At 45.3% G+C, this 69,996-nt stretch overlaps 4 protein-coding genes and 1 long non-coding RNA gene across 11 annotated transcripts; 3 read left to right on the top strand and 2 right to left on the bottom strand.

The window, feature by feature from the left end:
* Positions 1-11,546: 11,546 nt before the first annotated feature.
* Positions 11,547-17,852, bottom strand: LOC117833301 (probable protein S-acyltransferase 23). Of its 4 annotated transcripts, XM_034712742.2 has the most exons (13): positions 17,428-17,846; positions 17,135-17,275; positions 16,264-16,376; positions 15,493-15,572; positions 15,019-15,182; positions 14,638-14,767; positions 14,453-14,552; positions 14,060-14,108; positions 13,881-13,955; positions 13,557-13,655; positions 13,148-13,226; positions 12,555-12,703; positions 11,547-12,200 (listed from the first exon to the last, which is right to left on the bottom strand). In XM_034712742.2, the coding sequence occupies exons 1-13, from the start codon at positions 17,707-17,709 to the stop codon at positions 12,006-12,008; spliced, it is 1,656 nt and encodes a 551-aa protein (XP_034568633.1). In that variant the 5' UTR covers positions 17,710-17,846; the 3' UTR covers positions 11,547-12,005. The 4 variants fall into 4 exon arrangements, 3 of the variants coding, with proteins under 3 accessions (XP_034568633.1, XP_072151633.1, XP_072151634.1); XR_004635388.2 differs by lacking the exon at positions 11,547-12,200 and having other exon boundaries at positions 12,642-12,703; positions 13,562-13,655; positions 17,428-17,852; XM_072295532.1 differs by lacking the exons at positions 11,547-12,200; positions 12,555-12,703 and having other exon boundaries at positions 13,195-13,433; positions 17,428-17,852.
* A 16,144-nt stretch (positions 17,853-33,996) lies between these two features.
* LOC117833646 (uncharacterized) lies at positions 33,997-38,719 on the top strand. Of its 2 annotated transcripts, XM_034713224.2 has the most exons (9): positions 34,012-34,177; positions 34,272-34,343; positions 34,438-34,512; positions 37,081-37,164; positions 37,575-37,644; positions 37,724-37,815; positions 38,080-38,121; positions 38,273-38,353; positions 38,445-38,719. In XM_034713224.2, the coding sequence occupies exons 1-9, from the start codon at positions 34,133-34,135 to the stop codon at positions 38,517-38,519; spliced, it is 636 nt and encodes a 211-aa protein (XP_034569115.1). In that variant the 5' UTR covers positions 34,012-34,132; the 3' UTR covers positions 38,520-38,719. The 2 variants fall into 2 exon arrangements, with proteins under 2 accessions (XP_072151704.1, XP_034569115.1); XM_072295603.1 differs by lacking the exons at positions 38,080-38,121; positions 38,273-38,353; positions 38,445-38,719 and adding an exon at positions 37,895-38,072 and having other exon boundaries at positions 33,997-34,177.
* A 229-nt stretch (positions 38,720-38,948) lies between these two features.
* LOC117833645 (uncharacterized) lies at positions 38,949-42,569 on the top strand. 2 transcript variants are annotated; one of them, XM_034713222.2, is made up of 9 exons: positions 38,949-39,704; positions 39,827-39,886; positions 40,000-40,068; positions 40,160-40,252; positions 40,755-40,859; positions 40,949-41,026; positions 41,621-41,746; positions 42,071-42,164; positions 42,247-42,569. In XM_034713222.2, the coding sequence occupies exons 1-9, from the start codon at positions 39,519-39,521 to the stop codon at positions 42,435-42,437; spliced, it is 1,002 nt and encodes a 333-aa protein (XP_034569113.1). In that variant the 5' UTR covers positions 38,949-39,518; the 3' UTR covers positions 42,438-42,569. The 2 variants fall into 2 exon arrangements, with proteins under 2 accessions (XP_034569113.1, XP_034569114.1); XM_034713223.2 differs by having other exon boundaries at positions 39,996-40,068.
* A 3,027-nt stretch (positions 42,570-45,596) lies between these two features.
* LOC117833329 (uncharacterized) lies at positions 45,597-56,536 on the top strand. Its single transcript, XR_004635392.2, has 3 exons — positions 45,597-46,113; positions 48,005-48,818; positions 48,952-56,536. It is a non-coding gene; the product is annotated as an uncharacterized lncRNA (long non-coding RNA).
* Positions 49,624-58,870, bottom strand: LOC117833327 (uncharacterized). Of its 2 annotated transcripts, XM_034712784.2 has the most exons (16): positions 58,654-58,870; positions 58,472-58,555; positions 57,585-57,725; positions 57,428-57,498; positions 56,889-56,982; positions 55,956-56,033; positions 54,772-54,838; positions 54,245-54,330; positions 53,947-53,997; positions 53,654-53,701; positions 52,401-52,521; positions 51,224-51,404; positions 50,483-50,620; positions 50,282-50,394; positions 50,120-50,188; positions 49,624-50,047 (listed from the first exon to the last, which is right to left on the bottom strand). In XM_034712784.2, the coding sequence occupies exons 1-16, from the start codon at positions 58,801-58,803 to the stop codon at positions 49,941-49,943; spliced, it is 1,599 nt and encodes a 532-aa protein (XP_034568675.1). In that variant the 5' UTR covers positions 58,804-58,870; the 3' UTR covers positions 49,624-49,940. The 2 variants fall into 2 exon arrangements, with proteins under 2 accessions (XP_034568675.1, XP_072151639.1); XM_072295538.1 differs by lacking the exons at positions 58,472-58,555; positions 58,654-58,870 and adding an exon at positions 58,446-58,469.
* Positions 58,871-69,996: the final 11,126 nt, after the last annotated feature.

Below are 69,996 nucleotides of genomic sequence, written 5' to 3'. Positions count from 1 at the left end.
CTAATTTACACAGCAGAATTCGTTCTCTGAACGGCAGGTAGCATCTTTCTTCGGGTAGTCAATTTTTCCACACTCGTTTTGGGCATCCTTCTTGCACGTACACTTCTTTCCGCGTTCCATAGGAAAGCACCTAACTGATGCCGGCGGTGGCGGTGGGCACTGGCCTTTGGAGCCTACACATGCAATAAATCAAACAAGGTTGGTTTGGTTTGTTCACGTATTAACACAGACGTGTCAGAAACATAATGCAGAGCAAGTAAAAAAGAAGGGGTGCTTACACGAGGGCCCCGCTTCACTGGATGGAATGGTGGTGGACATCATCGCAAGAACCAAGAAAACAGAGATGATCAAGCACATAATCCTGGTCGCCATGAGGAAGGGAATACCTTTTTACTTTTTGGTGAGGAGTAGAGTGTTGTTTGATCACTGCCTTATATAAAAACAAAACCCACCATTAAATTTAATATAAACTAATAACTTAAAAAAGGTAGCACATCATATCTCAATATCTATACATATCTGTGTATCTCTATATCCATCTCTATCTCTATCTGCTGGCTATTAGAGTAACTCTAGCAACATCCCTCGAATCAAAGTCCCCTAAGGCTAAAGTCTTGAGCTTGTCTGTCTCCTTTTTATATCCCTATCGGTGTCTCCGCACACGTGGAGCCAGCCCATTCGTTCTCCTTCCGAAGCTGGGCCATCTAATTTTCCCGTCCCAAGGCCCACAATCACGAGAAAATGGAGCCGTCGGTCCGTCATCCAATCCCGTGTGATTTTCTCTTTTTTAGCGCCACAAGAACATTTACGGAAGTTAGCAGAAACTAATGGAGGGAAAAAAGACTCCAAATACTAAAAAAATGTGGCGCCAATTACCACCACATCCTCGCCAAATTACGTTGCCGCCACATCCTTGCTAAATTTCTCCAGGGTCAACATTCATTCTAGTGATGCAGAAACAATAGAATTAGAAACTGTAAGTTAGTAGTATCATTCATAGTGTGCATTATTTTATCTATACAAATGCATTTTAATTTCATACTGTCCGGCAAGTTTTTCTTTATTTCTAACTTGATGCTCATGGCGCCCGCCAGGGGCGGATTTGGGCCTAAGGCCACTAGGGTCACAACCCTAGGCGTGGCCCAAATTCCCCCTTATACCCTCTTGAATTTCCATGGTCCAGCCTACCCTACTTATGGAGAGAGTTTGCCCTAGTCGTTGTTAGCCAAGTAGCAAAGGCCGAGCTCACGTGTCAGCCGTCATTACTTCATTTGTCCTCTTGCTCGCGTACCGCGTCTGCCCGAGCGGCCCATATGGCTGTCCCGAATCTCTCCAATTCCCTTGCTTCTTGTCCCACAGCTTCTGTATCGCAGTCGTATGATCTCTTCAAGTCTCCCGCAGGGAATGTACTCCCTTGAGTCCCGACATCTTGAGTACTAGGTACACGTAATGTGGGATGGTCATGAACTTGGCCAGTGTGGTCTTCCGAGGATGGCATGATACGAAGTCTCAAAGTCAGCCACCTCAAACCGGATGTACTCGATCCGGTAATGAATCTTGATCCCAAAAGTAACTGGCAAAACCACATGATCAAGGGGTACAGCCGCGTTACCTGGGACAATCCTGTAGAATGGAGAGTTCGTCGGGGTGAGCATATCTGTTATGTCGAGGTCCATCTTCCTCAAAGTCTTGGCGAAGAGCACGTTGATGTCGCTATCGCCATCGATGAGTACTTTTGTGAGGCGAGAGCTTGCGACAACTAGATCCAGAACGAGAGGATAGTGTCCTCGGTCGGAGAAACTACTCCACCGATCTTTTCTTGAAAAGGTGATTGGCACCTCGGACCACTTAAGGAAAGTAGGCATTGCTGCCTCAATGGACATGATTTCCCGAAGGGTTAATTTCTGGGACCGCTTGGTAGCAGTACCCGGAGTGCCGCCGAATATAACGTTGACGGTGTTGGATGGGTTCTAGAATTTTCCATTGTTGTCTTCGTCTTTGTCTTCTTTAGCCTTTCCCTTGTCTTTAGCTCAAGAAAATTTTAGCAGATTTTTCATGACTCTATGAAGGCTTATGCAGTCCATCGTAGAGTGTTTGGAGTTTGGGTGCAAAGGGCACTGCTTTTTCGGGAGCTCCTTGAAAGGAGTCCCCTCTTGGTTTCCACCGCTCTTTTTGGAGGAGTAGGATATTGGCACAACAATGTTGTCTGGCTTCCTTTTGCGGTTTTGACCACCCAAGTAGTTGCCTCAATTGTCGTTGCGACGATCGTTGCGGTTCTTGCCGTTATTTTGGCCGTTGCTCTGGATGTTGTTCTGGCCTTTGTTACGACTAGATTCAAACCGCTCGATCTCCTTGTCTTCTTCATCTACGCAGGCTTGGATCATGGTCTTGAGAGACTTGATATCCTCCAGACGTCTTCTGCCAAAGTCTTGGAACATTCGACGGTCATAGAGACTGCTCTAGAAGCACTCTATGGTGTCCTTTTCAGTGATGTCCACGACAGTGGCCTTCTTGTCAAAGAAACGGCATAAGTAACAACGCAGGGTTTCATCTTGTTGCTGTTTGATTTGTGACAAGTCGATCCTATTGCCAGGATATTGCATTGCCCCCGCGAAGTTGTTTGTGAACACCACCTTCAGTTGACTCCACGTGTCAATGGAGTTCCTTTCTAAAGACTCGAGCCAAGTAAGTGGCCCTGCCTCTATGTAGATGGTGAAGTAGATGACCTTAGTGTCTTCATTTCCTCCCGCCACTTGGAGCGCTAACGAGTAGCACCTCAGCAATTGGACTAGGTCCTACTTGCCATCATATTTGTTGATGCCCGAAAGTTTAAACTTATTGGGTAGTGTCATCTTGTGTACTCATCTTGAAAAGGCGGGGAATCCGTCAATATCTTCTCCCGAGTAGTCGACTTCTTGATCGCGTTCGTGGCGGCGCCCTTCAATGATGTTATAGGCGTTGCGATTCTAGTTGAGCTACTCACGGAGGTCACGAGGTTGCTCAGGCTCCTAGTGGGGCCCACGGTGGCCACAACCTCCCAAGGGTCCTATCCGACTACCTTCTGCCCTATGTTGACTTGCCCTAGGTTGCTCAATTCTGGTAACCTCATTCTGGGCGGCTTCGAGGCGACTTGGATGTCTGTTGCTGCTTCCATGGTAGGAGGAGGTGCGTTGAACCGAGCTGATCAGGTTCTCCCGATCGAGTAGTTCGAACGCGTGCTCCGCCAGTAGAGCCAGTTGTTTGGTGTACTTATCTTGCGCCATCACCTGAGTGAGTAGATCGATGGAAGTGACGATAGCAAGAGGAGTGTTATGTTTACACGTTGAAACTGCTTCGAACACGTGATACAAGTTCATGATGGGTAGATCGCTAGCCATCATACCCGTCTTGATCAAGTCTTCTCCACCCTTGCCTAGTTTGCGGAACATAGCATATGGCATGATGTTCACGGCGACGCCTCCATCTACCAACATCTTAGCAACCGGTCGTCCGTTGACTTGCCCTTTGAGGAACAAGGCCTTGAGATGCTGGCATTTTTCATCCTCGGATTTTTCAAAAGTGGCGGTCATTGGCCCCAGAGCCAATTGGGTCATCTGCTCTTCTATTTCTGCCGCATTGTCGCAGTCAACGGGAGCCATGAACTCCATCGGCAAGATGAACGCGATGTTGACGTCAGCAGCCGAGTCTTGATCGTTGTTTTCGTCATCGGCTTTCCTCCTAGGATGCCAAACTTGAGATTTGACTCCTCTCTTGTCCACCGCTTGCCTTTGTTCCTCCTCTTGTTGTTCCCATTGGTGCAAATGCTGGACTCTTCTTTTTTGGGGACTTAGTTAGACCGTCTGGGCACCATCTGGGGTTCACTGGTTTTGCTCGGCGGTTTAGCGCGTTCCCAGTCCGGTTCCCGCCCTAGAGGGTCTTCATCTGAGACTCTTGCGTCGGCCATCTCCCCCAGCCGATCATGTGCACTGGCTCTGCCCCCCAGCTGATTGCGCTGGTCTACTCTGCCTCCCAGCCGATCACGCACTAAAACGCGCCAATCCTCTTGCTCGAGCCTATTTCTGCTGATCGGCTCTCGTCCTCAATCCCCGGAGCGTGATCGTTTCAACGGGCGGCTACAGCGATATTGACCGTTGCATTCAGGGCAGTTATCGGCCAAAGGTAGTCTGAGGTTATTCTCCCAACAGTGAAGAACGGGCATCTCCAGTGATCCTCGTGCCGACACGTCATCTCCTCCCGGCGCCTCGTGTCTTCCCATTGCCTCTGGTACTTGTTGAGCAGATCCCGGGACATGACAGGCTGACTTGGCCTCTCCGAGCTCTCGCCTTCGGTTTCCCTCCGGCCTTTACCTTTAACATCTTCGGCCAAGGTCTGGTTTCTAGGGTCCACCACGCCGCTTCTTCTGGTCGATTCTGACATAAGCACTTTGGTTTGGAGCACGTTCCTTCCTGCGTCGACCATGTTAGTAGGGAAGGGATGCTGGTCGATCTTCATTGGCTTTGACGGCTTCGTGGGAACCTCGAATTTAAGTCTCCCTTGCTCAATAGCCGATTGTATCTATTGGTGGAAGACTTTGCACTCATTTGTGTCGTGAGACGTGGCGTTGTGCCACTTGCAATACTTCATCTTCTTGAACTGTTCGGCCGACGGAATTGTGTGGTAGGGTGAGAGCTTGATCTGCCCCTCTTGTAGTAGCAAGTCGAAGATCTTATCGGCCTTAGATGTGTCAAACACAAATGTCTCCGGCTTCTTTTTACCGAACGGGCATGATATTGGCTTTTTCCCTTTTAACCATTCTGCTAGGCCGATTTTTGTTTATTCCTCTTATTCGGACCCTTCCACATATGCCACCTTTTTCTAAAAATTTCTTTGCTGGTCAAAAGGGCGCACTTCTTGGCTGGACAGTCGGTGAACAATTTGGCTCAAGCTCTCGAACTTCTGGGAAGCGTACTTCTCTTTCATGTGTAGTAGGAGTCCTTGGAAAGCGATGTTGGCCAACTGGGCGTCGGTCAAAACCAAGCTGTAGCACTTGTTCCTGTCTCTGAACCTCTGTATGTAGCTAACTACCAACTCGTCGCTTCTCTATTTGAGGCCAGTTAGATCTGAGAGCTTCATCTCGTGGAGCCCCGCGTAGAAGTATTTATGGAAGATTTTTTCCAGATCGGCCCAAGTAACTATGAAATTAGGTGGCAGTATCGTAAACCATTGAAAGGCCGACCCGGACAAGGATGACGAGAACAGACGTACCCTCAAGGCGTCTTGCGCAGTAGCTTCTTCACATTGAATGATGAATATGTTGACGTGCTCCACCGTGGACGTGTCATCTTGGCTTGAGAATTTGGTGAAGTCGGGCACTTTGTACCGATGAGGGAACAGCAACAGATCATAAGCGGGCGGGTACGGTGTTCTATATGTATAAGTCTGTACCCTTGGCTTCAACCCAAACTGGTGTTGTATTATATCAGTTATCCTTGCTGTCCAGTCCACTTGTTGCTGATGCGGCTGTTGCTGGTGCACAACTGGTTAAGGAATCGGCAGGTGCTGTTGGACTTGCGGCACCACAATTGGGTGATAGGCTAGCAGGTGCTGCAGATCTTGCGGCTGGACTGTCGGCTGAGGAGCCGATAGCTGCTGTCGCATGGGGTCAGCTTGACGCAATGCATCCGCCGCCTCATCATATATTATTATTGGTGCCACCGTTCTGAGTGGATCTGGAGCACTTGCCCCTCTGCCGATTTTCGGGGTAGTCTACTGATATTGTGGAGCTATCGGCCGAGAGGTCGACGGAAACAACGCCTGTACCGGAGATTTCCCGTAACTGGTGGACGGGTCGAGATCGGCTGGTATTGCTGCTGTCCCCCATGGCGCTGAGGTTGCAAACGGCGGTTGCGCGGAGGGGACTGGTGCATGGTATAATGGCGCTTGTGATTGATAGGGCATTGCATCGTTATATCCTAGGGGTATTGTAGAGTTGTATCCCCCACTTTGCATCTGCATCGGCTGAAGAGCCGACTGAGACATATTTGGCACCGTTGAGAGGCTTCTGACTGGTGCGACGATGGGAGGGGCGAAAGCTGGTCCCTGATACCCCTGAGCCACGCCGTTGACCATGGAGCTGACGACGGCGTTGTACACCGTGTTGGTTATCACCTTGGACTGGTTGATCATAGCCTGATAAACAGACTGCTGAATCATCTCAGACATCTTCCCCGAGTCTTCAGCGACGGTGATATGGCGAGGGGTCGGAAGAGCAGCCTTCCTGACGGTTTCCCCGCTTCTAGTGCGACTATAGGATTGCAAGCATGCTTTCTTGTAAGCTTCCATGGCTTTTGCCACCTCATCCCTCTAGTCATCTTTGAAATCTGCCTCAGTGACCTCGATGACACTATCCTCCGAGATCTCAGCAGCCTTCGACATGTTGGATCTTGCTTCTGTCCCACTGAGCGTGCCAAAAGTGTGTTGACGCTAAAAATTGGCCGATGACCCTTGGCGTCGGACACACGACCCGGGAGAATCTGCTTAACTCCTGTTCGAGTTATTGCCCTGGTGCGGTTCGCACGGCGTGCCAGTCAATCTGACATGTTAATTGACAAGGATAGAAAAAGCATTAAATTCCAAGGTTGCGATCGGCTAAGATTCCGATCTATTTTGAAGGATATATCAGCGAATCGGCCGAATTACTGTGTAGATGACCGGCTATAGAGCAGCCGATGATCACGTAGCAATTGCAAAGAAACTGCGAGTAACATAAACAATGCTACAAAAGCAACACTTGAAATAGATCGAATCGGCTATATGATAATAAACAAAGAATATTAATGAAAAGCTGACAGTTCGTGTCTCAAGCTGGATAATTGGTGATAAAACTAAAACAACAGGTCAAACCTATAATTCTAGTTAATATCGATAACTTGTGAATAAATCTAAATGAAACAACAGCGATGCACTCGAAGTTAGAGCTTAGATATTACTCGATAAGCGGAACTTACAAATTGGCTAGAGATCGTATTGATGCAGCCCTACCAACTCGTACGAACTCGTGAAAAGAAAAGGGCTTGGCGAAGTCGCCGACTTGAAAGTAAAGTACGAGGAAAAAGTAGATTTGTATTGTTGATTGATGTGTATCTTCTTTACAAACCCTACGAAACACCTATTTATATCCTGTTACAATTGACTTCCTAACCGACTAGGATCTATACCTAATTTAAAGATAACAAATATTTACACACGAATACAACCCGCATCGGAGTTGGTTATTATTTTTCCTACGGGTCAATCTTCATCTTCAACTAATCACCACCCTGGCCTATTTTAGGTCCACATCGGCCAAGCCGTCTTGGCTCCCAATCGACCAATCTTCATTGACTCCCTCAGCTAATCGATCGAAATATTGTAGCTCTATCGGCCGATTCCCCAACTGTAGCTTCTTGCTTACCGCATCGGCCGCTTTCCTCTCCTTTGACGCCGTCATTAACACGTGCCCGGCGTCAACACATACACACCTAGCAAGTTAAGACATTGCCTCCAAAGTAAAAGATTATTAATCTTTTTGGATTCAGCACATCAATATTCTTCACATACGTTGAGCTGAAATTCACTTTATTTGGCTATAATTAAATTGTATCTATGTAAAAATAGTTTTAATCAATTTAATTGAGATGACAATGCTTTTGGAGAGTATATGGACCTAGACGACACCCGAAGCTAAGTTTAGGGGGCTAGATCTGCATTCTAAGAGTATAGGGACTAAATGACACCCAAACCTAAATTTAGTGAGCCAAATATGCATTTTGAGATTACGGGACATAAGTAACATAGTTGGACAAGTTCCATGCATTTTACTCTTCGTATTATTATGAAACAATTCGACCCAAAGTCAGTCGCAATCAGTCCAAAACAATGCAGGCCCCCATCCAATTTCCGGCCTAGTAATGTGCAATATGGCCGGAGAAACACTTCTTAATCCGTATCGACCCAAAACCTGACTGAATATGACTAAGTAAACCTGGGCTTCCTCGAAAAAAAAAAGTAAACCTGGACTTCGGCCGTGATTTGCGTATCGGGCCGAATCACACTTGAAGGACCTAGTTAACGCTGCAGGACCTCGGTTCGGAGATCCTATATAACTTTGTTTCCCTTATTGGACTTGCACTATTTGAGATTTGTATGCGCAGTTCTCATCCATTAGATGCGCCTCCCATCTTTTCTCGGTCCTAACTCCCGTTCGTTGCCCACTCGAGCCGCCGCCGCCGCACCCCCTGCACCCGCCATCCTACCGCCGCCGACACCCGGCTGAGGTGCACCCGCTGTCCCGCCTCCCCGCGTCTCCCCCGCGGCTGCCGCCCCAACCCCGCTCCGCTAGCCCCGAGGTCGCGTGCCCCAGCCGCGGGTACCTCCGCCCACCACGGCCGCACGCTCCGACCCCCCGCGCCACCGTTTCTTGAGCCGCGTGCATCGCACGCTCCCCGGCCGCCGCTCCTCCTCCCGCGCCCCAGGGCTGCTATCACTCAGACACCGCTGCTGCTGCCGACATCGAAGATGAAAGTGTCTAGAAAATAATGGTTTCACTTTACTCTTTTACGAAGCTAACAGTTAACCGAAGCTAACTGGTACGAAGATGCCCATTCTGTGATTTTGCAGGCGAAGATTCCCGAAGTTGAAGCCCCCACGGAACTCCCGGCAACTTGACTTTGGGAAGGTTCCATAACCAAAACCCGAAGTTAGCTGACTTCGACCGAAGAAGGCGGAAAGCATACGGAAGTTTGCTCAGCCCCGACGAAGCTTACGATTGGGGAAGGAAGTAATCAAGGCAGCCCTGGGACCACATTACTGTGGAACAATTTTGTAATAAGAATCTTGGAGAGGGTTAGAAATATAATCCCACTATGAAAGCGACATTTTGAGTAGAGGTCAAGTTACTGTCTAGTACGGGATATACTCGGGATATAGTTGTTGAGTGTGGGTATAACAGGAATGCGGAAATGTAACTTTATGGCCCTATAAAGGGAGGTGAACCGTCCCCCTTGAAACGGACACTATTCATTGATAGGATAGCTACTGTTACACTTGCTTGAGTTGTCATTGTCTTCGTATACTGTTGCACCTTAACTGTTGTTTGGACGCACCGCCAACAGCTGGCTGGAGGATCCATGCTGCGAGCACCCTCCTACCGGTGACGGGCACCACTAGATCACAGGAGCTTGGTTGGGCTTTTCAACCTACTTTTACTTTTGCAAAAGCTAAAAGCCAACCAAAGGTCTTAAAAGTCATATGTGATTTTGCCAAAAGCTGCTTTTACTCTAGTACAAAACCAAAAGCATCTTCCCCCTACTTTCATGTGCTTTTGGGGTAAAAAATTACCCACCTACCACTTGTTATGAACGTACCGGTTCGTTTTTCTTGCCCGTTCTATTTCTTCTCCACGAGAAATCCGTCTGCCTCCTTCCCACACAGCAGAACCGTCCGCCTCCTCCTGCCACCCCCGGCAGCCCACCGATCGCCGGCCCTGGCGGCAGCACGGCCACGGCGCAGACCACGACCGACGACTCTGACTGCAAGGGCGAGGGCGGCGCTTCGCGACTGTCGAGCAAGGTCAGAGAGCGCAGGCACGACCGGGTTAGGTGGCGCGGCCGCTTGAGCGGGCAGGCGCCGCGCGTGAAGCGGGCTGCCGGCCGGCGCTGGCATGGCCGATGCCATGGCTAAGGGGAGGAACTAGCGTAGGCGCGCAGCCACTGCGCGTGGTGGATGGGGGCGCCGCGGCTTCTAGAGATGACGGCGGACTGCCGGCGTTCCCCGCAGCCGTGCTAGGGCTGGGCCATGGCCGCCCAGCGCTACGGCGGAGCTCCTACTATCCTGCAGATGCTCTCCGCGGGGCGCGACAGCCGAGCCATCAGCGTCCGGCACGAGGTGAGGTGGCACAGGACGCAGACGCCGTTTGGCACGGGCGCAAGGTGCGGGATAGCTATAGGCTCCGACGAGGTAGGAGGCGGAGCGCCGCCGAGTTGTAGACCTCGACGCCATGGGGGCTATGGGTGAAGATGTCCCGGTGGTGGTGGAGAAAGTTGAGTCGGAGAAGAAAAAAGGATGGGGGATGAAAGGATGCCCAAGCTCAAGTCCACCACAACCACCTCACCGTTGCTGGTCCGATTCACAGCTGTGGGTTGGCATCCGACCGATTCCTCGCTGCCACGGCTTCCTCAAGACATCCCGCATCCATTTTTTCCCTCACCGGCCGCTCTCCTTTGATGTGCAGTGCTCCCAGCGTCACTCCCCATCGGCCCCCATCCGGCCCTGTCTGCCGCCCGCCGCTACCCCTGGACCTGCACTGCGCCGCCTCTTCCTCGTCGTCGGCCCCTTGCTAGTGAGCTCCACGGCCTTTGGGCGCGGCGTGCCCACCTTCCCGCTGCTAGCTAGGGCCACGGCTGGCCATGTGCCGTACTTCGTGCTGCCCATGCCTATGTGTGCGCACGTGGGGGTGCTGTGAGAGAAGAAAGAGAAGGAGAGGGGGGTTTGGGGAAGTTTTAGGGACCTTTATGCAAGAGAAATAGATCTGAGGGTTGAAATGCAAGATGACCGCGGTTCACAGCTACAGCTTCACTGCTGATCTAACCAAACGGCATTCTAGCTTTCCCACAGTTGCTTTCTCACAACAGCTTTTCTACAGCCCACAACTCACAGCAGCTTTTTCAAAAGTCACAACCTAACCAAACACACCTTTATGCTGTGCTCCAAGCCTCTTTTTTAGTTTGTGGGGTTGCCTCTCCCATTTTCGTGTGGCATGCATGTTTTAGTTTGTGTTTAGGGTTGAATGGTGTTGTACACTTTCATTGTGGAGTGATACATGGCTCCTTTTAGCATAATCGTACAAGCTTTTTTAAACTTGTAATCAATTGTACTCCAAACTAGACTTGAGCTAACTTGGCCCAGCCCGAGCTCACCGGGCTAAACCCGGCCCGTGGCTTTTATAGGGTTGAGTGTGGCGCACATTTTTCCGGGAAAAAAAACTGGACGGGCCAAGTCGAGCCTGATTATTTTTTAATTGTTTTTCAACTTAAAAGGTGAGCAGCCCGGTCCGACCTGAGCCCAGCCCGAAACAGCTGGCATGAAGGCTGTACGTGGACGGGCTTGGTCACCTTTTTGGACCCAAATCATTCCGGGCTTTTTGCCGACCCGCATTTTGCTCAGGTCTACTCCGAACAAAGGAGCATGGGTTTTAACTTCTAAACCTGAATAGTGCCAGAAAAAGGTGCATAAGTGATCCAAAGAAATGATCATACATATCCCAGTTTACTCTTTATTTTCTTTTACTAGCCATTTAGTTGCAGATGCAAGACGGCTATAGACAATTGTAACATTTCCAGATTATGTTTCATTGATCTCACATCAGAAGCCATGAGATGCGTCAACTTATTGTCTGCTGTACTCAGGAACGTTGTTGCTACGTGCATACGCAACTCTGAACCCGTACAGAGGAATAACATTTTGTGCTAAGCCGATACAAGCCATCAAATCCAAGTGTTACTAGCACCTAATTAAACTGGAAATAGAAGTAAAACAAGAAAAGGAACACCTGCATGTTATTCACTGCCCAGTATAATTTGCGAATCGAACAATATGGTGACCGTATGTACGCGACATGTACAATTTCAATTCACTACAATGAGATTCAGAAAAGCCGCATTGACATCTATAGGCAACTCATTTCTCCACCACAAATGGCCCGTGCTAGCAAGTTGTGACCAACTAAAAGAAAACATACTGCACACGCCGGCGAACAACCTACGGAACCAAACGATTCTATGATCGACAACAGTGTCTGAAAACCTGTATGAAGGGGTGTGACTCGGATTGTGAACCAAGTAGGTCCCTCTTCACACCCATTGTCAATCCATGTCTGAACAAACTAAAATATTCCGATGGACATGATGAAATCATAAGCTTTTTCCGGCTGCTCTTTGGTGTATAAGCTGTGACGTATAACTTGAACTTAGGTTGCAAGATCCGTAGCTCTAGCTTCTCTGTACTGTTTGCTGAAGGGTTGGCCATGCAATCTCCTCATCATTGGTGTATCCATTGACAAGAAAATCAGTGCAGTTCCTCTGGCAACCTCGACTATAAGGATTTCTGAAGCGCCCATCAGGCCCTCGAAGATATGCGTAGCGGGACTTGTTTGCTTGCTCATTAGTTGTGATGTTCCATGCTATCTGCAAGAAATAGGTGACGTTATAAAAATGAACCCAATGAAACTGCATGTTACTTCTACCAAATGGTTGATTCCAACAAAATTATTAAGTGATACGCGGTTTCAAAAAACACGGAATGAGTTAAATATATTCTTATACGATTGATGAGTAGCAAAGGATTCGAATTGTATAAGGCACAAAAATAAAACCTATGTCAGAAGTGCACAGACCATGAGACCATAATTAGATCATACAGATAAATAGAAAATCCCACTATGATAACCAAAGAATGTTTGTTGAATGCAGTTATATACAAACTGGGTGAAAAATAATGCTGCAGTGCCACCTGCACAGTTGCTACATTAGACAATTTACCTGTACTGCTTGTGCTCCAGTGAGAATAAGAGCTCCAGTTAATAAAAAGACATCCAGAAACATGAATAATACAGCACCAGGATGATTTGTCACCATGAAGTGTGTCCACGATTCTGAAGATGAGAGTATAACAGGCTCTGTCCAAAGTCCTGGCATTAAATGTTGACAATGGCAAAGGTGAGTTCCTAGAACTCCTAGAACACAGCACACACACACACTATCTGGAGGTAGAAGAAGGGGATGAGAGAACAGCACACACACGCACAAACACTTTGCACAGGTTAAATTGGTGCTGCTGAACTGAATTGCTGCAGCTGCTCTTCTACCTTTCTTGTAGAGCCTAAAGTCAAACTAGAGTACACAATGGTATGAGTGAAACTACCAACTACTAGTACTGTACTTGACAGGGCATACTGCCCTACTACTCGCTGGCAGTGGCCATTCCTGGCCAAGGAGCTCACCTGCTCCATTGACTTTCAGCAAAAGGAAGAGTACAACAAGAGCTATGCAATTATCCAACATTAAATAACCTTGACTTGTTAGCATAATCTTGAAGGGATGGATAAAAGAAATTTGTTTACAGGTGCCCTTACTATGGAATCCAACGGCAGCGCCCAGAAAGGATGTAGCTATCCCCATACAAAGAAACACGAAAAAGTCCCACTTATTTCGCTGCAAGAAAAATATATATCAGTAGTATATGGAAATCTATCGGAGCTGCATGCAGAAAACAATTGAATACAAACATGCAGATGAGGTTCAAGTGTGACAGTCTTATTGCAGTCAGATTTTAAAAGAACAATCAAATGACTGTATACTCTCTTTAGCAGTAAGCATTTTATTCTTCCAGAGGACTAAAATAGTATCCACGTTTAGTCCCTAACAAGGAAAAAGTTTCGTTAAAACAACTGGAACAGAAAAACAGGCATTTAAGTTCACAACCAAAGATAATTCTAGATGTCCAATTATCGTTTAACACAGAAATACATATCTACATCTTACCTTACCAACACAGTTTGATATCCACGGGCAGTGATGGTCAAATTGCTCGACACAATGCTTACAAGTTGGACAATGTTTGGAGCGCATAGGGCGAATTATCTGGTAAGTAAAGTTACCCGTCAGTAAAAACAAGCAGAGTTGGAATCATAGCCAAAACCAGAGCAGGTAACAAGAGAAGCACATGTGTATATGGTTGCATGTTCTGCTTCCATAACAAAGTGCCATCTCCACATGGAAACTACTAACATAATATGAAAGATAAAAGGAGGAAGAAATCACAGAAGCCAAAATAAATAAATAATAGTGAAAAGTTTTTCCTAATACCTTACAAGTAGGGCATAGCTGAGACCAATTGCCTGTCCAAGAGGAGTTGGTAAGATCAATCTCCATAAGTGGTTCCTGTAAATAAAGCACTAATTATCATATTTCACACTGATAAAAAAAATTATAATGAGGATACAACTTTCTATAGTCTTTGAACTACAATGATATAACATTTTTACCTTCGAATCAAGTCGCTTGGTATTTGCCTTGATATAGCCAGGATTCTTTCTGTAGAAACAGCAAAATAGCACGGACTTTAAGCAGGGAGCAGGAGACAGACAAGATGCTCAGAACAAAAATAATATGACAATCTTATAAAAGTAGATGTTGAGATAAAAACTTCAAAATGGAGATTTCCAAACTAGCAAGCATGCATGTGATATATTATCAAATCTATTCCCAAACTCTCATCACAAGGTCAGTCCTTCTTTGAACAGTACGGCATCTTTATAATGGCTACATAAAGTTATCATTATAGCTCCTTAATGTACAAAAGACTCTGCATAGCACATCAGAAAATTGCAAAAGGTGCACATAAATGGTATAATAAACAAATGTGTAATGTAAGCTACCTGCTAACTCTGTAGAACTGTACTTGTGATGCAAAGAAAAGTGATACAGCAGCCCAAGACCAAAGACCAGCAGTAGCAGTGATCCTAGAAAAATTAGGTGCTGCAAAGAATTTATAATAAGGTCTGGCGATAAACAAATATCCATATTTTAGCATAAACAACAAAAGCTCACAAACAATACTCACCAAATACAATTGAGTTCAGGAAAAGGATAAGGCAGATGACAAGATAAGCAAACAAGAAAGGGGCATATCCAATTTTTCTCGATCTCCCAGGGAAGAACTTGTCTTCAAAGCTTACTTTTATAGCATTAGACTACAAGCAGAGAAATGCTTCCATTAGTACAGTTGAACAGATCAGTATCAGCACACGCTAAACAAATATTTGGAGAACAAACTTCAAACAGGGGATGAAAGAATAGGAAAAAAGAATATAGCAGTTCAATACATGCTATTGCAATCATTTACCAAAGCACACACCTTGATGCAGTGGTGTATGAGCAAACTGAATAGTGGAGAAAAAGAGTAGTACTTAATAGGTAAATAAGAAGGATAAGGGAAACCTACAAGGATGTTGGAAAGATGCCGATGACCTTTTTCTGCTGCAAGTTGCACAGGAGTTAGCCCACCACTATCATTTAGTGTGAGTTCTTCCTTCGTACCAGCATGTACAAGAACTGTGCAAACCTCCAAATTTCCTCTTATAGCAGCCCAGTGTAAAGGGGTACAACCTGCACGGCATCACAAAAGAGCTTAAATAACTTTAGCAACCTAGGTGCCTAGGTGAAACAAAAATAGATTCAGCCACATTCACAACCATCCGTATTTTTCAGGGGAATTAATTGATTTGTCCTAGATTTTCTTTCCATAAGGTTGGGAGCAAAACTACACTGAATATAAAAATATATGTTTTTAAACTATTTTGTCGAGCAATGAAGCATGCCAAAATAAATGTTGCTCTTTTTGTTCTTAGCATAAGTCAGAGAGGCATATGAAGTAGCCAAAAGAAACAATTAAATACCACAGAAAAGAGGCAGCTACCGTTTTTGTCTTGCCTTACTTGATTAGCATCCATAAACAGAAGTAATCTGATTGTATCTGCATTCCCCTTGTAGGCAGCCCTGTATATGTTATAGAAGATATAAAGTTATACATTACTCCAAACATGGACATGTGGATCAAAATATCTGAACTATGTAAGTTTCAAATAGAAGTCAGGTAGAAAATAAATTAACCGACTCTTTAGGACTCTAATGGGGATAACTAGCTTTATTTAAACAAACTTCATACTGCTCCAACTTTGGAGACACTACCACAACTATTGACAATTCACCAATTTGTTGGGCGGAAGACATTCTCAGGTGGGGAGATTGGCTGGGGTGGCACTACCACTACAATTGACAACTCACTCCCATATGATTCTAAGAGAAAGTGAGAAACAACCAAACCAGAGCCAACAAAAGGTTTTCTGTACAATATATTACCAGAACAAGTATGTAAAAGATGTTTATCATTTTGAACTTGCTCGAGCTTAGGTACAGCAATCCATTTTTCAGCAGAGGTGTAGCATGGTGGTTGTTAATTTTTTTGATACCAATAGGCAAACAAAAGTTAGTAAATATCAAACACAATATGCATGTAGAGCAGTGCAAAAGACATTATCTGAATTTTGAATGAATTGTTTACCCGCGGAGACAATTCAAGGCGTGCTTCGAACAGAATATAGAAAATGATAATAAACATATTTTCTTTTTCCAGGGACAATGATACACAAACCATTCAGAAAGCAGAGTATTATCAGTAATCAAGTACCAGTGCAATGCGCTCCTCCCATCATTGTCCAAAGCATCAAAATATGCACCGTACTTTGAGATAATGTGATGCAAGAATGACGTCTGGCCATACTGAGCTGCAACATGGACTGCCTGACATAACAATCAAAACGGGGAACAGTCAAATAGAAGACCTCACTTGACCCATAGAAAGCTAAAAATATTAAGAGGCCTTAGGCTGTGGCCAATAACTGAACTTTTTTTTTATCAGCGTTATGATGTGTGAATCTCAAGGAGTGCTGATAAGCTGCTCCAAAGATAAGCTATCAAGCCTAAATGAAAATCCCCACAAAAGTTGTGCTATAAATTTAGTCACACACCTTGCCCAATGAAGCACGTAAGGCTTGCCTAGCAGCGCACAGCAGAATTAAGCTTCAATAGATCTTGTTGGCAGTGAATTGTTGTTTGCAAAAGCAAAACGGCCCTAGAACAAAATTTGTCTGCTACTTCGCCCTTATCCGAACAATAATGCCTGGAGGGAACCAACGAGCTAAAACGAAATAAAGGTGACAGATTTCTACATTGCCAACCCAACTCCTAGTTATGTGCAAAAGTAGCTAATTGACATCAATTTTGAAACATATAGACCATGCAGCTTTTTCAGATGAATAGACCATACAGCTGACCTGGTGGTCTGGTGGACCAACCGATAATGAACACAGATTGTACATTATTGAATGGCCAACAAACGTTCCAAAAGTCATCCCACGGACTATCGCTAAAGGCAAAATCAGTTTCATTGTACCCTCAGTTCCTCACCAATCAGATGCTAAACCCAACATCCAAGCAAATGGGCAACAAAAAGGAAAAATCCGAACTGTACATCCGAAGATACAGAGGTGCCGCATTACCCGGTAGCCATTGACGTCGGCGGCCTCGACCCTCGCGCCGTGCTCCATGAGCACGTCGGACACGGACGTCGACCCGCGCACCGCCGCCCAGTGCAGCGCCGTCTGCCCCGCGTGGTCCGTCGCGTTCACGTCGGCCCCGTGCTGCGCATACCGGAAAATCCCATCAGCGAAGCAAAGGGAAGCTTCGAATCGCTCGAACCGAATTGAAGCGAGCAAGCAGAACTGAACAGCGGCGAGGGAGAGGAGAGGAGGGGAGAGAATCCGAAGCCGAAGGGGGGGAGCGAGCGAGCGACCTCGATAAGGTAGAGCGCGACGTGGGGGTAGTTGTTGAGCGCGGCCCACTGGAGCGCGTGGTAGCCGTTTCCGTCGGGCTCCCGGAGGGCCGCGGCGCCCCCGCGCTCGACGAAGCCCCGAAGCCGCTCCAGGTCCCCGTACGCCGCGGCCGAGTACACGTCGACCACGGGGTCCGGCTCCCCCGCCGCGGGCCCACCCCCGCCCTGCCGCCGCTGGTCCCCCTCCTCCTCCACATCCAGCCTCGCGGAGCCGCCGTCGGTCACCACCTCGATCTCCGCCATGGCCGCCCCGGCGGAGGAGGCGAGGTGGGTGGCGAGCTAGGGTTGGCCGCGATTCCTTCGGGGGGCGACGCGAGCGCGGCGGGGGTTGGGAGGTGGAGGTCAAGGGGGGCTGACGAGGGCCGGTGGCGTCGGGGTGGTTGGGGGCGGAGGTGGAGGAGGGCGGTCAGAGTCAGAGGAGTGACGCGGTGGCACGTGAGACGGCGAGGGGGGTGGCGGGAGCCGTCGGATGCCGGATCGGACGGGTAGGGTGGTGGGGTGCACAGGTGGAATGGAACGGGACGGAAGGGAGAGCCGTGGCCGGCTTTTGTTGGGCTCGTGTTTTGGCTGGACGGAAATTGCTGTAAGCCTGTAATCACAACTCACAGGAGAGAGAAGACGCGCGCGCACGCTAGACCATTGGGTCCGTTTGGATTCCTTACTAAGCTTGCCTCTTCTGTCTGAAAACACGGAATTAGGGAATGCTTGGTTCCCTTATCCGTTGCTGTGTTGCCTGGCTCAGCTAGAAGAGAAAGTGAGCTGGGAGTTTACGAGCGGTAAGGCTATCTTGCTTCCGTGAGAAAGTTAAATTGGCTCTCCTAACTTGATAGGTTCATCGATGATCATGCTGTTTACGCAAGGCAAGGTTAGAAAAGGCTTGCTTAGGAGCCAAGCCGACCCAGTTTGCTCTCCCGCATAGGCAAATTCATCTCTGTCTATCTATATTTTAGTCTTAGAAGTTGAGCTGGATCAAGGAGAAACCTAAAATATTTTTTTTGCCTTGCTTGAACCAAGGTAGCGAAATAACGAAATCACAAATGTAGTCAACTGAACTAGTGTTGGGGAGAAATATTAATGACCTTCTTACGCTCCCTAATCAATAATCATAAGGGTCATGGCCCACCCCGGCACCCGTAATCTCCACCGACCAAAACACACCTCGGAGGTACCTCGCTCCGCCTCACCCGACCCTAGGCGCAAGGGGTCGGACACACCCAACCCCCCGAAGGCATGTGCAGGCCATCAAACGGAGGCACGGGTCTTGTGGATCCCCCCGATCTCGCCAAAACATAACCGATGGGACGCGCACGCTCCAGGATATGGTTCTGACACATGGAGAGGCACCCGCATTCTTCGACGTGACCTATCGGAATGATGGGCTGCACATTGCTGCCACGACAGCACAGGACTACGACTGCACCGCTGTGACGACCGACCCCTAATCTTCCGAGTTAATCTTAATCGGAGCCATTGATCATAGTCATCTATCTTGTTTCACCGCGCCTGAGTGCTCAGCCTTCAGCCCGATCCTGACCCCTGAAACCCGACCCCTCCCCGCTTCGCTCCGATCCCGACCCCGGCGAGCTCAACCCACCGTCGGATCCTTCCAAGTCTCCCCCAAACGTCCGTTCTATCCACCCGATGGACCCGCGAGATCTTTTCCCCCAGATCCTCCGCGACAGGCACACTCGAGTTGCATGCCCGCTTCAGAGTCTCCCTGTCGCGTGGCTCGTCTTCTCCGACGCCGCCGCTCAGTTTTGTCTCTGGCCAGCGACCGAGTGGATTCTCGCGCCCCCTTCCCCAATGGCAGCGGAAGCCCCTCTGCAACCTTTCTGCAGAGCCTCGCCTCCCGCGCCCATCATCACGCCGCCAGATCCCGGCCCCAGAGCCCGATGTCGCCCGTCTTTTCCGTCACTTCGACCACAGTCGCGCCGCCTGGTCTCCGCTACACGACGATTCCTCCATCGCCAACCCCGACCACGGCAGCGACAGCTCCTTTCCCCGCCCTGTCAGAAGCCGCCCAACAATCTGTTGCTCCGCGCTCGCCCGCGCGCCCGCGGCTGCCTGTCTTCTCACCTGTGTGCCCTCGATCCTAACGCCGTTAAACCGGTCGCTTCCATCAAATCTTCCGCACGGCGACGCCCGCCTTCCGCCAAATCTCAACCACCGGCATAACCGCTCCTGCGCCGCCCTGACGGCAGAACCCAATGACCGCTGGCGTCACCCCCGGAGTCCTGCACCACCGCCCTCTTCGCTCAATCGCCGCCACGGCAGAGCACTCCATTGCTTCTCCCCGGCCTTCGCGCCGCTCCCCTTCTCTCTCTCCCGCGCCGCTTCCTTTCTCCGTTCCAGCAGCTATAAAAGGAATGCACCAGCCGCCGGAGTTCCCTCCGCCATTGTTGCCTTCAGCCATTCTCTCGCTCCCTGCTCAAGCTCCTAGCGCCACACACCAAGTTCTTGAGGAACTCTTTCCTCAGCTTCCCTCAGTTCTCTCCCAGTCACCCTGCCGCTTGCTCCTCCGCGCTGCGTAAAAGCTTACTTGCGATCTGCAAGAAGCATCGCCGCCGCCGGAGCATTTGCCGGTCTTAGCCTTTGTTCAAAGCTTTGGTCCCTCCACCCAAGTTTGCCTCTTCCCGACACCAAGCTTTCCTTTTAGGAAGAAGGTGAGTTGCCGACCCCAGTCCGCTTCGCCCGACCCCTCTTATCCGCCCGACCCCGGTTCCGTCTCGCCCGACCCTATCAGTTCCGCCGACCCTTATCCGCCTCGCCCGAGGGTTCGGCTGTGATCTTTTCTTCAACCCGAGGGTGTATGTGTAAAACTTAGGAATCCTTCAGCGCTTGCGTCTGAGGATTCCTAGTGTACCACATCCTCTAGTTCAAGGATCAGATCATAAGCTCCTTTCCGACCCTTGCCTCTTGATCATCACCAGCTCTCTTGAACCTCCATACCCTCCTGCTCTTTGTCGCGAGTTTCTGGGCTCAGGCGAGCCAGTGTTGCTGTTGAAATAACCGTCTATGCTAACTTTTGCATTGCATTCGTGTAGAGCTGCACCTCGCCGACGGCTTCTACGAGCTACACCCGGCGCCAGAAGACGAAGCTGTAGCCGAGCTCCTGCCCGCTGAAGCCGAAGTCGCCCCCGAAGTCGAGCAGTTTCCTTCCTCTTTGCTCGAAGGCAAGCCCCGGTTGCATGAAAACCCTGCGTGTTTTACCAAACTTGCGCATGCGTTCTGTAACATGCTTGTGCATTTACGTATAGGAGTTGTTTGAAACCCTAGATGCATGACTTAGTTGTTCCCACGATCTGAGCACTAGCTGTTGGACCGAGTAGTTGCATTGCTTAACTAGGAAACGGTAAAAGCCGAGTGATTTCCTGTCACTCGCGAGTTGTAGGAGTTGCATGTCTACTCTTTCCTGTTATAACTATAAGGACGATGGACGGGGCAGGGTTTTGGGTAACTCTTTGGTGGACGGATGGTTGCCCTGTCTGTCTATGAAAGCTTGCTAAGGCCCGACAGTGGTGGTGTTCGTGATCAAGTGTTTGAAAGTACTAGCCTCATACTTAGTATGGGATGAGGAAGCCTAGTACCGGATTGAACCTAGACGTGAGCGGTCGCCCCATTGTTCTTGGAACGGAGTTTCCCCTGCTGGTTGTCGCACGTGGTGGCAAGCGTGGTCACGGGACGGCAGAGGCCGGGTCTGTGGAACCTTGCACCAAAGGAAATGGGCCCGACACGGGTTAGGGGATTGATGGGGAAGGCCAACACAGGAAGCGACCTCCGGGTGCGCGGATGTCGTGAGGCTAGGTTCACCATGCATGGTTAAAGAATTCGAATCGATTCGTCTGCCTCTCACAGTTTGAGATTGCTTGATCGCTATGTCACCCTGAGTAAATGAGGAATCTGATGATGACATGTTGTTGATTTATCTACACATCTTGTTTGGCTCTATGATTGCTTAGAATAGGTTGCAAACCTAGACTGGCTAAATGAACTTAGAACCGGAGCTAAAACTTGAAAATAGGGTTTTACTTAGTGCTTTTGGCAAACAAACCCCTCAGCCAAAAAGCCCTGCATGTCTAGAAGGAGGAGTAGTTTTACTCCTATCGGTTAAGTCTTGTTGAGCTTAGTAGCTCAGCCTTGTTGTGGCTCCTGTTTTTCAGGTGAAGCTGTTGCTCCCGACCCCTCCCTTGCTGGCGCTTGGCCGCCCCAGCTCCCGCCGGGCTGGACGGTCGAGTGGGATCCCTCCTCGGACGGCGAGGGAAGGAATCAGTGATGTCCCGGCTGGCCTCACCAGGACATCCGACCCCGACGATTGCTTCCGCTAGTGTTTACCTCTGTTTTTCTTTTGAACCCTGTAAAACTCTGATGTTGGTTTCTATGGCCGAACTAAATGGGTAAACTTGCCTAACTCAGTGGACTCGTTGTATTCTCTGGAACCACTCACCTTCGTGTGAGGTTGCTAACTCGATCCTGTTCAAGTGGTTAATCAGATGTAATCCGACGGCACTTCGTGTTAACTTGGTTTAGGCAGGAGTGTCGCATGTTAGGCGGCTTAACCCTGTTTAAATCAAGCTAATCCGAAGTGGATCCGCCACAGCTAGTATCAGAGCCGTGTTTAGCAGTACCGAGAACACAACAAGCCCTAAACACTCCTTTGAAAAGATAAAAGTTGCAAGAAACTTTTGAAAAATCTCGTACGATCGTTAAGGATGGCTTTAGTGCGAGAGGCCCTAGGGGATTTTGGGTTGTTTTAGGTGACTAATAATTACTTGGTTATCTTGCTAACCTTCCAGCACTTCGCCACGTCTATCATACGTGTGCCGAGTTCCGCATCACGAGCATGCGAAGGTTGATAGGGAGTTCTATTCAAGGGACCCTATCCTCGTGGTTGTTTTCGCCCACGTCTATCACACGTGCGCAGGTTCCGTATGTACTCCATACGAAGGTTGGTACGGTTCGATTCCAATGAACCTATCAGCACGGTTGGTTCGCCGCGTTTATCATACGTGTGCTGATTCCGCATCACGAGTATGCGAAGGGTTATATGGTTCCATTCAAAGGGAACCTATTTCCACGGTTGAGTGCTGTCCATGCAGCCTTAAACGCATGGGTGCCGTTCCTATAGTGAGCGGTAATGTTTGGGAACGCTTTCGTGGGTGCTGGCACGGAAGGTTCGTGTGTTGGTGTTTTCTGCAGGTACGCTAACCGCGTTCGTTTAGGAGACGTTGTTAGAACCGACTAGTTATTATAGGGAGAGACATAATTGTTGCCTTGTCACCGGCACTGACCGCGTAAAACCCAAAGTTTCGGGCAGTTGTTTTTGGTTATGTATACGGTAGGCCGTGCATGCGTCATATCTAAAAAGCTGTAAGGTTCCCTTCTCCACAGCAACCTTGTTCGGAAGAGTTCTTCTTTGGATCTAAGGATTTCTAGTTTCTTCCGTTGCTCTCGGTTAAAGCCGAATGCTTCTCTGTCCGACCCCTGACCTGACCTTTGGAGTCTATCTCACGTGGTTTCGGTTTCTTGGTTCCAGATGGCTGTTCCCGGGCATGTTCTATTTGGAGCGGACGGTACTTTCCAGTCGACATGTCTGCATTTCGAGGGATTTCCCGTGATTCTATGGGACACGTTGAAGTGGTTTGGGTACCAGTCCCCACCCTTGTACGCCGGACGGTTATATCTGGAGCAGGGTATCCAGACGTGCCAAGTGCAGGCGGTGGTACCTCCTCCCCCTGCTCGGCCCGACTGGCCCTCTTTCGGCATAATAGCCTATGGCCTCGCTCCTGAGGATACATGGGAGTCTGCCGCCCTTCAGCTTCTCACCCAGTTCTGCCAGCTGCATCCCTTGGAGATCACGCTCGACCCGATCGGCCTTTTCCCCGTTAGGAACCGGCTGGACCCGGCATGGCTCGACCGCGTCGGGAATATTGAGGTGCTAGCCACCACATGCGTCATGGTCACCATCTCCACCAATATCAGGTGCATGGCAGCTCTTTACCGGTTGATAGAGCTTCAAGGGAGAGCCATGACCCTCTTCGCCCGGACAGCAGCGGATGCTCACGGGTACCTCCAATCGGCAAGGAGAGATATGGTAGGCCAAACCTACCAGCTTATTCAACGGGGTATCCAGATCCACGACATGCAAGATCGGATCTCCGAGCTTGAGGGAGAAGTCGCCGACCTAGTGGACGGCATGATAGAGCTATCGGAGGAGAAGATGGAGATAGAAATGGAGTTGGCAGTTGCCAATGCCCATTTGGAGGAGCATCAAGCTGAGCTCGATGATATGCATGCCCTCCACATGCAGCTCGAAGCTCAAGAGGACCCTGAGGAAGACGAAGGAGCGTCCAGCATGGATATCGAGGAAGATGGCGCCCCTTCTCCTACTCATAGTGTCCATTGGTAGATTGAGGGTTCTCAGGGAATCATTCTTTTGTTGTACTCCTCGGCAGCCTAAGTTTTGGAAAGGTTGTAATAGGTTAGCCTTGAGTCGAGTACTCCCTGTAATTGGAACACCGTTGTATATAAAGTCGATTCTGGTGTCTGGCCTTTAATCCTTGCACAGTGTTGGACGCTAGTCTAAGTGAGTTGCGCCATGACCATATGCTGTTTTTCGGGGAGCCTGATCAGTTGGCCGACCCCAGTTTGCGAGACAGAGTGCGCCGACCCTTGAGGCCGTTTTCGCCTCGTCCGACCCTTTTTAAGTATAGATCGTTGCCGACCCCTTTTTCTCGGTAGGATCGCCTAACCCGACCCCTTGGCTTGAGTTGGATCATAGGAGTCTGTATGTGACATGTTTCGCCTGAGGTTGAGTACCAGGTCAAGATAAATGTTATCTACGCTGAGAATGGGAAAAAGTGTGTTTTCCCTATGAGGACGCGTGTGGCACCATTGGCAAGAGTTGCATTGGAGAATTTAAAATTATGCGATCCATTTGTTGGAGTACACCTAAGGTTATGAAATTAATGGAACGTTAACTCTTGCAGATGGCGCACCGCACCAAGTCTGGCTCTGTGCCCGGCAGTAGCGAACAGCGATCGGATCTTCCCCCGCCCCCGCCCTCATCGCCACTGGAGGCAATCCTAGCAACTCAAACTGAGCTGCTAAGGCATCTGGTACAAGGGCAACAGCAACAGCCACATGGTGGAAGAGCTCAACAGCAGCCGCATATCGCTCGGTATGAGGACTTTCTGGGGACACAGCCCCCTTTGTTCCAAAAGACACAAGAACCGCTCGATGCTGACACTTGGGTTCGTACGATCGAATCCAAGTTTGAGCTTCTCACCGCTCCATGCCCCGACAACAACAAGGCTCGGTTTGCGGCTCAACAGCTGCGTGGCTCCGCACGGCTTTGGTGGGATCACTACCACGCCATGCTGCTGGCTGGCCACGTGGTCAGTTGGAATGAGTTCAAGACAGCGTTCAAGGCGCATCACATTCCAGAAGGTCTCTTGGAGCGCAAGCTCAACGAGTTTCTGGCCCTTACCCAAGGAACCCGAGATGTGCTGCACTACGCTCAAGCTTTCAACGACCTGTGCCGTTATGCCGGCTACCATGCGGACACAGACGAGAAGAAGCGGGACAGATTCCGCCGAGGACTGAGCTTGGAGCTCAGGGAAAGGTTGAACCCCATCAAGGTGGACACCTACAATGAGTTGGTCAATCTGGCCATCTCTCAAGAGGATTGCATGCAAGCTCTCAAGGCTGACCAGAAGAGGAAAGCCTCTGTGGCATTTCCGAGTCAGCCAACTCGAAGGTTCCGGATGGTTCCTCCACAAGCCCCTGGCCGACCCCAGCAGTCAGGAAGGTGGATCGCCCGACCCCCACCAGTAACAGCGCCTCGTTTTCCAGGCTTCCAACCGTAGGTGCCCCGGCCGACCCTGCCAACACCACCCCGCCCGGCAGCCAGTAGCCGTTGTTTTACCTGCGGCAATGAAGGGCACTTTGCAAAGGACTGCCCCAGGAACAGGGATCAACAGCAAGGTCAGAACCCCATGGCAGCCAGAGGAAGAAGGCCCAAGGTGCAAGTCCGACAAGGCCGACTCAACTACACCAGCTTGACCGAGCTCCCCAAAGGTGCGCCAGTAATGACGGGTACTTTCCTTGTTTTAAATCAAGCTGTTGTTGTGTTGTTTGATTCGGGAGCCTTTCATAGCTTTATCGGGAGTAAGGCTAGGGAAAGATGTGAGCTGGATGTCAGTCACACTAAGGAACCTTATTTGATCGCCACTCCTGGAGGAAGGATAACGTCGGATCAGATTGTTATTCTTGTACCTCTCCAGCTAGGCCCCACCCTCTTCAAGGAAAACCTTATCATCCTTGACCTAGAAGGCATAGATGTCATCCTTGGTATGGATTGGATGGCACGACATCATGTGGTTCTAGATACAGCAGCCCGATCCCTCTACATCAGCTCACCCTCCCATGGCAGTTCTACCCTATCTTTGACACCTCCTGAGTCTGCGCTTCCTTGTGTGTACCCCCTATCGGGAGCCCGTCTAGAAGACCTCCCTGTTATCTGTGAGTACCCTGACGTGTTTCCGAAAGACTTGCCGGGTATGCCACCTGATAGAGAAGTGGAGTTTTCCATAGAGTTGATTCCTGGCACCGCACCAATATCTAAGAGACCCTATCGGATGCCACCCGCTGAGTTAGCCGAGTTGAAGACCCAGTTGCATGATCTGTTGGAAAAAGGCTTCATCCGACCCAGTACATCATCTTGGGGTTGCCCTGCCCTGTTTGTGAAGAAGAAGGATGGCAGTCTACGTATGTGTGTGGATTACCGACCCCTCAATGCCGTGACCGTCAAGAACAAGTACCCACTGCCACGCATTGATGTCTTGTTTGATCAGTTAGCCGGAGCAAAAGTGTTCTCCAAGATCGATCTTCGTTCTGGTTATCACCACATCAAGATCCGACCTTGCGACATACCCAAGACAGCTTTCTCTACCAGATATGGACTGTACGAGTACCTAGTCATGTCCTTTGGACTCACCAATGCACCCGCCTATTTCATGTACCTCATGAACTCGGTATTCATGCCCGAGCTGGACAAGTTTGTAGTGGTGTTCATTGATGATATCCTAGTGTACTCGAAGAACGAAGAGGAACATGCCGACCATCTTCATGTAGTTCTCCAACGGCTAAGAGATCACCAACTATATGCCAAGTTCTCCAAGTGTGAGTTCTGGTTAGATAGTGTCAAGTTTTTGGGACACACTATCTCCAAGGATGGTATAGCCGTTGACCCCAGTAAGGTGCAGGAAGTCATGGAATGGAAGCCTCCTGCCTCAGTGCACCAAATCAGAAGTTTCCTTGGATTGGTCGGCTACTATCGGCGTTTCATACCGGATTTCTCTAAGATAGCTAAGCCGATGACCGAGTTGTTGAAGAAAGAGGCCAAATTTGTGTGGGACAACAAGTGTGAAGAGGCCTTTGAGACCCTGAAGCACTTGTTGACCACAACCCCAGTTTTGGCTCAGCCCGACCCCTCTAGGCCGTATGACGTATACTGTGACGCCTCTGGCACTGGACTTGGGTGTGTTCTTATGCAAGACAATCGAGTCATTGCCTATGCCTCACGGGAGTTACGACCTCATGAGCTGAGCTACCCAACCCATGACCTTGAGCTAGCAGCAGTGATACATGCCTTGAAGATATGGAGACACTACCTAATGGGAACCCACTGCAACATCTACACCGACCACAAGAGCCTCAAGTACATCTTCACCCAAGCCGACCTCAACATGCGCCAAAGAAGATGGTTGGAGCTGATAAAAGATCATGAATTGGAAGTGCACTATCATCCCGGCAAAGCCAATGTGGTAGCCGATGCCCTTAGTCGCAAGCACCATTGCAACTGCTTGTTGTCAACAGCTTTCACCAAGACTCTGTGTCACGAGATGGGAAAACTCGGTTTGGAGATTATTTCTCAAGGAACCCTTGGTCACATCACCCTTGACTCAGTCTTGGAAGACCAAATCAGGTCAGCACAAGTAAGAGATAAGGAAGTACAACGGGTCATCAGGAAGATCTCAGTAAAGGATGAGGGATATAAGCAATTCCGGCAGGACAAAATGGGAGGTGTGCATTATGGAAACCGACTAGTTGTACCCGCCGACCCCAACCTTAGGAAGCAAATCCTAGATGAAGCTCATCTCTCCAAGTTCTCAATCCACCCTGGCAGCACTAAGATGTACCATGATCTCCGTCAAACCTTTTGGTGGAGTCGAATGAAGCCGGAAATTGCCCGGTATGTTTCAGAATGTGACACCTGTCAACGCATCAAGGCCAGTCATTTAAAGGTAGCAGGTACCCTGCAACCGCTACCTATTCCCTCTTGGAAATGGGAAGACATCAGCATGGATTTCATAGTTGGATTGCCCCTTACATCACAACGATATGATTCCATCTGGGTTATAGTGGACCGTTTGACCAAGACCGCACATTTCCTTCTTGTTCGCACCACCTACACAGTCAGGCAGTATGCAGAGTTGTATCTCGACCGCATAGTTTCCCTACACGGTGTACCCAGGACCATCATCTCTGATCGAGGAGTTCAGTTTGTGGCACGCTTTTGGGAGCAACTACAAGCATCCATGGGCACCAAGCTTATCCGAAGCTCAACATATCATCCTCAAACCGATGGCCAAACCGAGAGAATCAATCAGATCCTCGAAGACATGTTAAGAGCTTGTGTTATCCACTATGACAAGAATTGGGACAAGTGTCTGCCCTTAGCAGAATTCTCCTACAATAACAGCTACCAGGCCAGTTTGAAGATGGCACCGTTCGAAGCCCTGTATGGCCGGAGATGCCGGACACCCTTGAACTGGTCCCAACCAGGAGAAAGATAGGTCTATGGCCCTGACTTGGTGGCAGAAGCCGAAGAGCAAGTAAAGGTAATTCAAGCTAATCTCAAGGCTGCCCAATCTCGACAGAAGAGTTACTCCGACCGACGGAGAAGACCCCTGCAGTTCGACCTTGGTGATCATGTGAACCTTCGAGTCTCCCCGACCAAAGGAGTACAACGGTTTGGAGTAAAAGGCAAGTTAGCTCCCCGTTATATTGGCCCTTATGAGATTGTGGAGATATGTGGACCCGTTGCTTACCGGATCCAACTCCCAGAACAGCTATCGGCCATACACGATGTCTTCCATGTGTCTCAACTGAAGAAATGTGTCCGAGTTCCAGCAGAAATCTTAGAGCAAGAACAGCTTCAGGTAGAGCCCGACCTGACCTACGCCGAGTACCCAGGTCGAGTTCTTGACCAGAAGGAAAGGCACACCCGACGCCAAGTGATAAAGATGTACAAGATCCTCTGGAGAAACCACACCGAAGATGAGGCGACATGGGAAACGGACGAGTATCTGAACAAGCGCTTCCCAGGTTTTCTATCTCGTCAAGGAGGTAAAAACGGCACCTTGCTTTTGATGCCCGAATCTCAGGACGAGATTCTTTTTAAGAGGGGTAGGCTGTGACGACCGACCCCTAATCTTCCGAGTTAATCTTAATCGGAGCCCTTGATCATAGTCATCTATCTTGTTTCACCGCGCCTGAGTGCTCAGCCTTCAGCCCGATCCCGACCCCTCCCCGCTTCGCTCCGATCCCGACCCCGGCGAGCTCAACCCACCGTCGGATCCTTCCAAGTCTCCCCCAAACGTCCGTTCTATCCACCCGGTGGACCCGCGAGATCTTTTCCCCCAGATCCTCCGCGACAGGCACACTCGAGTTGCATGCCCGCTTCAGAGTCTCCCTGTCGCGTGGCTCGTCTTCTCCGACGCCGCCGCTCAGTTTTGTCTCTGGCTAGCGACCGAGTGGATTCTCGCGCCCCCTTCCCCAATGGCAGCGGAAGCCCCTCTGCAACCTTTCTGCAGAGCCTCGCCTCCCGCGCCCATCATCACGCCGCCAGATCCCGGCCCCAGAGCCCGATGTCGCCCGTCTTTTCCGTCACTTCGACCACAGTCGCGCCGCCTGGTCTCCGCTACACGACGATTCCTCCATCGCCAACCCCGACCACGGCAGCGACAGCTCCTTTCCCCGCCCTGTCAGAAGCCGCCCAACAATCTGTTGCTCCGCGCTCGCCCGCGCGCCCGCGGCTGCCTGTCTTCTCACCTGTGTGCCCTCGATCCTAACGCCGTTAAACCGGTCGCTTCCATCAAATCTTCCGCACGGCGACGCCCGCCTTCCGCCAAATCTCAACCACCGGCATAACCGCTCCTGCGCCGCCCTGACGGCAGAACCCAATGACCGCTGGCGTCACCCCCGGAGTCCTGCACCACCGCCCTCTTCGCTCAATCGCCGCCACGGCAGAGCACTCCATTGCTTCTCCCCGGCCTTCGCGCCGCTCCCCTTCTCTCTCTCCCGCGCCGCTTCCTTTCTCCGTTCCAGCAGCTATAAAAGGAATGCACCAGCCGCCGGAGTTCCCTCCGCCATTGTTGCCTTCAGCCATTCTCTCGCTCCCTGCTCAAGCTCCTAGCGCCACACACCAAGTTCTTGAGGAACTCTTTCCTCAGCTTCCCTCAGTTCTCTCCCAGTCACCCTGCCGCTTGCTCCTCCGCGCTGCGTAAAAGCTTACTTGCGATCTGCAAGAAGCATCGCCGCCGCCGGAGCATTTGCCGGTCTTAGCCTTTGTTCAAAGCTTTGGTCCCTCCACCCAAGTTTGCCTCTTCCCGACACCAAGCTTTCCTTTTAGGAAGAAGGTGAGTTGCCGACCCCAGTCCGCTTCGCCCGACCCCTCTTATCCGCCCGACCCCGGTTCCGTCTCGCCCGACCCTATCAGTTCCGCCGACCCTTATCCGCCTCGCCCGAGGGTTCGGCTGTGATCTTTTCTTCAACCCGAGGGTGTATGTGTAAAACTTAGGAATCCTTCAGCGCTTGCGTCTGAGGATTCCTAGTGTACCACATCCTCTAGTTCAAGGATCAGATCATAAGCTCCTTTCCGACCCTTGCCTCTTGATCATCACCAGCTCTCTTGAACCTCCATACCCTCCTGCTCTTTGTCGCGAGTTTCTGGGCTCAGGCGAGCCAGTGTTGCTGTTGAAATAACCGTCTATGCTAACTTTTGCATTGCATTCGTGTAGAGCTGCACCTCGCCGACGGCTTCTACGAGCTACACCCGGCGCCAGAAGACGAAGCTGTAGCCGAGCTCCTGCCCGCTGAAGCCGAAGTCGCCCCCGAAGTCGAGCAGTTTCCTTCCTCTTTGCTCGAAGGCAAGCCCCGGTTGCATGAAAACCCTGCGTGTTTTACCAAACTTGCGCATGCGTTCTGTAACATGCTTGTGCATTTACGTATAGGAGTTGTTTGAAACCCTAGATGCATGACTTAGTTGTTCCCACGATCTGAGCACTAGCTGTTGGACCGAGTAGTTGCATTGCTTAACTAGGAAACGGTAAAAGCCGAGTGATTTCCTGTCACTCGCGAGTTGTAGGAGTTGCATGTCTACTCTTTCCTGTTATAACTATAAGGACGATGGACGGGGCAGGGTTTTGGGTAACTCTTTGGTGGACGGATGGTTGCCCTGTCTGTCTATGAAAGCTTGCTAAGGCCCGACAGTGGTGGTGTTCGTGATCAAGTGTTTGAAAGTACTAGCCTCATACTTAGTATGGGATGAGGAAGCCTAGTACCGGATTGAACCTAGACGTGAGCGGTCGCCCCATTGTTCTTGGAACGGAGTTTCCCCTGCTGGTTGTCGCACGTGGTGGCAAGCGTGGTCACGGGACGGCAGAGGCCGGGTCTGTGGAACCTTGCACCAAAGGAAATGGGCCCGACACGGGTTAGGGGATTGATGGGGAAGGCCAACACAGGAAGCGACCTCCGGGTGCGCGGATGTCGTGAGGCTAGGTTCACCATGCATGGTTAAAGAATTCGAATCGATTCGTCTGCCTCTCACAGTTTGAGATTGCTTGATCGCTATGTCACCCTGAGTAAATGAGGAATCTGATGATGACATGTTGTTGATTTATCTACACATCTTGTTTGGCTCTATGATTGCTTAGAATAGGTTGCAAACCTAGACTGGCTAAATGAACTTAGAACCGGAGCTAAAACTTGAAAATAGGGTTTTACTTAGTGCTTTTGGCAAACAAACCCCTCAGCCAAAAAGCCCTGCATGTCTAGAAGGAGGAGTAGTTTTACTCCTATCGGTTAAGTCTTGTTGAGCTTAGTAGCTCAGCCTTGTTGTGGCTCCTGTTTTTCAGGTGAAGCTGTTGCTCCCGACCCCTCCCTTGCTGGCGCTTGGCCGCCCCAGCTCCCGCCGGGCTGGACGGTCGAGTGGGATCCCTCCTCGGACGGCGAGGGAAGGAATCAGTGATGTCCCGGCTGGCCTCACCAGGACATCCGACCCCGACGATTGCTTCCGCTAGTGTTTACCTCTGTTTTTCTTTTGAACCCTGTAAAACTCTGATGTTGGTTTCTATGGCCGAACTAAATGGGTAAACTTGCCTAACTCAGTGGACTCGTTGTATTCTCTGGAACCACTCACCTTCGTGTGAGGTTGCTAACTCGATCCTGTTCAAGTGGTTAATCAGATGTAATCCGACGGCACTTCGTGTTAACTTGGTTTAGGCAGGAGTGTCGCATGTTAGGCGGCTTAACCCTGTTTAAATCAAGCTAATCCGAAGTGGATCCGCCACAACCGCCTTATCCCTCTGCGACACTTGTCATAAGGCACTCATCACCTCTACCGTCTAAACGAAGGAGGGCAAACCGTCTAGTTTCCTGCGCAGCCTGGCAAGAAGTGCACATCAACCGCACCGTCCTGTCAGAACATATGGCTACAGTGGTCGGTCGCCTCCTGCCACTTACATGGCTACAGTGGCCTGTCGTCACCACCAACTTGCGCGGCTGCAATGGTCAGCCGCCATATGCGACTCGCGTGCTCGGCTACAGTGCCCGACCGTCGAATCATCGATGGGACCCAACAGCAACCGTCCTTTCCCAGTAGCAGTACCAACAAGACTCAGAGACAAGAAAGGAAGACGACGTCTCCGGTAGCTCCTCCCGCTCTTTTGTTTTACCTTTTTACCTTTCTTACTCCCGGCTCATTTTGTAACCCCTGTGTCCTCCTTACATTATAAAAGGGGGACCAGGGGGCCCGAGGGAAGGGGCCGGACAATAGAACAACACCGAATGCACACAACAGCTTTCGTAGAACCCTAGCGCTCAAGATACTTTGAGCATCGGCAAACACCCACAGAGACCTGGGAACCAACTTCCCTCTCTCGCCCGTTTGTAGCTCCTACTGCAAACTTGGTACGAGTAACACGAGCAGCCACCCACACTGGACATAGGGCTATTCCTGCCCGAACCAGTCTAAATCCTCGTGTCCTCCCGTACAACCATCCGAGCCTAATGCGCAGAGAAAACAAATTTACTAAGTCGGTAGTCTTGATCCGTAATTCTTGACACCGACAGTAGTAATCTCCTACGATGTTAAATAATATTGCACGTGTAAATTTATTGACGTATGCCGTTATGCCATTCAACTAAGTGTCCATTTGAAACCTTTGCCGGTCATACGTTTGGAATGATAGCCAATTTATCTCTGAGTCTGTGCTGACAAGATTTCACCTTGCTAATGCGGGAGAGCCAATATAGCTTGCTCGAGCCAGCAAGAATTCGCTGACTTAGCAAGCAAGGCCACACAAAAGCATCAAAGCAAGCCGAACACCCCCTACTTATGTTGGACTCTTGCGCGAGAGAAATAATCAACGTGACATATGTGTGATTTTAAGAACACATAGCATGTCACTAATTTATGATAGCAATTAAGAATTTGGATTTCTCATAAAAAAGGTATTTCGACTCTATAAACTTCATCGATGCAATAATATGGTGCTACATCGTGCCCTCCTTTATTTAGGGGCGGATTGAACATGGAGCTTAGGAGGTTAGGTGAGGGGGGCTAGAGCCCTCTTCATCCTAGAAACTCCATTGAAATAGAGAGGTAGCGGTGGAGGAGGAGAAGGAAGAAGAAGAAGAAAAAGGAAAATGTGGTGAAGGTAGGAGGAGAGGAGAACCCCTCTAGTGGTTAGGGTTGCATCCGTTCTTGCTTTCATTCTCTGTCTTTCATCTAGCATTTGCTGCCCTCCAACTACAAAGCGTTACTCTTTTGTGTTATCTTATCGCACCCTCTCGTAAAGCATTATGCACAAATATTCTCTCCGATACGATAAACTAATTATGCACAATTATATATTTAAAAAATGATAGATGATTCAAAATAAAATGTACGTAATATACTCCCTCCGTTCCCTCCGTTCCAAATTATAAGGTAGAGTCAAAGCATTTTGACCAAATTTATATAATAAAGTATTAACATTTATGATATTAAATAGGTACCATTAGTTTCTTCATTAAATATTTTCATAGTATATCTCGGTGCTATAAACTTTTATGATCTTTTCTATAATTTTAGTTAAACATAAAATTATTTGACTTTTAAAAAAATTGGAATAACTTGTAGCGTGGAGGAGCAGTTGCAATGCAACGTAAAGAATACACGTGTGGACGTAATTGCAATTTTCGCCGCACACGCATACCCTTTCAATATCCTCTCCCCCACACTGGATTGCGGCTGCCGCACTCTGTTCTCCGCAGCGCCGTCCCTGCATTCTCGGAACCTCGCCGCCACCGCCAGCCCGCGCCCCTCGCTACGAGCCCGCCCATGGCCACGGGCTCCTCCTCCCCGGCCACCCCGCAGCCCTTCAAGGTTCGGCCTCACCAATTTCAATTTACCAGCAACAATCCCTGCTTCCTCTTCCTCCACTTGTTCTGACAGCCGCGGTGGCCTCGTCCCGTCGCAGCTGATCCTGGGGTCGTCGTCGGTGGCGCGGAAGCACATCCTCGAGGAGATGGGGCTTGAGTTCCAAGTCATGGTGGGTCGTCGTGTTACTACTTCTTGGCTCCTGCTGCTCTGGTTCTGCTCGGCGAAGTGCTGATGAGATTTGTATTCTCTTTGCGTGGTTTCAGACTGCGGATATCGACGAGAAGAGCATCAGGCGGGAGGATCCTGACGACCTGGTGATGGTTCTCGCGGAGGCCAAGGTAGGCACGGATTTCCCTGCTTTCTTCTTTCTTCTGGGTGAGAGATTGTGGGTTGCAGTATTGCACTAACTTCAGTACTGTAAAAAAGGGGTTCTAAAATTCCATTCAGTTGTCCATGTGGTGCTTTGTATGGTTCAATAGAAATGTGTGGCCGGCTGCTGCAATACTACATCGCAATGTCCTTACCTCAATGTCTATGAACAGCAACTTACATTTGTTTTTCCCTCATTGTTGTTGATCTTAGTGAAATTTAAGTAGATGGTACTTTTGATGTTTGCAAGGAGCTAGGAAAGCCCTTTCTATCTGAATAAGCCTCACCAAAAAGATAACAATTCCTAAATACAAAGAAAGACTCTTCAGCAATGAATGCAGAAAGGCATACGGAAATTGAAGTAGTTATGAACTTGCATAAGGAATTCGTGTCCTAGTTGATTTCTAGCCATACTCTGCAACCATAGTATCATGCTATTAAGAATAGGTCTCCTATACTAGAAATTCCGTAACAGTTTCATGTTTGACTCAGGTCAAAATTCCTTTTATATCCTGTCATGTGAGGGCCTTTCTTACTTTTTACTCAGAAGCTGGCATGCTAATGCATACCTACATAACATGGCTATTTTGCCATCTCAATCTCTGTATGAATGGTTGTAACAGCTGTTTACCTATATATGCACCATCATGATACTTAGTGAAAAAGAAGAGATGTATAAAGGATGTGAATGGGCTGAGGAATTGAGTGACCTTAGATATGCTGAAAATTTTGATGCCAAATTATGACTAGAAGCTAACTAGTGGTGTGGGTTATGTGAATTTTTTTAGTATCTTTTGGTTGGACAGTTGTACCCTTAGCAAGTTAGCCAATTTTGTAACCGTGTCATGTGGTCAGCTAAAGCAGAAATGAGAAGTTTTTAGAGTACTGTATTCTGTAAGTTGTCTAGTTGCATATGATACTGAACACCAGATTCAGTGCACAATATGGTCCATCAGTGATTTTGCAAGGCATTGAGCTTTATTTCTACAACTGTGTCGGTGAAATAGATGGTTCACGCATTTGTTGTTGTGCACTTGTGCCTTTGGCCTAGTTAGTTGTGCATATGTCTAGGTGTAATGGTTGCAATTGTCTTCGACACAGGGTTCACTTTAGTTGTTGCTAGATGGTTACGTTTAGCATACAATATGGAGATATGCAATGATACTTTTGTCAAGTTTTTAGAGAAACATCCATATCTTGTGGGTGTATTTGTTTTCATGTAGTTGCTTCATTTTGGTGTTGTTATTACATTGTTGAATACTCTTATGTTTAAATTTATGGAAAGGAAAAAGTTCAAATTACTCCCCTCAAGTATAACCAAAGTCTGGATAACCCCCTAAAGTATTTTTTTGGTTCAGTTTACCCCCTAAACTATGCCATTTGGTTCAATATACCCCTTAACACAATTTGTCTTTTTTTGTTTCTCCATGCACAAGTGGAGTCTTAAGTTCAAATTTTGCAAGATGATAGCAGACACCATAAGACATGTTAGGAAAATATATCATGATTTTTTATCATTATTTTGATAGTGTAGGATATTTAATAATAAAATTTATCCTTGAGATACAAAATTATATAAAAAGTAATGATGAAGAATTCACAAAATATTTTTTTAATATAGATTATGATGTCTGCTACCACCCTGCAAAGTCTCAAATTAAAATTCAACTTGTGTATGGAGAAACAAAAAGGACAAATTGCATTATGGGGTAAGTTGAATCAAATAGCATAGTTTAGGGGGTAAATTGAACCAAAACATAATTTAGGGGGTTATCTGGACTTATGCTATACTTGAAGGGAGTAATTTGGACTTTTTCCTTATGGAAATATTATCTCATTGATGTGAGTTATCATAATACAAAGGTCCTTGTAGCTTTAAACATTGAATAAAATTATCATGTAAGGATGGATAGCTGAGTGACATTGAGAAAATAAGCATTTAATCATGTCCACTCGTTCCTTATAACATGATTAAAACTCTCTGATTGTGTTAAGTATGAAATGTTGAATATTATAGCATTCCAAATTACCCAAATAGGAAATGGACAAGATCATTGTTCCATGTATGGCAAATTGCATTTCATAACTTACTTGAGACTTGAGAGTGCATTATTTGGTAAACTTTTCAAGAAATAAGATATTCATGAAGATTACATTCCAAGGACTGAAAAAGCTTTGGCATCTAGAGGCACCACTGACAATGAAATAGGATAGTACCACTGAAACATGTGTGCTGTTCGTTATGTTTTTTCTATTTCTTCGTTTACTTTAAGATGATCTCTATTAGACAGATTTATTCATTTCTATCCACTACTTTTGCTAATTGCATATTTCTATGACAATGAAATAGAAATGGAGAGTGGATTAATATTCTTCAATATCAACTTTTTAGTTACAATAACACAAGCATTGCCATATTCTTCTTCTTTTATGGAAAATAGTCATGTTATTTTGTGATATTGCTTCAGCCACTACTTTTTTCATTCTCTGTTTTTTTTGGTTCCCTGCACCGAGCTAACCACTTTGGCACCTTTCAGGCTGATGCTATCATGTCTAGACTGAACATTGCTGATTACCAGAAAGAAGACAATCAACCAACACTTCTAATCACCTCTGACATAGTATGTCCTGATTACCTGTGGTCTCCTATTTTGTTGGAATTTATATGATGTGGTACATAATTGATCTGTCTGTTACAAAAGACTATGCTGCCTCTATTTGATGTTGCTTTCCCGCTAGGAATTTCGTGGCTTCTAATTTAATGTAGAATGACTATTTTGGTTGCATGATCATGTTAGTTTCACATCTGTGCAGATTGTTTTATTTTGTATCAGATCCAAATATCATAATAATGTGTACATGCATGTTAATGATGTATTATGGAACTCATCCATATGTTCATAATTAGGCATGTCCTTATTGTTGCTACATTTTAGGCCAGTTATGTGGTTGAGCATATGGTCTCTTTTTACGGTTTTACTAGACTATTGCCATTTGTGTGATTACATACTGAATTGTAGTTGACTTTGAGGTGGTCGTCCATGAAGGGATTATTAGAGAAAAGCCAACCACCAAAGAGGAAGCACGCCAATTCCTGAAAGGTTCTCCAGAAGTCCGCACATCATCTGATTTCCTAATGTTTTATGCAATTAATTATTAGTTGAACCATATCATCTCCAGGCTATTCCGGTGGTCATGTGTCAACTGTTGGGTCTGTAGTTGTAACTAATCTTACAACTGGGAAGAGGCTTGGAAGCTTGGACAAAGCTGAGGTAATTCACTACTTAGTCAGAAGCATTATTTCATCAAGGCTACACATGTTGGGCCGTTCAAGTCAAATTTGTAGTGCAGGTGGTCGTATGGAGATCAATCAACTACCTTTCCCATTTTGTACTTGAAGGGTTCTGCTGATGAGATTCTTCATATTTAGCATGCTGAAAGCATACAGATTTCACATTTTGCTTGCGATTTAGTATCTTAAATTTAGTTTTCTGCTTGACAATTGACCAAGGCAGTTTTGTGTCTCCATGCTGCAGGTTTATTTCCATGATATACCAGATGAGGTCATTGAGAACCTGGTATGATGACATTTACTTTACTCTCATCTCTATAATCCAACAGTCACACTAGTGGCACCCAAAATAATTTCAGGATTGGCATCAAATTGTTCAATATTTGCAAATGGTGTAATGCTGTTATTTCACTGAGCCCCTCTCTATCCTATTGTAGATTGATGAAGGGGTAGTATTCAGGGTCGCAGGCGGCTTGCTTCTTGAGCATCCACTGACACTGCCATTTGTTGAAGCAGTGGTCAGTTTCTCATTCACTGTAATTTTGGTATCGTATAGCACCATTTTGTTTAATTTGAAAGCAACATAAACTGACCTCCCCAATCATGTAGGTTGGCTCCAGCGACAGCGTAATGGGGCTCTCGAAGGAAATAGCAAACAAACTGATTCATGACTCAATTCTCTGAGTAGCCGCACTAGCAACTTTGGCTCTTTGATCATTGATCACATTATTCCGGATACTCATCAATTACCGTGTCAGATGAAGCATTTCAAAGCTTGGTGGTATCTTAGTGATTGCAGTATTCTGGACAATTGAAGGATTTGACAACCGTTGTCACATTGTGTTACGACAAGTTTGTTACATGCAATTGTTACAACAAACACACGAGATGGCCCTTTTTGTTGTCCTGGTCTCCAAACAGATCGAGAGGCAACCAGGTTAATTCTTTGGCTTATATAGCACTCATTAAAGATGAAGAAGCAAACGTTAAACTTGGACTCTATCTGCACGAAAAATCGTAGTGCCCCTTGAAAAGAAAGTGAGAGCGAGGCTTCATCCATCACTTGGAGCATCAACTCATTTTCCAAGGACAAAGGAGTACTTTAGTCATCTAAAATAGACTCAGACAATGCGAATTTACTGCGAATCTTGCTATCTTCAAACTCCTTTTCTGAACCAACCAGATTCCTTTTGGAACGTTAAAAATAAACTCTTCATGTTTTTTTTTAAGTGAAGATATAGCCAAATATAGCGTGCAAAATCTTTCAAACCCTTTGAGCGCTGCTCATTCTACGTTGTACGTAATTTTCACCTTTTCTTTCAATCAAAATTAGATAAAGTTCGGCATTTTTCGAAATTAAATACGTGTTGTATTTTCGAATAGAGCTATAAAACTAGAATTGGAAATTTTAAAAAAAATATAGGAGGAGGCAGCTCAATTTGGGCCGTCCATTGCACAGCATTGGATCAGACCAAGGGCCCAAATTCAGCACCGCCTTCGCCGGCATTCGCACGGCGCAAACCCATCCCCACCCTTTTGTCTAAACCCCCGCCGCCGACGGCGGCCGCCTCCCTCCTCCCTCCGGCGACCGCCTGGCCGGCTGGCCCCGCGCCTCCTCGCCCTCTCGGGCTCTCCCTTGCTTCTCCTCCCCTCGCACCCCAGCCCCGCCCTCCACGCGCCCAAATGCACGCGGCGGCGGCGGCGGAGGAAGAGAGGGCAGCGGAGCTGGCCGGCCCGCTCCGGGACATCCTCCCGCCGGTGGACTTCTGCTGCGCGTACGGCTCCACGCTCCTCCACGCGCGCCCCGATGGGACGTCCATGGTCGACTACATCCTCGGCGTCGCCGATCCCCTCCATTGGCACTCCGAGGTACTAGGAACCTAACCATCTCTCCCACCTCACCCCCTGCTTCTAGTTCGGTGAATCCTTCAAATTGTACTTATTCTTTAACTGATTGTGATCCTGAATGAATGCGTTCTTGGTTGGTGAAGAACCTCAAGAGGAACCCTGCGCACTACTCCCGCTGGATGGGGCGCCTCGGTGCCGGCGCCGTAAGCTCCCTCTCAACCACAGCACAATCTTTCTAGTTCATTGGTTGATTTCCTGGATTGATCTTGGCTGCTTACGTGACTGAGAGATTGGTATTTTTGGTCTTGGGAGTCAGATCACTGGGCTTGCTGATCGCATTGGCGTCGGGGTATACTTCAACCCATTTGTTGAGTGGAGAGACAAGGTATCAATGGATTGCAGCATCTTGTCTTCGATTGCATCGTGTTCCACTGAATTGAGTTCTCGGTGAAAGATTTTGTTTTGCGGTGGTGCAGAGGATAAAGTATGGCGTGGTGCGAATGAAGGACCTGGCCATGGATGTCTTGACCTGGGACAGGTTCTACCTCAGTGGACGATTGCAGAAACCGGTATGCCAGAGGAATGCCCTGTTCTTTGGCCTATTATGCCTGGACAATGATTTTTTTTGTTTTGCTGCGAATGTACAATCACATTTTGCTACACTTCTGACTATCTGCAGTTGTACATGTTACCGACTTCTCTGTGCTATGTGGCTCTGCAATATACATGCTTTGCCTGATTCAGATGACATTCATTTTAAGTTTTTAACTAGCCTATTTGTTTCACTGTTTAAGATTTTATATTATTTGACCATGTAGTATTTAAAAAAAAACTCGACCATGGGAGGAGACTCTCCCTGGGCTTTGTTCTAAGAAGGTGCCGTGCTTCGAACCCGGGTTGGGATGGGAGTTTCAACGACTCCCGGAGTTCAACGCTCTAACCGGTCCACCGCGAGAAGCTTGGCACCATGTAGTATTTAGACTGTTTGTTGTACAATTCTACTGCCTTTTATGTGCAAATTGATATCTTGCAGTGTGAAGTTGACATAATTTGCTATCTGTATTTGTGTAGGTTCATGTTCTTGTTGATAACTGGGATATAAGGAAGGTTAACACAATTAATCTTGAAATGGCAACTTCAGCTTCTCTACTCCTTTTGCCAGAAGAATTCAATGAGGTTTTTTCAACTTTGATGTTATCAACAATAATTTTTTTATTATCGTGTGTGTATTCTAATCTTTGCTACTTTAAACCCTCTTTGTGCAGTATGACCTATATGCTCAAATTTGTAGTCTATCATATATGGGTGATTTGAGGATGCTGTTTGCAGAAGACAAAAACAAGGTATTAATGAAAGAAATGCACGGCAACCTTTGCTCCATACTGTTAGCCATTTCAATTTGATTTAATATTACAACATTCTTCACAAAGGCATTCCTGTAATTTTGGCACGTTCAAAAGCAAATCGTATTTTTAGTTCTGTAAATTGAAAATGGCATGTCCTTTGCAACATCAGACAATGAACAAATGAAATGGTACACATTATTTAACTAAAATACTCTGTTGTAGTGTTGTTCAAATGTGGTCTATTTGACCAGATGTTTATGTTGCCCCCAACTGTACCACAATGGAAACTACATCTATATTGCATATAATTAGGATTACTAATTCACTGTGACAAGCAAAATACACTGGTTAGTGGTTACTGGATGTCTTGGACTGGGAGGGAATGATAATTGAGAGTTTATTCTTTTGAGAGCTTAGCTCCGATTTCATTTGCTTTTATTGGATCTGTACAGTGGGTTCCAAGATTGTCTAAATCACTTTTTCTTTGGGGTCCTTTCTTGTTCGTATCCAAGTTTAGGATAAGATGGTATGCTAATGGGAATTCTATTTGATTTATGATTGGATGCTCAATTTAACCCCACTGTAAATCAGGTGAAGAAGATTGTTGAGGGTAGTTTTCAGTCATTTCAAATGATGTACAGACCCCTCTTGCAAGAGTATATTGCTGAAGGGCTATTGAAGACATCATCCCATGGACAACAGAAGATTTTCCGGCAGGTTCGTTCTCCACATACCCGCAGTTTTTTTTTTCAGAAGTGCTTAGCCTCTGACTTGCACTATGCATCGAACCACACACCAATGCATTTGATGATGTGTAGGAGACGCACCATCTAGCAAACAATGTGTGTGACATGTGTAAGTTAAACTATTGGCTTTGACAAAGTGAAGGTCATAGCATGCCCTGCCCTCGTGTTCTGTCCGCTTGTCTTAATGCCCCCCTTTTCTTACCTTTGCTAATATTTCTTATTATCACTTGGGAAATTGATGTGAATTACGTCTGCTTGGTAATGTCTTATGTAACTATTAGTCACGTGTTTACAGGATTGTGGTCCATCTACAACAAATGAACTGTTCTCTGTTCTTCCATGGACGATCCAAAGGCAAATGCAGGGAAGATATGGGTCGCATGGAAAAGGTAGGGATGCTCCTTATATTCGTATCAGTCTTGTTGTCTTGTTGATTCTGTAACACATTCTCACTGGAAGTATTCTCTGTAGAAATGCCAACACGCATGGTAGTCTCTTCAAAGGAAATGGCAGCAAACTGTGTGCGAAGGGCCCTGAGGCGTCGCGTCATGGTTTCAAGCGCGCGTCAAGCGGTATCTGGGCTGCTCGCCTCTGGTGGTGCTGTTGCTGCTCAATACCTAGGGAAGAAGATGGCTAAGGCCTGGCAATCTAGAGCAGCTTAAGCTACAGCTAATGCCTTTGTTATTTGTGGTTCAGTGTTTCATGCAATGTACAGTAATCAAGTTAATCAATGTGGTTCAGTGTTTCATGCAATGTACAGCAATCAAACTAATCAATCTTGCGTTTTTCGCTTTTGAGACGGGCCAAAATTTTGTAGGATCATTCAAGTCAACGATCCAGAACCAAATCAAAATTGGTTAATCATCACCATACCAAATTATCAGCACGTTTTGTGCATTTTTCAGATACATTTATCACATGCCATAGCACCTAGATGCAACGAGGGCAGTCACAATGGAGAGGAAAAGTGGTCTTTATAGACCTATATGGTCCGGCTCATTGTTGTGGGAGCGGTCTTTATAGTGGTCCATAGCTTATGGGTACTCATAAGCATATAGCCCATCCATAAGAATAAAATAATATATTATCTCTCCTCGTCACCCTCTCTCCCCCTCCCGCGGTGATGCTGTTGCTGCTCCGTGCTCCCACCACCAACCGGAGCTTGATGAAGAGATGCACTCCACCACATGATGCGGTGCTGTGTCGGGAGGACACGAAAGTAGAAGTAGCTACCATGGTTGGCGACGAGACGGTTGGAGAAGAAAGGTTGAGAAGGAGCTACCATGGCGGGGCACCGTGCAACCTGCCCGTGGTCTTCTCTCATCGCAGCCACCACTCGTCCTCCCCCTGGCAGGTCCCGTTATCTACCACCTGGATGGAATTGACAGCGGTGCCATGGGAGGGAGGAAGAGCATGCCCATCGAGACCCGAGCGATTGGGACACGTAAGCTTAGTTTGGGAGCTGGTGGCAGATTAGCCCGTGGAAGGGAAGCTCCGGAGGGGATTTCACTGGCCAATGAATTCCCTAGGTGGTGCTTCCCCAGGCCTCCCCACCACCCGTTGCTGTTTGGAGATAGGGGGTGGCGAGGGGCAGACCCAGCAGGTCATACATGCTCCGTTCGACTACTGTTGTGCACACATAATAAAAGTTACATGTACACGAGTACTCCTTTGGTAGCTACCAAATCTCATCATGTGTTCTGAATTTTTAAACCAGCAATGCACACCGTTAACCACAACATAAGAAATAATGACATTATCTTTATCAACATTTTGTGATAAATACCTAAAATTTGCACAAATATTCAAATTAAAGTCCTCTCATCCATTACATCCACAAGAATTTGATATAGAATAAGGCAGGAGAGTGCAGTTCATGCTAGAGTTAAACCGAACTAATCTGCGGCACATGATCAACTCCATATGACAAGCTTGTTAGCCGGATCCTCTGCAAGAGTGGATCATTGAGATCTGCAGTTAGAGTTAGATCAACAGTAAGCAATATGGACAAGCTAATGTATGGAATGTGATGACTAACCAATTCCTACTGGTAACTGAATATTCAAGATCAGGCTGGTTTCATAGAAGATAGAACTCTGGTTCAGGAGGTAAGTAATAGGGCATAGTAGATGTTAACATGGCCGGACAATCATATTTGCTGTCTCATATGTATGAAATATCAAAATAGCATTAACTGAGAAAGGGTACACAAATGGCCGTCCTTATGCCTTGTATTTAACAATATTGTTATGGGGCGATCAAGAAGCTATATGACTCTGTTGAGGTATGATCAGACAGGGCAGCATCAGCAGTGGGAAATGCAACGTGTTGGTCCTAGTTTAAAGGTGACTAGCATTTCTGCATTTCAACATTTCTGCAGAAAGATGCACTCAGAACTGCAGCACAGAGCTACTCAAGCTGCTTCCTCGTGGTGAGAAAATTAAATCAGACACATTTTCATATGCCTATGGCGTAATGTCACATGTATAAATATTGACATTACAAAAGGGTGGATTTGAGGATGAGATATTTCTTCACTATATATAATGATGATGCGCGACCAAACAAATCATGGTTCACTATATCATAAGCACTTTACCAGCCTCTTGTTCCATGTTCAGCACTACATAAAACTAGTAATTAACTGCTAACTAACAGGGGTGGTACTAGCCAATTTGCATCCCATCCGAAAGGAACCAAAGAACTGATAATGAAGCACGGAAAAATTTCTTAGGTAAAGCATAAATATGCATCCAGAGATATGACATCTGGATAATCTCTAATGTTTTTTCTTCTTTATTTTTTTGCTAGTAAATAACTGCATATCTAGCAAATTTTGACCTTTCTCTTTGTTTAGTCGGGTATGCAACATATCAAAACATGAAACAGTGCTGGGTGTTGGAAATTCTACTTGCTAGCCTTCCTGACTAAACCAATACTTTCTCTTTTTTATTCTTTATTCACCTATGCAAATTTTCACGGATTGCAGTTTTCTGTTTCCACAAGTTATATGCATCACACATGAACATGGGAATCATCTATGCTATTAAGGCAGCTAGAGGTGTGCTAGAAGTACTACATGCTCCAGTGCATAAGCATCTACCACGAAATAGATACCAAGGTGTCAGGAACTCAAGCACTTCTTTGTTCCTTACACAAGGACCCTTGCTATGTGGGTTCAGTACCTTGTAGGACAGGATCTTGGATAGGTGAATCGAGATGTTAACTACAAGAACTCACATCATGAGTATAAAATATAGACAACAGGAGATGAGGAAGGAGAACACACATATGCCGAGGAGGAAGATGAGGTGGAGACACCGTGGTTGATGCGGAGAAGGCAGCTGTCACACCCTGAAATTTTTGGATTTCAGGATGTGATTAAAAAGAAATGATTAAAAAATAATTTTCTCATAATTTTGAATTTTTTTCTAACATTTATTTTCTTTACAGAGAATTTAGTATAGGAAAAATAATTGGTTATTTTTCTGAATTAAATAAAGTTGTTCTTTGTGTGTGCATTTATGCCAATGCATTCTGATGTTTTATGAGTGCAAAAGTTTCAACAATGCGTTCAGACGATGATTAAGTTCTTCTAAGAATTTTCCAGAATTTCCTGAAATTTATTCTCATTTTCTAAGAGCTAAATCCAATTTTTGGAAGGCTCCAGAATCCTTTTCACGAGCTCCAAGTATTTTGTTTGGACTCCTCGTATCCCAAACTATCTCAAGAAATTTTTTCTGGAATGTTTAGAATTTTCAGAGTATTTTTCGTGGCTTAAATAAATTATCTAGATTTTCTGGATTTTTATTTACACAGGAAACTATTTCTGAAAATAATCTTATCCTATCTTTTTTTTGGGCCGAGCCCGTGGACTCGACCCGCTCTGGCCCAGCGACCGGCCCTCCTAGGCCCATCTAGGCTGACACCGCCGCTCCCCGGGCCTAGCTCGGCCATGGCCGCCGCCGGCCCCTTCCTCGGCGTGCGCGCCACCCTAGGGCTCCGTGCAGCCATGTAAAGGGCGAGCGCCCGAGCCCTTGCGCCCTGCTGCTGCCGTCCTCGCCCGCCGCCGCCTCACCGCCTAGCCGCCTCTAGCGCCGCGCCATGCGCCGCCGCCCGAAGCAGAGCAACGGCGCCGGCCAGCTGATTCGTCACGACAGCCGCCCGTCGGAGCAAGAGGAGGACGCTACGAGCTTCGCGACGCCCGGACGTGCACCCGACGCTGTTCGGCATCCCTGCTTCGCCGCCGGAGGAGCCCCACCGCTTGGAGCCCGAGCCGCCGCCGCCGGTCAACGCCCGCCTACAATTTCCGGCCGGCTCCATGAGCCTTCAACCCCGGTGAGAACCTCCCCAGGATCCCCTGCACCTCCTCCACCTCCTGCGCCGCCCTCCGGGGACCCCGGCTGCCCGTAGCGCCGGCGAGGGTCACCGTCAGGCCCCGACGAGAGGAAGAAGAAGGTCCCCTTTTTGCGTTTTGGCCCCTGAATACCTCTGTAATTTGTTCAAAGATCTTTGTGTCTTGGCAAATCTACAAATAACCCCCTGTAGAGATTAGATCTTTTCAACCGAACCCAAGGTATGAACTTTTGCAGATCTAACCCTGAGCTTTGACCAATTTGTGAGCACTGTTAGTTGTGTCTCGCAAAATATTTCAATCTAACCCCTGTCATCTATAGTTAATCACATCTAGGTCCTTCCAATCTTGTTTAGCTCATAGAATTATGTTTTAGATCCGTTTTAATCCGTTCAAGTTGCGTTAGGTTCATTATAATATAAATTATACGATAGTGGTGATATTTTCTATCATGCATGTTTTTAATAAATTTAATATTAATTTGATTAATGTCTATTTGAATGCCTTTTCTTAATGAGAATTTAAGTAGGGTTTACATCGATTTTTTTAAATAAAGTATAATTTGCATTAATTCCAACCCTTTACATATATTTTTCTAATTAAAATAAACCTAGCATATAGTCTTTCGTGCTCATTGTTCGATAGCGGTTCTTTGTCAACTTTAGCTCTATATCTTTTTTGAAGATCTAGTCTTCTGTAAAGCTTTAGATCTTTCCAGTTCCAGTTTCAGCTCAGATCCAGTCTCTTTCATAAATCTAACCAAGCCTTTCTTTTTCAAAGCACGATTTTTGTGCTTAGTGAGCTCAATAGTTTATCTTAGAGTTTGTGTTCTGCCTAGTAGTCTGATCATGCTTGTCCCTGTTTCTCTTACAATCCTATATCCAGTTCATAGCTATCTTATATCCTAGTTGTCTCTTTGTGAGTCAGCTATGTTCTTTATGGCCAAACCTTTCGCAGCCATCTCTTTAGAGCCAATCTTGTTAGTTGTTTCTTTGCCGACTAGTTCAGTTTAGCTTTGACTAGTTTGTTATCCCTGCAACCTAGTTGCTCTCTTTGTAGGCTAGTCTTTCCTAAACCATAGTTTACGCTTTTATTCTACGCTCTGGAATAGTCTGTTTTTGCTGTTCTAGCTCGTTTCACCTTATGTGTTAGCAGTGTGCATTACCTGTTGCTTGTTTATAACATCAAAGTTAAATGTGAATTTGACTATCCAATTAGTTTTCTAAATAAATACAATTAGTTTTCTAAATAAAAATTGATTAGGTTCTATCTCGATTTTCAAAAACTAAGATTTAATTAGTTAATTCTTATTTATAACCAGCTTTTCTAAATAAAAGATATCTAGTGTTATACATCGGTTTTCATAAATAAAGTTAATATACTTAATAATATTACAAATGCCTTTTCCACATTAACATGTTTAGTTGAACCCGAAATACAAAGTTATTCGATTAGATGTCTTATACATGCTCTGAGTTTCTAAAGTTAATTGTTAAATTGGCATAACTTGTACCTGAATATTTACAAATAAAATATGATTAAGTTTATCGTGTTTTCAATGATTAAATATAACTTGCTTAATTCCAAGTAGGGTATTTCTCTGAAATAACATATGTGCATGTTTTATTTAATTAAAATGGATCAAGCATACAGTCTTTTTTATTTCTTTTATAAATCAAACCTCTTGATAGTTTTGTCTTGTCGACCATAGTTCCATTCTCAGCGTTTGCGTGAACCTAGAATTGAGCTTATCCTTTCATACACTCTTTTAAAGCTTTAGTATGCTCTTTTAAAACTTTTCTTTGACCGGTGTATTGTTCTTAGTTTTACTTGTTTGTTGTTTTGTATGCTTGTGCTGATGATTGCTTCGAGTAGAAGGATCGTTGCTCGAAAGATTTGAATATTAAGAGTTTCAAGAGAGCAAGAGCTGAAGAGTAGTAAGAGTAAATTTTCATTGGAGAAAGGCAAGTGTCCCTAACTACCCTTCTGTCTATGCTTATTTATAATACCATGATAATGTTAATTGGAACATGGAGCGACTACCTAGGAAAATAGTGCAACCATAAGAACTACATAGCTCTGGTCTTAGCTAATTAATTAGAGACTCTAGTCTGGGGTAATCTTACCGAAAGGGTAAGAGGGGAGGCGTTGATGGGGTATAACATGGCCCTCAGGCTGATGTGCTCTATGATAGCTTCGCAGTCTTGAGAGAGGTTTATGCTCTGCTTCGACCTGAAACCTTAGCGGGTTATCACTTACTAGCGAATCTTTATAAAGACCTCGTAGCGTCCCTATGCAGTCACACCTCAGTAGTGTGATGAGTGCCTGATCAGCACAACATGGTTGGATCTAAAGTTATTCTGAACTTTTACGCGACTTGTGGTGAAAGTGTACAACCTCTGCAGAGTGTAAAACTGATATATCAGCCATGCTTACGGTCAAGAGCGGTCTGGACCCTCACATGATTAATAAACTTGAAGATGGACTTAAATCGTTATTATGGTTATTTCTTGTGGCCTTGCTGAGTACCAACCATAATTGTACTCATCCTTGCTTGCTGCTGCTCAGAAGAGGAAGGTGTGTGAAGTTTTCTAAAGATGATGCTAAGTTCTAGGCGTACGCAGCCCCTAGTTAATTGCCTCTGAAGTTTGGAGCCTTCGTTTCCAAGCTGTATATTTCTGATAGACTCGTAAGTCTTTATTTATATTCCTTTACGTGATACTGTTACTTTTATTCACTAATGATGTCACTATATGTATGAAACTAGATCCTGACATACATATAGGTAACACTTGGTTTTGTTTTCAAACCGGGTGTGACAGTGGCCGAGGTAGAGGTGGAGGTGCCGTTGCAGGTAGTGATGGGGAGACGGAGCGGCGACACCTTGACGGGGAGATGGAGTGGTGGCGCCTGGATGGGGAGGTGGAGCAGCAGCGCCTAAACGGGGAGGTGGAGCGGTGGTGCCTAGACGCTAGCTGCTGGCCTCGCGACGACGAGATGGGGAACGACTTCCTGATGTGACGAGATAGTGGAGTGCTGCCCGGGGAAAACACGAGGGTTGGGTTGCCACAGCCCCATGGCGTGGGCTTCCAAACAGCAGGGGATTTCGGCCCGTGACCAATTTCCGCGCGGGCTTCCAGCCCGAGAAAAAGGCCGGGATCCCCGCTGAGATTGGGGTTCCCAAAATAGCCCTTAGGGCTCGATCCAAGGTTAGGCTCGATCGAACCAGAGGGAGGCTGATTTGAGGCCGATTTGTGGTGCCTGGGGCTCAATCCTGGCAGAGAAAGGTCGATCTGGGTTGGAGGGAAGGTGGAGCAACGACGGCGTAGGGAGGAATGGGCGACAGCGAAGGTGCGGAGGGAGGAAGCGCGGAGAGGGGAACGGAAGAGGAGGGGCATCGGCCGGTTGGGCTTGAAGCCCTGGATGCATTTTTTTATTTGCTAGTGGGCCTCACGTTAGAATCCATCCAGGCTCAGGATTGTGGTGATACAGAATAGCTTAAAGCCCACTTCAATGGGTCCCACCCATAAAGATTACTTGGTCTATAAACATTGCTCTTGCCCTAATGTACAACTTCTGTGGCAACCTTTTGGTTCTTACGACAGCATTCAATCATAATACAAGACTTGATTCCTTGCTGCCTGAGCTGACATGTACAGGGCCCACAGTATTGGCAAAACACTGCCCCGATGTTACAACAGACGTATGATTTAATCATACAAGATACACGAATTAACGATCCAATCCGCAATTGCAGTTATGATTTGACTCCTGCATACTTCCTCCACCACCATTGACACACTTCAGGGCATTATGCAAGGAGATGAAGGCCTTGACTGATCTCCCGAAACATCTGTCTGAGCTTGCTCACGGCCTTGTGCCTTGCATCATTTACTTTTGCTAACAATCCCGCTATTTCTGAGGAAGTTTAGGTAGCAAGCAGGATTAGACATTGAAGTCAAAACATCAGGATGGTGATAGTGTCCTTACCAATAAGTACCCTCAGATGGAGATAGCTGATATTTGTTTTGACTTGCAAGAACATCCGGTTAATTGCACCTGAATGCAATAGAAGAGCTCCAAGACATTAGGCTAGCTAGGACAGGATGATGATAACAGGAGTAAATCTTAGTTTAGTTGACTTCGACATACCAGACTCCAGTTTGGGCTGTTTCTCGAGCCCATGTATAGCACATTTTGCATAAGTGAGAAGCCGAACATGGCGTGGCGCCCCAAGATTCCCCAAAATGGACCTCAATAGTCCACTGAAATCGAGATAAAACATTTATAAGCTGCAAGAATGAAGGTGACAACAACAACATGCTGATGTGCTCTGACAAAAAAGTTTCATACTCTGTTCGCAGTATGACATAAAAGTCCCGTGGCAAGGCTTCCATAAATGAAGATATATCATCCATTCCCAGAGAGCTCAAGTCCTCCTTTAAACGCCTCTGCTCTTCACTAGACATTTGTGTGCCAAGAGCTGATTTGCTGATCATTATAGATACAGATATAGTTTAACAAGGTATATTATGGCATCAACTCCAAGCACACAAGGCATACTGATTGTACTCTATATAGTACGGTTATATGACGTGATTCAAATGTTAACTGATGGGTCCCACCATGATACACAAAGTAATATTGCCCCATATACATTAATTTCACACATCAAAATTATGCAAATTTTATGGTTCAAAATAGTTCTCCTACCTGTGTAGTTTCAAGTTGAATGCTTGAAGTAAAACGAACAGACAATTGAGGATTCATTCACGTACAATGATTAATAAAGTATATAAACGATATGAAATTTAAAGTTTTCCTTCATGCAATCTTTTAGTTACTTTTCATATTGGATTTAACTCTCTGCTCAGTTTAAACTTTAAACACCGCTTAAGAAATTGATTATTAAAAATAATATGTGCATGAACTTGGGAATTGGGATAAGTCATAAGCTCGTCCCATGATGCCCTATCAATATTTTTCCTGTCCCAAGAAAGATGTTCTATGAATGCTGATGATATCATTTCTAATATTTATTGCTCAATGATAACTAGTGCATCATGGTATATATCTGAAAGAACGGAATCTTACCTTTCCAGGGTTCTGCCTGTGAATATTACAGGAAAGTACTTTGCATATTTGCCAACACCGAACTGCTCGCCTAACTCCAGAGTTGTTTTTGTATCCAACAGTATCAATGCTTTCCACAGCTGACAATAGTCCAATCTGAATTTTTGATCCAGTTCTCTATAAATTCCATGATCCAACAGAACTGCAAAAGCCATACCCACTTTTAGATGTAATCATTCTACAAGATCAAAGTGGCCAACTCACATTCCATACAATGTTTGAGTCTGATTAGCTCCCTCCAATCCCATTAAAAAGATCTCATCCCGTGTAGATCAAGAAGCTCCAACAAGAACAAATGCTTGCTGTTTTCTGGGAGCCTTAATGTCCCATCGCCCTCCATCATATAAAGAATTGAAAGGTTTTGATCAAGATCTAAATAGGAGCCCTGATCCACGAACAACAAAGGCTCATCGCAAAGGATGTCATCTGTGGTCACTAGGGATTGAAGAAGAGTCCCCATACTCTATACAGTTGAAATATGTAGTTTGTCAACACAAAGAGGTTTATTTAAATGGGTCGCTTTGACCATCTACAGGTTCAGACTTATCACTATTGTCAATGAATGAAGACAAACATAAGAAAAAAGGATGGAACATAAAATTATCAGAGTTCGATTAAGATGCATTTATGTCCAGTTTTTGTGTTGTAGTCTACTGTTAATATAGAGGTTTCTGAAACTAGTTACATGTGAACCAACAAGACTGTAAGGACAACAAAGGGAGCAAAACACACATGCCAGTTTAAATTTTGGCTTGCATAATCGAGTTAAAAATCAACTCATAACATTTTACTAACATTCAAATGTAAGTGATAAAGATTCACCCATCAGAGACAATCCAATCAAGAAAACATATATTTAATATTTGGATATCTCATATTTACGAATCGACCAGTTTGTTCCAGAATCATGGTTGATTTGGCCATTCTGGAGACGTTAGATGGACAAGGAATCCACAGTGAAAACAAAAATTTGAAGTGAGTTTCATGTGTTCATTCCTGAAGAGCTGGAATGTGATAGTTGGTACTGAGATTCTACAATTAATGTATTATTACGTTACTACTCTTCGCAAGATGTACAGTTATGCTTGCGTTGTGATTATGGACAACTAGAAAAATACTATGTTCAAGAAATGAGTACCTAGTGAAAATTTTCCATTGCCTTGAGGACAAACTAATATATTTCCAGGATGTGGATCACCATGGACAAAACCATGTACAAATACCATTTCACCAAACAGTTCAATCAAAGCCTTAGCTACCTGGAAGGTAAATACAACATGCATGAGAAAATGAAACTTGCAATAGAGGCAGGTGAACCAAACTCTGCTAAGTACAAAGAGAAAATAGTTTAGCATTAAGGTATAGAAATATACGACCATATATAAGAACCCATTATGGTGCATGATTCATAACTCCAAATGGTATCATGCTTTCAGGAAATACAACCCTGATTGGTGACTATATGCATTTGATTAACAAGTGTTATGTGTGTTCGTGTACATGAATACAAAATAAACACTTTTTTGTACCATAATAACTCAATGATGAAAAATCCGTATCCGGTTCTAAACACACAAAGTGAATAAGTGGTAAAGCAAAATGCACTACAACTTACTGTTAGACAATGTGTTTAGGCCAGCCCTTTGGGCTGTTGGGCAGGGTGCCGCACGGGCCTTTGGCCGTGCGCCTCCCCCTTCCCTGGGATGGCTTGATTGGCTAGGTCATTAGATTAGGCAAGGATCTCCGTTGATTGGGTGTTACTATAAACCCTAGGACATCCTTGCCTATATAATCTGTACCTGTGCTTTGCACCATAATCAATCTATTATCCCAAGCCAATCTTGCTTTCACTTACAATCACAAGGAGCGTATTGGTACCGATATCAATACTGTACAAATTCTGGCTGAAGTACATGACAATGAGGACACAGAACAACTAGATAATGTAATAAATTATATTTCATTTCTTATATTTGCACACAGATACACCTTTCCTCAACAACTTAAGTTTTTGGGTTACTTGATGCATGAAAGCATGAAACTTGACATGGTACTAGAGAAGAGATTCTGAGTTAACATTAAACACAATTTTCATAAAAGGAACAATTGCAGACCACTTCTAGTCTATGCCAAAGGCCTGAGAGAGCTTAGTGGGAGAGTGTAGAAGTGTATTTGCCCGTCCTCCCTTCAGCAGTTCAAGTCTATTTTTTTTGAACCAGCTGTCATGTGAACTTAACAAACTTAATGAAGGCTGAGCAGCTTTTGGAAAACCTGAATCTAGCAAGTTCTGTAGCATTTTTGTCACATTTGTAATGTGTATATGTACAAGAAAGCCTTCAATGAAGTCACTTATGATTGAAAATATATTAATGTCACAATACAGCTGCGAACCTTTGTTGGACTAATATTTGCTCTCCTCAGGAAGTCCAAGTCATTAACCTGTCAAAACATAAGAACCCCAGGGGTCAATGGTACTTCTCCTTATTAGTAATTGACTAATTTCTTTTCCATTATTTTAGAGTAAGTAAAAGAGTATGCGTGGTTTTCACATTTTTCGAAAAGTGTTTGTATAAACCTAGAGATTCCATAATGAAATCATCGAAATTCCACAGCAAACCCACTGATAGATAAAGATGCGCAAATAGAATCTTTGTATAAATAAAGCCTAAGGATTAATTATTTACCTTGTGTCCATAACAAAATTCCATCGTCAAAACCTCTCTGGTTGTCAGTTGCTGCAACAGGATTAACTATTGTCACAAATTACCTTACATAAATCTAAATAGTTCACATAATAGTCAATTTTAAATATGTAAGCATAAATAACACCCCTGACAGTCTAGTACTGGTTCATGTTCTTTTTGACTGTTTGTGATGTGCGTGTGGTGGGATAAGGTATGCCTTACGCAATATAGCACACAAAAATTGTTTATTCTTCCAAAAAAACCACAGCAAACTTATTAAGTTTTTTAAGGCTCATACCCAGAACACATAAGGCACTTTAACAACACTATTTTTCCTGAAGCAGTTGGCTGTTCTCTCGGAATTCTTAGCCTCTAGGGTAAAATCTGTAAATGAACGAGGAACAGTGACTTCAACAATACAAAATAATATACTAAGTGAATGTTAGAAGATCAGACAGAGATAATGAGAATTTCAACAAATGATCTAAATGAAATGCCACAAAACAACAAAGCTCAATCCAAGAGCATAAATAAGTGCATGAAAAATAGGGACATAGTTCAACTTTGAAACTCATCGTGCAAAAATTACAGGAATTTTACTTTTATTTTCTGAAAGGATTATAAAAAAGCTAGGCAACCGAAATGAGCACTGACATATGCAAAATCATGGTTCAAGGAAAATAAATAAATGTCTTTTGGTAGTGCCTCCAGAATATATGAAAGAAAATAATCAAATAGATATACTAAATAGAAGATTTCTCAGAAATCATTTATCTAAATAAGAGTTATATACAGTTTACAATAAAGGAACATGAATGCACTTACCAAGCTCCATTGACATGGATTTCTCAAATTCAACTAGTATTCTGTCAAATTTATAATCAGGAAAAATCTGCAGACATGAAAAACATAATTTTGATTGTGACAAACAATAAATTATATTAGAACAGAGAGTGATACACGTAAAGGTTACCAACAAAATTTCATGCATGTTTAGAATCATGAAAGCATATCCTAAAGTTACAACAATAAATATGACCACAGCAGAGGATACAATGATGGAACAGTGGGTACCACCAGTACTCAGTAGGTCCTGGCTGCTCAAAGGAAATAGATTTATGGCCACTTCCATTCATGAGATATATGGTCAATGCATTTAATGAGGTACTAGCAACAAACTACACATTGCAATCAATGTCTTGATTGTAAGGCACCGTGGCACATCAGACTTTAAATCAACAGAAATCAGTTTGCCATAAGGATCATTGAAACATGTTAGTCCAAAAAAAGATAAAAAGATCACCACAGTGGAGTACCATGCACGTGACCAATTGCTACTAATACCAGTCTGTCCAATCATGGCAACTGCTACGCAAGGATAAAGTATTTGCCAACAATTATATGCGCATCAGTAGAAGATGAGTACATTGATTGTGTGCGGTGCACTGATTTTATCGTGCGAAGATACTCCGTGCAGATTGGATTGTGTGCTATCAATTCATCCGACTGATTAAAGCTCAGTGATGGTGCATGCCAAAGTGTCAACAAAATCCAATTAACTATAAGAACCACAGAAATATGTTTTTAGAAAATTCAAATTAGAACAGTGACCACAGTGGAGGACAAAATGACAGGTCCAAGGCTGTTCGCTGAATCACAATCTATTTGGATGTGGCAACTGCCATCTAAAAGGCTAATGCACCCACCCACAACATTAAATAATGCCAGCATCTATTCATTAAGAACAAATAAAGTCTTGCTTAGAATTGCATCAACTTCTTTCATTAATGCTGCCACACAGAAGTAGTACGACTAGGGTTTTCCTTTATCTAAATCTTAAATGCACAAAAGATGTTACCCGAACAACCAGTCAATGAATACTGCTTTTCTTAAAGTACGTTGTAGTCAAAGTGTAAAATTATTTTAGCATATAAGATGAATTACATGCAACAGCTGGTAAAATATTTGCATGATAAAAGGAAAACAGAGATTTGCTGTATTTAACATACCCAAGAGACTGATTTTGACAAGAAAGACATTGTCAAGATGTCTATCTTCATTCGCTGCTCCAATCCAGGATACTGGACCTAGATGTCACCAAGGTTTGTACGAAAGCTCAGTACTATGTTAATACATATAACACTAACTCAAGAAAATTTGCATGTATATATGGCAGAATGAGAGTGAATCTATGCATAGGTTAAAGAATATCTTCTGCAAGTTTTTTCTATACTCCGAACAAACTATGTTATGCTGTTGTGCTCACAGCAAAACTAAAACTATCAATATGAAAAGAACAAGATATGCAGTTATATCTTGTTACTAACAATTCTATACTTCATTCAATGTTAGGTCAAACATACGTACAAGAGAGAATTGAGCATATGGGTCAAGTTAGCTATTCATTTATACTTAAAATGTCTTTGAAGAATTTTTGACTCAAAGCCATTCTGATGAAGTATTCAGGCACTCAGCTGCTTCAATTTGAAACAAGTTTTACTCCATTAAATTTTTTAGAGGAATACTCCGTTAAATTGTGCCTAAAGGTAACGATTATTACCCATTTAAAGGGATACTGATTTCTAGTTTACTTCTGGTCTTTATGAAACATCATGACCCAAACTTTTACAATGCACATCATAAAATTGGTCAATAACTAAAGAATGAAACCTATTCTAAGGATAAAAGTGAAAAGCTATTACACAAATGCCCACCTTTCTAAAACAAGGGTAGCCATATTGTATCCGCCCAGATTAATTTGGTAGGTCATAGTATAAAACAAGAGAATTGGATGGTGGATATGTCGGTAACATGTTTGTGAAATTTCTGTTGTCAGCTCTTTTATAACTGCTAGCAACCAGAATGGTGATATATTCCTTGACACAAAAGTATACCTTTACAAAAAAGGAACAGAAACTGAGAAAATTTAACAAGAATCTCACCTTGACAGCTACATCTTGATTGTCATGCAATCGACCTCGATGAACCTGAGCAATTGATGCAGCAGCAATCGGATGTTCGTCAAATTCCAGGAATCTGATACTCACATATTAACGCTTAAGATTTTTTTCCCACACCATAAGCTATTATGAATTATTAAGCACTTTAAACCCCAGAAAACCACATAAAAGTATCAACTGAAATGCAATGCTTTGTACATTCACAGTTTCAAGCCTTCAAATGGTGTTAATGGAATGGATATCGCAAAGGTTCATTTTACTACTCAAAAAATCCAAACTAATGATAAAAACAGCCAAATCTTTCCCTTATTAGGTATACTGTGAATTTTAACAGTAATATGGTACACATGGAACAAGCTGGCAAAAACACTCAATACAGGCTGCATGAAAGGATCAAAGTCGAATACAGAACCTACAGTATGGTACGCACAACAGCCAACCTATGAAAATTCTGTTCTGACTACAGGTACTGATATTAAACAACCAATCTAAAAAGGGTAATCACGAAATAAAATACTTACATTTCATGCAATTTCTTGCCAAAATTCTGCTCTATGACCATTTTTATATCATGAAACTTGGATGGAGTTGCCTGAATTGTTGGACAAAAATACAGTAAATAACAAAGCCAAGTCACATGTGTATACACCATCATTGAGGTAGCAGCTAATAGTGAACCTGATCTTGCAGGCTGGAGAGAGTTGAGGAGTACTCCTTTGGTACTTGTCTTAGTGATGAAACATATTGACCGGCTTTTACATAGAACCCTCCATTCACTTCGCATAGTTTAAGTAGCTTTTTCGCTGAACGCAGATGAACCTACGCTCAAGCAAAGAAAAACATATCATTTGAGGCTTCATGTGATCTATAATCATACGTGAACTCTGGCAATTACTAATTGCATGACAAACACTAGATATTAGATCAAAGGGTACAGCCATTGTAAAAGAGAAGAACGCTATGGCTTGCTAACTCAAACGAGTGGTGAATCTGCATAATGTCTCTATTCAAGTGTATCAGAGCATCCACATTGCACAACTTGGTTTCTGTGGAATACTGAGGTCAGGAAATAGTAGTATGAACTATTGTGTTCTAAAATGCTACATTAATTGCATATGCGGAACACATAAATAACTAAAATTGGGTCCTAGAGGGTCACTGACATCAAGATCAAGCAAGTATCTGTATTATGTTGTCTGCTACTAAGTACTAAGGAAAGATTTTGAGTTTGTGATCCAAATAGCAAAGGAGGCCAGAACCAGTTGATTCCTCTAATGTTGCACAGGCCCATTAGACAGGCGCAGAAAGGCTACCATGTGACGGTGTTATCTAAATGTGAACTTTACGTAACATCAAAATAAATTATGTTTCTGTTTCCAAAAAGTATGCACTGGTACTAGACAACTTCAGCAACCAGATCCATGAAGTTAATATCTCTAGCCCTACCTAGCTACCACATTCAAAATAACTGATCAATCATACAACAATCATAACATGATGATAAAACAAAATTATTGTAGTCAACAAGCTTACACGCACCCATCGCATCCGGGGCAAATCCATACCTCAGAGAGCTTAACCCGGTAATCCGCCGACCCAGAATCCAGCCCCCTCAGGGAGTACTTGTAATCCGCCACCACGAACCCAATCTGCGACAACCAACCGCCGGGAAACTGAGCAAGAGTAGCCTTCGGAACGCAGGAGGAACAACAACGGGGAGGAGCCGTATCTAGCGCTGAGGGCGAACCGTGTAGACGGCGCGGGAGGAGCGGGCGACGCCGTGCTGGAGCGCGGAGGCAACGCTTCGGCCGTTGTCGCCGGTCGGGGAGGCGGCGGCCAGCGCGACACCCGCCGCGGCGGCGGTGAGGAGGAGCGGGGCGCGACGGCGGCGGAGCATTGCGGCGCGGATTGTGGGTTCAGGGTTTGGGATGGTAGATTTGGAATTTGGGGGAAGAAACGATTGAGGCGTAGTAGAGCCTTCGTTTGAAGAAGAAATTGGAGATTCAGTTTATCTTTTATTTTTTTAAAAAAAACTCTCTCCCAGTTTTGAGAGTAAAATTCAGTGAAAATTCTTCTGTCCTTTTAAATATTTGATTAAATATTTCTCATGTGAAAAATCGTTTAAAAAATATGTTCACATTATCTATGTCTGTGATAGTTTACATCTAAATATTGTTCCCCTGGAATTTTATTTTTATGTAGTTATTAAATTCCATCATGTTCCACATATTTTGCCAAATACAGCCTTTACTTCTTAGCCCTTAGCATACCAACAGGTCGGAGTTTGTTGCAAAGCACCATGAATAATTTTATACTTTTGGTTCCAAATATAAAATTATAGGTCAATATTTATGAGAAAGTTTACTCCCTTATCCCATCTTATCCCGTCTTTATTGTTGAATCATCCAAACTTACAACATATCTTTTAGTATGGGACGTGTTTTGCAAACATTTATTCACGCTATGTGCTAAAAAAGGTCCTGTTTGGAGAGCGGGAGCTTTTCTAAAAAGTTGTTGGTCTGAAATGCTCACTTGCTGCTCATAAAAGCTGTTGGTCCTAGAATCTGTTGGCGGGGAAGCTGATCTATTTGGCAACCTAGCTTACGAATATTGAATGCACGCTCCAATGGACATGTTCTCCTCGATCAAGTTGTTCTTTTTTTTACTAATGTTAAATTAAAGAACCCGACACACCCATGGCGTCATGGCGACCTACAACTACACTATCATCTCACATTAGTCCCAGCCAGGCAACCAGCAATCGCTTGCTAGCTAGCCAGCCAGCACCTGCAAGCTGCAGCACATGCAGAACACGAACAAGGTCTCGATGGTGTCATGACAAGAACAAAGGCAACCAACGGTATGAACAGGAACATTTTGTGATGGCTTGGCGCATGCATAGGGTAGAGGCTGTGCCTCGCTACTGCACTGATGAGTCACACCTTCCAAGGGGGACGAAAGGATCAAACTCAACAGAACAATTATTATTTTTGGTAAATTATTCGATGAAAATTAGGTTTTTTTCAATTTCTCTGTGGTGGATGCTTTGCTAGAAGGGAGGTTATTAGCTACACTCATCACTGCCTTACCTACACTCTCTTTTTTTAATAATAATGATGCATTTGCCTTGCTATAACAGACGTAGAGTAGACTATCATGGCAACACCTTTGCGGTTCCATGGCAATGAGTGGTTGATGTTTTTATAATTATTCTTTGGTTAAGCTGCTTATTAACTACTAGTGTGTGGTTTATCTTTAAATATTATTTTTTTCTTCCACATTTTAGTCTGTTACGAGGTTATGCCCGAGTTTTTATACTCCAGCACATGTGGGAAGGGAGGTTTAGTGGCATCTTGAACTTTTGTGGTGTCTGAATGTTTAGTTACCGATCCCCTCATCCATTTTCATAAATTTTATAAATATATCCCATGACAAAGAACTTTTATACTCCTAGCAGATTTAAGTCTTGTTTGCAAATCACGTATATATTTTCATCGCTTTGTTGTGGGCATGAATTTTCATACTGTCAACCTGAATAAGAAATATTTGAATGGAAGGGGTTGATCCATTCTTCCACTTCTTTACATGCTCACTACATATTGTGCATTGCTTTTTTTTTCCATCGAGGAAATTAGTGTTGGAGGTACAAATTCGGTCTCCTTTTTAAGTGTGATAGATGGGTCAAGTAGACAAATTGAATAGTTCATGCGCGGTACGTACTAACCTAAAATGGTTATTTCCTTTCTAATATTATGTGTGTTTAAAGAAAGTGATTACAACAAATTAAAGTCAAGCATTGCAAAATTGCTCGTGACATAATAGCTGATCGATCCGGTTAAATTAACGGCAATTTCTAATCACAACACCAAACGAATTAATCCTCCTATAGCTATGCACCATCATCTATCGTCATCGCCACTTGACGAGCGAGTAGACGGAGAGCATGATATGAGCGCCGTGCACGCGGCGGCCGCCAGCATGAGCCCCGCGGAGGCGTAGGCGAGGTGGAAGAACCTGTCCACGTCGCGGTGGAGCCTGTCGACCTACGGCGAGCCGCCGGTGCCGCCGAACACCACCCCGTCGAAGTAGCGCTTCACGCCGTGGGTGAAGCCGAGCCCCGCCACGGCGCCGGCCGCTAGCAGCAGCGCGAAGGCCACGCCGGAGGATCAGGACGGCGGACGGCAGGGCGGTCTGGACACCATTGTTAATAGCTCAACAATCTTTAAGCTAGGGTTGTTCCTGTCACGATCGAGACCACGCACCGGGTTTTATAAACGGCGGCAGCATGGGCTGCAGCTCGCAGGGCCGGGCTAGCGATTGCTTTGCTGGTTCTTTGTGCAGGTGGTCGTGTTCTAGCTTGGAGCTGATCGAAAAGACGGCCGCGACACTTGGCACGGCCGCACGGGGGATGTTGTCGACTGTTCCAACGCTTTGAACCGGTCACCTGCTGCCGGTTTGTCAGTTCCTCTGAATCGACAGGACAACAACGACAACGGGAGGGGAAGATCCAAGAACAACAGGCTGTGGATGGAGTAGTTCACGCAACCTAGCTTATTTGAAGTTTTGAACTCACTGTTTGTTGGCAAGGCAACAAGAATGAACCAAAATCATCTTCAGAACCTTGGGGTTGGGGGTTCACACCCTATATATACACGGTATCGATTCCATTTAAACTGTTTTAAACTGTTCTAATACATCAAAATCACGCTCGCAGAAGTTGTGTATGGGATTCATCTATTTATTTTCTAGATCTCCTCACAAAAGTTGTGTATTTGAAATTAAAAATTTGCACAGTGATAGTTGATAACTTAGATATATACCCTACCTTTCAAATTCTACATTTTGGGTACAAAGTATTTCAGAGTTTCTCATAGGGGTATTGCCAAGTGATAGTTGCTAACTTAGATATGTACCCTACCTTACAAAGTGAATCTTCCTTTGTTGTATTGCGACATCAAGTTGGGATTTGAATTTGAGCTAAATATCATGAAATTCAGTAATCCTAGATGTGAACAGAAAGTTTGAAATTTCTTTTGGTTATATATGCTAAATGTCAGCATTGCCAACATAACAAGCATCCACACTGGAAAACTCAGCATTCGTCCCGAGGCTTAACACCGGTTGGTTTTTGACTTGGTACTAATGTGAGCATTAGTACCGGGTCTAATGGCTAATTCCCCTGGAGCCCCCCGTGACCCCCTTTAGTACCGATTGGGGGCTCCAACCGGTACTAAAGGTCACCCATTAGTACCGGGTGGAACCTCCACCTGTACTAATGTGCCTGAGTTTAGTACCGGGTAGACGCTCCACCCGATACTAATGGGTGACCTTTAGTACCGGTTGGAGCCTCCAACCGGTACTAACTTCCCTCCTATATATAAATCAGGCGTCTTCTTCCTCTTGCCCGAGCCGTTTCCTCCGGCTCGGGCTTCATCCATTCATGGCGAAATAGGGGAGGTGCTGCCGGATTTTTGCCCATTTCACGGGGATTTCGCTCATTCAAGTATTCTAAAGGTTAGAAACTTCATCCTCCCTTGATACATGGTTAGTATACTAAGTTTTATGCTTTCGAGCTAGAGCAATTTGTGATTTTTAGAATAAGGTACAATGGAGAAAAATTTCATTTATATGCATGTGTTATTTAGAGCTCATATTTGTTATTTTTAGAATAAGCTACAATTTTTTGGATGCTATGTTTTGTATTAGTCAAAGAAATTGATATGAGGTTAGAGGAATAATTTCATAGTTTAGTCCTTTACAAATATGAGCTAAATAAATTATGCGGAAAAATATAATTTATTCATATTTTAGTCATCGGCAAATATGAGTGAGATGAATTGTGGTACATAAAGATAATAAGATGAAATAGAGGTATGTAATTAGTCATTTTTAGAATAAGCTACAATGGAGAAATTTTTCATTTATATGTTAAGTTTGAGCTAAATAATTTGTAGGGAAAAAGTATAATTTGTTCATAGTTTAAATTTGCAAATATGAGCTAAATAAATTATGGTACATAGAGATGACTACTGCTGCTAGAGGTAGTGGTGTTGGTGGGGGCAATCGTCATTCCTCTCACGGCAAGGGGAAAACCACAGTTGGCCCTCATGATAACCCAAAGAAAATGAGCATGTGGGAGAGAGCAATGCTTCGTTATTTGGAAAGATGTCATGAAGATGCTATTGCGGCGGGTCAAGAACCTCCTTTTGGTGGTTGTTATGCTCCACCATCAGTCTCGTGGGTTTCAGGTCCACTGAGTACTACCGTTGCAGGAGGCACAAATAAACCACATGATGAGGCTGGGTTAGTGAAACATTTGTCTTCGCCGTCCAAGGATGCTTAAAGTCCTCCTAGATAGTATTCCGTAGATGGTTTGTCATTGTGTATCATGTTGTTTGTGTTTAAAATTTAAATTTGTGTATTTCTATCTAAATATTTAGCAACATTTGAGTTTGTCATAGTGTATCATGTTGTTTGGGTCTGAACTTTAAATTTGTATATTTCTATCTAAACATTCAGCAACATTTTAGTTTATCTTAGTGTATCATGTTGTTTGGGTTTGAAATTTAAATTTCTATATTTCTATCTAAACTTTCAGCAACATTTGAGTTTAATGAAATTTGTATCATGTTTGTTATGTTTCATGTATAATTCTATTGATGATATATCTTTGGTTCGGTAGTACTTTCTAGATGGATTGGCAATGGATGTACAGCGCGGACAAACGCTCTATGGAGTACATTAATGACTTGCATGGTTTTCTCGATCTGGCAATGTCCAACAAGCCATCATCTGGTTTCATTTGTTGTTCATGCCGAATTTGCAAAGATGAGAAAGATTACTCATCCAGAAAGACTATTCATGCTCACATATACGGTTTGGGATTCATGCCTAACTATTTTGTTTGGACCAATCACGGGAAAAGAAGAGTTATGATGGAAGATGATTATGATGATGAAGAAGATGATAACTACATTCTTGACAGGACTCAAGGAGGTGCCTTTGCAGATGCTGCAATGGGCGAGGCTGAAGAAGAGATGGTTGCAGAAGAAGGTCCTACCGATGATCTAGGTCAGGTGTTGCGAGATGCAAAGAAGACTGCGAGAATGTGAAGGAGTTAAAGAAGTTCGAGCGAATGTTAGATGATCATAAGAAATTGTTGTACCCAGATTGCAAACAGGGGTACAAAAAGTTGGGTACCGCACTGGAAATGTTGCAATGGAAGGTAAAAAATGGAGTTTCTGACAAGGATTTTGACGAGTTAATGAAAATCACAAAGAACATGCTTCCCAAGGGGAACGAATTGTCGTCCTCAATGTTCAAAGTGAAAAATGTTGTTTGCCCTCTGGGTTTGGAGGTACAAAAGATACATGCATGTCCTAATGATTGTATCCTCTATCGCAGTGAGGAATACGAGAAATTGGAGGCTTGTCCTATGTGCGAAGTGCTACGTTATAAGATTAGACGAGATGACCCCGGTGATATTAAGGGGCAGGCCAGCAAGAAAAAAGTTCCTACGAAGGTAATGTGGTATTCCCTGTAGTACCACGTTTGAAGCGTTTGTTCAGAAATAAGACACATGCAAAGTTGATGCATTGGCACAAATAAGAACGTAAGTAAGATGAAATGATCAAACACCCTGCTGATGGGTCCAAGTGGAGAACAGTTGACAGAGAATTTTCCGAGTTTGAAAAGGATGTAAGGAACATACGGTTTGGTTTAAGTACGGATGGATTCAATCCATTCTGTGAGTTTAGTAGTGGTCATATCACACCTGTGACCTTTATGTATGTTCAACCTTCCGCCATAGATGTGCATGAAGCGGAAATTCATTATGATGCCGGTAATTATCCAAGGCCCAAAACAACTTGGCAATGACATTGATGTTTACCTAAGACCACTAGTTGATGAACTTTACTTTTATGGAAGGAAGAAAGTGTACGTGTGTGGGATGAGGACAAAAAGGACACTTTTAATCTATGAGCATTGTTGTTCATAACCATCAATGATTGGCCGGTGCTTGGTAATCTGTCCGAATAGACAAACAAGGGATATCGAGCCTGCATGCACTGTTTAGATGATGCTTGCAGCATATATTTTAAACATTGTAGGAAGGTTGTGTATACGGGCCATCGTCGATTTCTTCCTGCTAAGCAACTGTTAAGAAAGAAAGGGAAGCATTTTGAAGGGAAGGAAGAAAAACGTGCTAAGCCTGTTCACCGTAATGGTAAACATATATTTTCTATGATAAAGGATGTGAGGGTAGTCTTTGGCAATAGCTTTAATTGCCAACTTGTTTTGAACAACAAGGACGGACATGTACCCATGTGAAAGAAGAAGTCTATATTTTGGGAGCTATCTTATTGGGAAGTCCATGAGGTCCGTAATGCAATCGATGTGATGCATCTGATAAAAAATCTTTGCGCGTGAACGTGCTTGGCTTCCTAGGTACATATGGAATGGCAAAGGATACAATTGAAGCACGTCGGGACCTGAAACATATGAAATAATGAGATAGCCTACATCTGGAAAAGAGAGATGGTGGACATTACTTGCATCCTACTGTCGGTGTTTAGACCTAGCAACCTACCAAGGGGGTACCCGAGGTAGTATTTTATGCGTGGGGCTCACCGAAGACCAGGAACTCGAAAGTGAACTCGAACACACAATTTAGATAGGTTCAGGCTGCTTATGTCGCATAATACCCTACGTCCTGTTTGTTGGTTGGTTTGTATTAATTGATGATTGTTTGGAGCGAGTCCTTGCCTCGCTTTATATTGCCGGGGGAAGGGTTATAGGTCGGTTGTTGTACAAGAGTACTAGTCGGATTCAACTAGAGAATCCTACTCTATTTGCTACGAGTAGTTTTCTAATCCTCGACTAGTCCTTATCCTCCACGTAGACCACACCGTCCTACACCGTAGTGTCTATGTCTGACATGTCTTGGTGTATAGCCCCGTATGTAGGACTGTCCAAGCCTCCCGGTGGACCCATAGATGTATGACCGAAAAGGCCCCGAGTACTTTTTAGTCAAATGCAGCAGTCCCGAGTACTTCTCTAGACGTCTCCGACTAGTTTGTGGTGCTCTTTTTGAGTACTTCATCAGATTGAGTCTTCGAATGTGCTCGAGTACTGCCATGCGGCTAGAAGGTTCTCAAGCCTCATTTAACTTAGTCTTGAATCTTGGATCTTCAATCCTGAACCTTATAAGGAAGTGCGAAATCGCACTCCATATGGAGTAGCCCCCGAGCCTTAGGTTGAATCGAAGAATTAAGCTGAGGGTTAATCTTCTAATTTCACATCCTTTTCCCCTTAAAAATCGGAGAAAAAACTTTTTGTTCGACGGGCACGTGGCACACAACCCTTGAGTCGTTACACGACTAGTTTGGGTATAAGTGTCAACCACTGGTCCAATGTGACTGTTCGCCTTCAGAAATCATATCTCTTCTGAAAAAATTGGTAACCGTTCCAGTGATAACTGATGGCTTAAAAAATGGAATATTCCCCCATAATTCTCGCCTCTCAGCTACTTGTGTCACGGTTATAAATATCGGTGGAATCTTATCCCTTCTGTTTCACCTGAGCTAGTGCGCCCGAGCCATTCATCTTCTCATTGTTGCCCTAGCGCCGCCGCTTGCGACCCCAAGCACTAATGCCCTAGTGCCGCCACTTGCTATTCCCGTGCGCCACCACCCTTGCACCGTGTAGCCCTCCAGCTCATGTGCCAGAAGACCATCGGAGCAATGGCACCCAAGAAAGCATCCTTGAGCAAGGCGGCAGAGTCCAAGAGGTGCAAGGCTGCCAAGAAGGAGATCCAACTGCCGGTGCCTAAGTACGGGAAGACCAACCAGACGGCGCCGCCGAATCAAGCAGTGCCTGGAAGCCATCCACCTTGAAAGAGGCGGACATCTAGGTATTGGTGGGTGCGAATCTGCTCTAGGAGAAGGAGTTCGCGGATTGGAGGGTAGCAGCTGGAAATCCATGGCTTTTTGAGAGCTATCCAGATGAGACAGTGATCTTCACGCACTTCATTGAGCGTGGGCTGGCTCTGCCATCGTCTAACTTCTTCCGAGGGCTTTTGAGGTACTACAATCTGGAGCTTGTCCACCTCGATCCCAATTCTATCTTACACGTTGCCATCTTTGTGCACCTCTGTGAGACCTTCTTGGGCATTCAGCCCTAGTTCTAGTTGTTTAGGAAATTCTTCAGAGTGAAGCCCCAACCTCATATGGACCACACAGAAGTAGTCGAAGGGGTAGGGATCTAGCTTTGGGAGCTTTCGGGGGCTTCTATACTTTATATGCATGGCCTGGTTTTGGTCTTTCAACCACGATCGCCGTGCTAACGACGTTAGTAGTCGCGACGATGTAGAGCTGCAAGTCTTCATTGGGAGTAGGCATCGTGAGGACCGATGGCTTTGATAAGAAGTCCTTCAGCTGTTGAAGAGCTTGTCCTGCCTCCTCGGTCCACTGGAACTTGTCTTGCCACTTGAGTAGTTTGAGATGAATCTGTTGAGGGCTCCCATGCATCCAGTTAGCTTCTGGACATCCTTCATGCACAATGGAGCGTGCAAGTTGGTGATGGCAGCGATCTTCATGGGATTAGCCTCGATTCCTCAATGGCTGATGATGAACCCGAGTAGTTTTCCGGAGGGTACACCAAACACACACTTTGTTGGGTTCAATTTCCATTAGTATGCTCGCAAGCTTGTGAAGGTTTCTTCTAGATTTGCAATGAAGTCATCGAGATTTCTGGTCTTTACAACCATGTCATCCACGTACGCTTCTACGTTGCGGTGTAGTTGGTCTTTGAAGCACTCTTGGATGGCTCGTTGATATGTGGCACCTGCGTTCTTCAACCCGAAGGACATTGTGATGTAACAGAAAGCTCCATATGGGTGATGAACGCAGTCTTGATCTGATCTTTTTCCTTGAGAGCTATCTGGTGATAACCTGAGTAGCAATCAAGAAAGCAAAGTAGAGTGCACCCAGCCATTGAGTCGATGACTTGATCAATCCTAGGGAGCCCGATGGGATCCTTTGGATAGTTCTTGTTGAGGTTCGTGTAGTCGACACACATCCTCCATTCATTGTTGTTCTTGTTACACACCAAGACGGGGTTAGCCAACCACTCTGGATGAAGAACTTCTTTTATAAAGCCAGTAGCGAGTAGTTTGGCCAACTCTTTTTTGATGGCTTCTCTTCTGTCTTGGGCGAACTGACATAGTCATTGTCGCTTGGGCATGGCTTTAGGATCCACGTTCATTGAGTGCTCGATCAATTCCCTAGGCACCCTCGGCATATCAGATGGCTTCCATGCAAAGATGTCTCGGTTGGCCCAGATGAAACTGACGAGTGCGTATTCCTATTTGGGATCCAGCCCTAAGCTAATCAGGGCTGTCTTGGAGCTGTCGCTAGTCTCAAGGTCGATGGCTTTGATATCAACTTCTCCTACCGGCTTAACTTTGGTTGCCCCAACTTCTTCAGAATTTTGAGTTCTGTCGGGGACAATTTCTTGAGGTAGCGAAGACTTGCATCATGGAGTTTGGCACTTGAGTTGTCGTTGCCAGCTCCACCGCTTCTATGTCGCAGTCGTAGGATCTCTTCAAGTCTCCACGCATGGAGAGAGCTCCCTTGGGTCCCAACATTTTGAGTACTAGGTACACGTAATGCAGGATGGCCATGAACTTGGCCAGTGCTGGTCTTCCAAGGATAGCGTGATACGATGTTTCAAAATCAGCCACCTCAAACTGGATGTACTCGGTCCGGTAATGATCCTTGGTCCTGAAAGTAACTAGCAAAACCACCTGACCAAGGGTTACAACCGCGTTATCCGGGATGATCCCGTAGAATGGAGAGTTCATTGGGTTGAGCATATCTGTTACATCGAGGCCCATCTTTCTCAAAGTTTTGGTGAAGAGCACGTTGAGGCCACTGCCACCATCGATGAGTACTTTTGTGAGCACGTTGAGAGCCTGCAACGACTGGATCCAGGACAGGAGGATTGGGACATCACTGCGATAGTGTTGTCTGGCTTCCTCTTGCGGTTTTGACCACCCGAGTAGTTGCCTCGATTGTTGTTGGGGTGATCATTGCGATTCTTGCCGTTACTTTGGCTGTTGCTCTGGTTGTTGTTGTTCTGGCCTCTGTTACGACTAGACTCAAACCGCTCGATTTCTTTGTCCTCTTCATCTGCCCAGGCTTGTATCATGGTCTTGAGAGACTTGATATCTTCTGGGTGTCTTCTGCCAAAGTCTTGGAACATCCGGCGGTCATAGAGACCATTCTGGAAGCACTATATGGCGTCCTTCTCTGTGATGTCCACGACAGTGGCCTTCTTGTCGAAGAAACGATGTAGATAACAACGCAGGGTTTTGCCTTGTTGCTGTTTGATTCGTGGCAAGTTGATCCTATTGCCGACACATTGCATTGCCCCCGCGAAATTGTTTGTGAATGCCACCTTCAATTGACCCCACATGTCGATGGAGTTACTTTCTAGAGACTCGAGTCAAGTAAATAGCCCTACCTCCATGCAGATGGGGAACTAGATGACCTTGGTGTCATTGTTTCCTCCCGCCACTTGGACCACTAGCAAGTAGCACCTCAGCTATTGGATTGGGTCCTGCTTGCCATTGTATTTGTTGATACCCGAAAGTTTAAACTTGTCGGGTAGTACCGCCTTGCGTACTCATCTTGAAAAGGTGGGGAACCCGTCGATGTCTTCTTCTGAGTAGTTGACTTCTTGATCACGTTCGCGGTGGCGCCCTTTGATGATTAAGCGAGCGTGACGATTCTGGTTGAGTTGCTCCAGAAGGTCACGAGGTTGCTCAAGCTCTTGGTGGGGCCCATGGTGGCCATGACCTCCCGAGGGTCCCATCCGACTACCTTCTGCCCTGTGCTAGCTTGGTTTGGGGTGCTCAATTCTAGGAACCTTGTTTCTAGTGGCTTCAAGAAGACTTGGATGCCTGCTACTGCTGCCATGGTGGGAGGAAGTGCATCGGACCGAGCTGATTGATTTTTCCTGATCGAGTAGTTCGTATGCGTGCTCCGCCAGTAGAGCCATTTTCCTGGTGTACTTGTCTTGCGCCATC

This window comes from Setaria viridis, chromosome 8 (genome assembly GCF_005286985.2).
Source record: "Setaria viridis chromosome 8, Setaria_viridis_v4.0, whole genome shotgun sequence".
Lineage (NCBI taxonomy): Eukaryota > Viridiplantae > Streptophyta > Magnoliopsida > Poales > Poaceae > Setaria > Setaria viridis.
The sequence above is the reverse complement of the archived record's forward strand: the minus strand, read 5'-3'. Positions and strand labels throughout refer to the sequence as shown.

Bases quoted from the DNA above. Each gene is read 5' to 3' on its own strand.
- LOC117833301 (XM_034712742.2), bottom strand. From the start codon at position 17,709: ATGGCGGAGATCGAGGTGGTGACCGACGGCGGCTCCGCGAGGCTGGAT. The intron at 17,276-17,427 runs GTCGCTCGCTCG...CGGTATGCGCAG, and splicing joins TCGCGCTCTACCTTATCGAG to CACGGGGCCGACGTGAACGC. The intron at 16,377-17,134 runs GTAATGCGGCAC...TTGTTATGTCAG, and splicing joins CCGACGTCAATGGCTACCGG to GCAGTCCATGTTGCAGCTCA.
- LOC117833646 (XM_034713224.2), top strand. From the start codon at position 34,133: ATGGCCACGGGCTCCTCCTCCCCGGCCACCCCGCAGCCCTTCAAG. The intron at 34,344-34,437 runs GTGGGTCGTCGT...GCGTGGTTTCAG, and splicing joins GGCTTGAGTTCCAAGTCATG to ACTGCGGATATCGACGAGAA. The intron at 34,513-37,080 runs GTAGGCACGGAT...GGCACCTTTCAG, and splicing joins TGGTTCTCGCGGAGGCCAAG to GCTGATGCTATCATGTCTAG.
- LOC117833645 (XM_034713222.2), top strand. From the start codon at position 39,519: ATGCACGCGGCGGCGGCGGCGGAGGAAGAGAGGGCAGCGGAGCTGGCC. The intron at 39,705-39,826 runs GTACTAGGAACC...TGGTTGGTGAAG, and splicing joins CCCTCCATTGGCACTCCGAG to AACCTCAAGAGGAACCCTGC. The intron at 41,747-42,070 runs GTTCGTTCTCCA...ACGTGTTTACAG, and splicing joins AACAGAAGATTTTCCGGCAG to GATTGTGGTCCATCTACAAC.
- LOC117833327 (XM_034712784.2), bottom strand. From the start codon at position 58,803: ATGCTCCGCCGCCGTCGCGCCCCGCTCCTCCTCACCGCCGCCGCGGCG. The intron at 54,331-54,771 runs GTAAGTGCATTC...GTTCATTTACAG, and splicing joins ATCCATGTCAATGGAGCTTG to ATTTTACCCTAGAGGCTAAG. The intron at 53,998-54,244 runs GTATGAGCCTTA...ATCCTGTTGCAG, and splicing joins AAGTGCCTTATGTGTTCTGG to CAACTGACAACCAGAGAGGT.